Source organism: Oncorhynchus keta, chromosome 15 (genome assembly GCF_023373465.1).
Source record: "Oncorhynchus keta strain PuntledgeMale-10-30-2019 chromosome 15, Oket_V2, whole genome shotgun sequence".
NCBI lineage: Eukaryota > Metazoa > Chordata > Actinopteri > Salmoniformes > Salmonidae > Oncorhynchus > Oncorhynchus keta.
Genome location: NC_068435.1, coordinates 33,674,279 through 33,739,278, shown reverse-complemented (window position 1 = coordinate 33,739,278; position 65,000 = coordinate 33,674,279). Strand labels below are relative to the sequence as shown.

At 41.3% G+C, this 65,000-nt stretch overlaps 2 protein-coding genes across 2 annotated transcripts in view; one reads left to right on the top strand and one right to left on the bottom strand.

Annotated features, from left to right (window-relative positions):
* Positions 1-1,154, bottom strand: part of LOC118395130 (protein Wnt-9a-like) — a 31,546-nt gene extending 30,392 nt beyond the window's left edge. The window contains exon 1 of the mRNA XM_035788905.2: positions 987-1,154. Coding sequence (XP_035644798.1) covers positions 987-1,078 — 92 coding nt within the window. The 5' untranslated portion in view covers positions 1,079-1,154. The remainder of the gene's footprint in view (positions 1-986) is intronic.
* A 12,304-nt stretch (positions 1,155-13,458) lies between these two features.
* Positions 13,459-43,735, top strand: LOC118394815 (protein Wnt-3a). The gene is made up of 4 exons (XM_035788386.2): positions 13,459-13,780; positions 28,811-29,049; positions 37,588-37,853; positions 38,025-43,735. Exons 1-4 carry the CDS (start codon positions 13,686-13,688, stop codon positions 38,502-38,504), a joined length of 1,080 nt encoding a protein of 359 aa, XP_035644279.1. The 5' UTR covers positions 13,459-13,685; the 3' UTR covers positions 38,505-43,735.
* Positions 43,736-65,000: the final 21,265 nt, after the last annotated feature.

The window sequence follows — 65,000 nt, the reverse complement described above, 5'->3', positions numbered from 1 at the left end:
TCCTGTTTACTATGTTAAGTTTGTACACTTCAAATTGAAATGTTCCTTGAATATGAATGCATATGACATATTCTAATATAATATTAACAATGCTGATTACATGTAGTAATAAATCATTAACCATTCGAACTGGGAGATTTGCATAGGAACTCATACACCTCTGTAAGCATCAAGTTGAAGCTACAAAAGTGTCAGTGTTCACCATTAACATGTAATGACAATACAACAGAACAGGAATGACATTTACTCTAATGGGTGGCCAAAATACATCTATCTAAAAGCCACACCGCTACTAAGGCAAACCGCCAGTCCAGGGTTCCTCCAGGAACACCCTTCGCCACATTGAAACATTAAAGGTTCCTCCAAGAACCCCTCAACTAATGGAAGATGCAAATATGAACCACTGGCCAGTGTTCCTTACGGAACTCCAGGTGTTCCTTGAGGATCTCCGGGGTTCCTCCAGCCGCCACTAATTCTAAGTGTGTTTGAGAACCCCCAACCCCTCCCTAACCCCTTAAAAATCTGCTTCGGCATACACTTTCGGTAGCCTGAGCTATTACACTGGTCAGTCAAATCAACCATTTCAACGCGACGGAATGATCTCACGTCAACCTGCTCTCACCACCGGTTGTGACAGCCTACTGCGCTACACAGGTGCTGTTGAACTGTCAGTTAGTTCTATGCAACAACATTGCAGATACCTGAAACAAATCACAACGTAGCGACAAGGACACCAGTATCTGATTCATTTGCACCGCATTTGATTTTAGAGGAAACATCAACAGTGATGAATGTAAGTTTCATATTTTCGGACATATTTAGGACTACGCAATACCAAAGTAGACACATTTCAATGAACGGTAGGCTAATATGAGTAACGTAATTTATCCGGTCTATCAAAGTTGATCTAAGAGCGCATGACATGTCTCGTAACAAACTCAAATCAATGACAGTGTCATGAACATGTGGGTGGATCCAGTGCCTACCCGAAATACGCTGTGGTCGGTCCGGGCAAGTTGAAGAGGTACACTATAACTGTGAACGATAACCATCCCAGGAGTAGCTGTCCATCCAGCATTTTGCTGCGGCTCCAAGGCAGATCATTTCGTTTCTCCTGAGTAGCTGTGTAAAATCCCTTGTTGTACGTTCGGCACTTCTTATACAGAGAAGAATTTTGCGCTCCTCCCATTAGCAAGAGAGCAAGTCTGAGTGAGGGAGAGAGAAGGAGTGGGTAACAGAGAGATACAGAGAGAGAGAGAGAGAGAGAGAGAGAGAGAGAGAGAGAGGACTTGCTTTGTGGAGCTGATTGTTAGACATTATAATTATGCATGATGTTCAATATTCAATATTTACATTATGAAATCAATGATATTGTCAAATGTTTCCAAATGTGCGCAGGCACGAGCGTGCACACACAACCACAGCCTTACTTTACAGACTGACCATAGACCTTCTAATTGAAAAGTATTTGTTATAACCCAACATTATTATTTTTATGGAGTAATTTCCTTGCATACAGACATTAGGCCTAAGGAACTCTGTGAAACTGGGTGAACTTGTCAAGAGCATGTTTAGAACCTTTGAGGTAGAGACTAGTGAAGTCAACAACACCTGATTTTGACATTCATGAGCTGTCCCTCTGTGTTGGAAGGTGTCCAGTAGTCGTTGTGCAGCATGCTAACTGAGGTCAGCTGAGCAGAGGTGTCAGTCTGCTATATCCTTTGTTTTGTTTTTTACTGCCAATTGGTCAATGACATGTCATTTCTGGAATGGCAAGCTAGCCTTTAGGGGCTAGGGGTTGTGCAATAGTTGCATGTAGCCTAGCCTACACCACTAAATGGCTTGGCTTGGCTTGGAAAAGTTTATGCGTTACCTATTTTTCACTGAATCATCACTTCTATTGCTACAGTATTCTGTGTAGCAGTGACTACACTGAGTATACCAAACATTAGTAACACCGTACTAATATTGAGATGCCCCCCCCACCACCCCTCCAATGATTTCCACGGTTGTGTAAAGTTTGCTGGATATCCTTTGGGTGGTGGACCATTCTTGATAGACACGGGAAACTGTTGAGCGTGATAAACCCAGCAGCATTGCAGATCTTAGAACAAACCCGAAGTGCCCCGGGAACCTACTACCATGCCCCATTCAAAGGCACTTCAATATTTTGTCTTGCTCATTCACCCTCTGAATGGAACACATACACAATCCATGTCTCAATTGTCTCACGGCTTGAAAATCCTTCTTTACACCCGTCTCCTGCCCTTCATCTACACTGATTGAAGTTGATTTCACAAGTGACATCAATAAGGGAACATCGGTGATCACCTGGATTCACCTGGTCAGTCTGTCATGGAACGAGCAGGTGTTCTTAATGTTTTGTATTCTCAGTTGGCACTATATGCTCATTCAAAATGTGTTCTGGTGCTGGGTACATCTGTCAAAAAGACATTATGGACAAATATAATCCCCCATGTTGCTCTGCTCCCAAAAGTGAATGTATTGGCTACATGGAGAGAAACACTGTTTAGATCACCTGCAGACGCCTGCAGCTGGCCTGCATATGTTTAGCGAAAACATAATATATCACAGACAGTGTAACCATTACTCATTCTTTTTGGTCAAATATTCTCCACCTACATCAAAGATCAGTGAATGTGCCTATAGCATTAGTGGAATATCCTTTTCAGTGTTATTTCTCACAAGAGAAGAAAACTTAACTAAGTTTGAACTGAACTAGGTACAAACTGAACTAAGTAGGGTTCATTTGTAGTTCGCAAACTGCATGTGCAAAGCATATTTCTTTAGGCTAATATTTCGCAAGAGCAGAAGATGGAACCTTTTATTAGTAAGCACAAATTCATACTCAAAGCCATAAATCAATAGGATTTTGGCAAGCGTGCTCAGGAAAAGATTGTCTATGCTCGTTCTGGTACTTCTATTCCGATCTATAGTGTTCGGTTGCATAATAGAAACGTTCATGGTCATCATTTTACACACATAATCAATACATTGCATGATTTTCAGACACATTAAGATCGTCGTTTCGTTCTTTTAACAGGAGCCTGCTGCCTGACATATTGTGCGCGCGCACCTTAATCTATGAAGCAAGGAGTAAAAGATAGATATGGATCTGGACTTGGGAAGAATCCAGCTTTCTTCTCCTAGCCTGCACTTGGGGAAAACTCATGCCAGAACCAGGGATGAAGTCTATTCATCCCCCAGAATTAAACAACACATCCCCATTCATCACTAAGATCACAGTAACGTTCACACCTGTACCAGGAACAGCCAAGCTTCTGCCAAGTTTCTGTTTACCGATTGGCCAGTTCTGCTAGATAGACAGCATCACAAATAGGGGATACGAGTGAATGAGAAATGAGTCCAAGGAAGTGTTGTGCTTGGTATGACTACATACAGGTGTCCACTTGCATCCCACTTTTTTCAGTCAGTTCAGTTCTGAATCTGCGCCCCAGTAAGAGAGAGGTCCCTGGTCTGCTTCTTATTAGCACCTGGTTTAAAGGAGATCAGCTGGAGGATTTGTCGGTTACAGTACATGACAAGAATGAACAGTAATCCTGGCAGGCATTACCCACTGGTCCTGCATGTCTGGTGAGTGGGGTAATTGATTCCCACACCCTGCTTAAGTTAAATGCTCGCCCTTCTCATTACACCAGGCTGAGAAACCAGGAAAGCAGTCCTTTGGTGTGTGTTTGTGTGTGTCAGTACTTTTCCCTTCAACTTGTTGCAACTACTCTACCCTACTCCTCTGTTCTTCACGCCTCTTGACTTTAAACTCTCTCTCTCACACCTCTGATATGGCGGATATGATGCCTGACTGAATTTTTGCATCAATTTGTTATGCATTTTGCATTGAGGAACGTGAATAATATAAATGATTTTGTATGTCGAAATATCAAATATCACGTGAAAGGTATCCGTAACTAAATGCGGGTGTAGCTTTTGTCTTTTCTTGTGAAAAAGCCAACCTGGTCTCAACTCATAGTGTGACTACAATGCTCAGACAGGATTAGGAGTTAGCCTGCAGTGTTGCATTTCTTTGCAATTACAATGAGTTTCCTCTGGGCATTGAGGTTAGGAGCACTTCTGAGCGCAAACCATTCAAATGAGCTGGAATGTGCTGTAGGATGTTGATGAAGTTCGAGGTATTTCTTTCAGCACAGGCTAAACCTAAACCTGATGGCTGATGTTTGCATGGCCCCAGATATCTTAACACGTGTAGACTTTCTGCACCTTTTTCAGACACAATTGATGCCCACAGTAGATGCCCTCAACAGTTTGTCCTTTGTCAGTCCTGTGACTGAACCAGTGAGCTCAGGACACGCCAGAGAAGTTCTAACGTGGAGTTTCTGGTACTACTACAGTACTTCCAGTCTCTTGCGTATTAGCCTTGCTCTGACCTTGTCTTGATACCGTATCCGTCCATTCCGGCTCTGCTACCACCACCACCACCAACCTCCTCTCTTGCTCTCACCACCCCTACTCTGCCCGGCCAGCCCACAAGATCTTTTCCATGCCCCAGACATAATTTGTGGCTTGGGATGTAGGCTGACGGTGCGTCTGCGCTCACTGCTGTTTCAGGCGCCCGGTCGTTCAGGTCGCACCATGTGCACTGTGCAGTTCTCAGGACCAGCCAGCCAGTCCACTCTTCCTTCGGAACCGGATAAGTAACTGTTGTTTTTGAAATGGCAGTACATGCACTGTCAATCCCTGGATTGTTTTGATTGTGTCCCTGGGTACACTCTAAATGACATAACTCATCCACTTACCCAACACTGCGAACTGGGGAGGAGTGAGGTAAATATGTGGGGGGGAGGGGAGATACCCTCATCAACTCTGTTGGTTACACATTATTTAACCACAGACCTGCGGACGTGATTGAATATCATAACAAATAATGTAATCAATCTAGGGGGCCTGGATTTGGAGTAGTGTAACCAGGCAACAGGTATTTAGTCCTGTTGTAAATTAGTGACACCAGGATCTCCCACATGCAACTTCACCTCATCATCTGAACTCCCCAAGGATGTACTTATTCACAGTACAGGTTTCTGACATGTATGACATAATGAAATAAAGGTCAAAAGGAAAGCTTACAATGACAAATACTGGAATTAACGTCAGAGCTGTAGCTCACTACACATGTAGTATACAGATTATGCTGAGGTCTTTGTTGATATTTTTCACAATGGGACAGTACTGTATGATCTGTACACTAATTCAATTCTATCACATGTATTTTATAAAGCCCTTTTTACATCAGCAGTTGTCACAAAGTGCTTATGTACAGTACTAGGCAAATGTTTGGACACACCTACTCATTCAAGGGTTTTTCTACATTGTAGAATAATAGTGAAGACATCAAGACTATGAACTAACACATGGAATCACGTAGTAACCCCAAAAAAATCATTGTCCTGTTGAGAAACAAATGATAGTCCCACTAAGTGCAAACCAGATGGGATGGCGTATCACTGCAGAATGCTGTGGTAGCCATGCTGGTTAAGTGTACCATGAATTCTAAATAAATAACCAACAGTGTCACCAGCAAATCAGCCCCACACCATTACACCTCCTCCTCCATGCTTCACGAAAGGAACCACACATTGGAGATTATCCGTTCACCTATTCTGCTTCTCACAAAGACACGGCGGTTGGAACCAAAAATCTCCAGTTTGGACTCATCAGATCAAAGGACAGATTTCCACTGGTCTAATGTCCATTGCTTGTGTTTCTTTGCCCAAGCAAGTCTCTTCTTCTTATTGGTGTCCTTTAGTAGTGTTTTTTTTCTTGCAGCAATTTGACCATGAAGGCCTGATTCACACAGTCTCCTCTGAACAGTTGATGTTGAGGTGTGTCTGTTACTTGAACTCTGTGAAGCATTTATTTGGGCATCAATTTCTGAGGCTGGTAACTCTAATGAACTTATCCTCTGCAACAGAGGTAACTCTGGGTCTTCCTTTCCTTTGGCGGTCCTCATGAGAACCAGTTTCATCATAGTGCTTGATGGTTTTTGCGACTGCACTTGAAGAAACTTTCAAAGTTCTTGACATTTTCCAGATTGATTGGACCCACCTACAGTACTCATTCCAGGGTTTGAAAGTTTCTTCAAGTGCAGTCGCAAAAACTATCAAGCGCTATGATGAAACTGGCTCTCATAAGGACCGCCACATTAAATGAAGACCCAGAGTTACCTCTGCTGATGGTTTTTGCAACTGTACTTGAAGTAACTTTCAAAGTTCTTGAAATTTATCAGATTGACTGACCTTCATGTCTTAAAGTGATGATGGACTGTCATTTCTCTTTGCTTATTTGAGCTGTTCTTGCCATAATATGGACTTGGTATTTTACCAAATAGGGTTATCTTTTGTATACAAACACAATTGATTGGCTCAAACGCATTACGAAGGAAAGAAATTTAACACGGCACACCTGTTAATTGAAATTGCATTCCAGGTGACTACCTCATGAAGCTGGTTCAGAGAATGCCAAGAGTGTGCAAAGCTGTCATCAAGGCAAAGCGTGGCTACTTTGAAGAATCTCAAATATAAAATATATTTTGATTTGTTTAAAACTTTTTGGGTTATTACATGATTCCATGTGTTATTTCACAGTTTTGATGTCTTCATTATTATTCTACAATTTAGAACCCTTGAATGAGTAGTTGTTTCCAAACTTTTGACTGGTGCTGTGTATATATATATATATATATACGTCCACTATATATATATATAGTCAAAGTTTGGACACAACTACTCATTCAAGGGTTCTAAACTGTTGTATATATATACACTGTATATAAACTATATATATAAAAATGGTTGTATATATATATATAAACTGTTGTATATAAACTATATATATAAATATATATATATATATATATATAATATATATATATTATATATATATATATATATATAGTATATAGATTGTCTATAGCTTTTAAGATAATACAGTAGGTTATATGGCAGCATAAAGTGGGAGCTCTCCAGTCCCAATGAATACCTTAATGGAACTTAATCCCAAGACTTCATTTGTGACATGTAACTTATGGTCCCTGCACATTTTCTAGTGAAATGTTATGACATAATTGAGCCAAATTGTATGTGCATGTAGTGGCATGTCCATTCTCGAAAATCTCTGTCTAAATGACACCTTGCTATGGAGACTTTGCTAATGGAGGACTCCAATGTTTTTGAGTGAGGGTTGAGTTCAACTGAAAGTGCTAGCCTTTCTTTGCCTTGTTATTCTTCCAACGCAAAGAATAACAACATCAACATTGCGAGATTAAACATTTCTTCGTGATAGTAAAGTTTGATCTTAGTTCAACAAAGTCCAATATTGCAGCACGTTATCGTAGACAGTAGAGAATTACACTGTATCCGGGTTAGCCTAGGAAGCACAACAACAAAGTATATTTGACAAGTTGATGTCGCATTTCAAAGGTCTATTTATTAACGAAACACTATATCTTAATGTGTGGTCTGTTTAAATGGACAATTCACTCAATTGACTACATTCCGTTTCAAGCAAGTGTTATTTGTTGTTCATTATAAACCCAGAACATATAGTCTGTCATTTGCATTGACCCCCCCATCGGACATAGATATTATTCAGTTATTCACCGAAACCACAAGATATGATCAGTCCAGTGGTTGCCAAGCAAACAAGTGAACACTCAGGGTAAACCATGTATACAGAGTGACAAATCTCCAGGATCTGCTATTTGCCTTTACTCTCTTGAGCACCCAAGTACATTTTTTTAAACAGGAAAAAACATTGAACATTGCGGGATGTCATTTTATTTGATATCGTTCATGTGTATCCATTGGAATGTGTTATGGTGTTGACAAGATTCTGTTTTATTTTTCCTTTTTGAATAACTAAAGGAACACCTGTGGTCATTGGTGTCTCTTGGTCAGCAATGATGACCTGGGATGACCCGGAGATAGTGTCATTGTCTGTAGGGAGGGAGGGAGAGAGGGAAGGAAAGAGCGAGAGAGAGGTAGAATACGTGGAGGAGAGATGCCTGTGTCCCTGCTCCCTGTGTCCGTCCTGACAAGCTGCAGATGATGAAAGCCATTCTGTCCTGAGTTGACAGGGAGGGTGTTCCTGTGATGTCAAAACGTCCACTGACTGACTCTCCTGTTCAGACACTCCACTGCTTTATCTGTGTCCTCAGCTCTGACACAACTGTCCAAGTGCCTTAGAGGAAGAGCCCAGTGATCAAAGGCCAGGGCTGAGGCGACACATGCAGATAAAGGGCATAGCAATGGGTTAAGGCCAGTTGCAGATGAAGGGCACAGCAATGGGCGGAGTGAGGCTGTACAGGCTACCTACAGCTTTCCTCCCTTCCCACCCATCTGGATCATAGCTCATCCTGACACATACACAGATCCGTGCGCACACACACACGTCTGCCTGTCAATTTGTGTCCTCAGAAACTGGAAGTACAACGGCCACGACCTTGTCCATCCGTCCTGACATAGTATGATGTCATACACATCCAGTCCACAGATGTTGGTGACTCTACTGTCCTAGAGACTGCCCAGAGAGGATGTGTCCAGAGTGGAGGTCACCTTCAATGCTGTCTTATTAATATTATGTCTGACAGTCACTCAATTAGCCCTTTGAAATGAAAACGTTTCTCTCCTCCATTAAAGAGGGTAGCCACTAAAATGTTTTGCCCGCAAGGCAGAGGGGCCCCATGACCAAATCTCGCCTAGGACCCTCAAAAGGCTAGGGCCGGACCTCAGAGGGAGACATAATGGTATCAACACCAAATGGCAGCGCCTATCCTGCCAAGAATAGCAGCTTTTAGCATGTCTTTAAGTGAAGGGGAAATTGATGGGTAGTTTCCAGGTGTGAGCTGAGCTTCTCCTGGGGTGTGTCCTGACGTAGACTGACACTTATCAAGGCACAGCTAACTCCCTTCTCTCGTTTCCTTGGGAACTTTGTAATGTAAACAGAGCAGCAGCACTTGAGGAATGGCTGGCTGTATTTAATCAATAGGTTGTGTCTCCCTGGCCTGGGCCGCTGCTATGTGTTCCTGTTGACTGCATTTGAACTCACTCACAGTCAGGACATAGTGGAATTGTGTTCCAGACAAGAAACATTTGATCGTGCCGTTACAGCTCAGATGGGACACTGTACACACATCTCAATTGCCGTTGTAGTTGTCAATGTTTGTTTGAATGCTGATTTTGCACAAGTATGGTTTTGTAACTGAACCTGAAACCAATTTTTGGGAGTTGGTGATTGACATGCAGTTTGGCTAGACTTGTAGCTTGACCTTTTGTTTTGTTATCTTGTCTGTAAAAAAAAATCATACTTTAATATCTCTTTGTTAGAGAAAACATTCTATTGCAGGAAATTAGCAAATACTTAATTATCCACTATTGATAGTCAGATCTGTTTGTTTTATGTCTGATAATTGTTGCCAGTAATCTAAATATAGTCTATATGACAAGAGGAGCCAAGGAAACACAACAGAACAATACTCAATGAGAGGTGAAACTATCATTTCATTACGCAATGCTGACATCTAGTGGTTGACATACTTGCACAATTAATCTTATTCAAGTGCGCTACAAAAATACTCAGATCGCCCACCCAGCTATTGGGTTATTTTCCCTGGATAGCAAATAAAGCAGATATTCCAGTCTATGAGTCAATGTAGACTGAAACATGAACATTAATAGACCGTCAAACTGCAGAGAGAAATGAAAACCGGGAAAAGAAGGAGAAAAATGTCCTCACTGCAATAATTTTGACTCTGTACACTTTTGAGTTATAGTTCAATAACAGTGGCATGTCACTGTTCTGTAAATGCATAACGGATTGACTGTAGGCGCTCTGAATGAATGCAGAGAATCATGTTGTTAGAATAAATGAATGATGTGTATGAACATGTGTACAGTGTGTCTATGGAATTTAAATCACGCGCGTCTCAATCCCCGTGTCTGAATGACACAGTGTCATCGTTTATGTTCACGCCTCAGCTAAAGAATCACATTAGTAATGAAAATAAAAAAGTATGATTGATTCGATGTTTTCTAAAGTCATGTCATTATAGTGTGCTCTGCTGTCTTTTGTCAACGAGAGGCTGAATGAGCCATGTGCAACCGGAGACACATACAGGGCTGGCTGGCCAGGGTCACTCACTGCTATGGACATGGCTTGGCCTTGACATCATGCTGTGGATGACATCATCATGGCAGTGAGGTCACCCTGGCCACATAGAGGTGCCATAGTGGCCAACTGACACAATGTCGCTCTGTTCCCCTCTGAGGAAAAAACTGAATGGGCACTGCTGCTGCCGGAAAAATAGCAACAACGACAGATGTATAACACCCACGGGAGAGAGGACAGGGTCACACTTTCAATCAACTTGCAAGGATACTGTTTACTTATATTTGTATGTATTGGTGTGATTAAAACAGTAACTACATAGTAGCTAACTATACTAAGAGCCACTGGTAATCTGAAACATGATTTGATCTGTTATTTCAACTCAAGTAAACAGTCATCATTCTCTCGTAAACCTGAGAGGCAGCTAGGACTTGGTGGGCTCCAACACTTCAACCACGACGTCAATCTGACATTCAGCTGTGCTTGTACGCAAGCTGATTCATAAAGACTAATACTGGCAAAATCATATCACACAGACTTCATGCAGTATAAATGGTGTATTCGTCACCTCCAGGCTGGGCAGTTACACTGCACAGACATTCACATGACATGCCATGCTATTACTGTAAACTGAGAAGACATGTGTTTTCCTCACCACCCCTGACTTAGACCGCATGCCAATGCTGACAGCAGTTGGAAAAAAGGCTTCGTTCACACTTCCTCCCTGCCATTACCCCATTGACATATGGTCAGTACCCCCTTCCTTCTGCCGGCTTCCAGATTTTCCCTTCTATCCGAGGCAGGTTTGGCACCTGGTTCTCTCTGCACCTGTAGCCCTCTCTAGCTGCAGCCGCTGAACACCTTGGCTTCTAACGACGTTTCAAGAGAGACTATTTATAGATGTATTTCAAAGTATCCGAAATCGGGTGTTTAATCTAGTGTTCATGGTTAAATATGACTCACCAAGAACAAGAACGACAATTTTCAACACAACTCATTTTGTCTTGACACATAGTAGTAAAGGAAGGAATCACTTTCCTGTGGAGAAATTGAGACCTATTGTCTTGTCTATCAACAAGACCCCCTTGGCTCATCAGAAATGAACCACAAAGCATTCTATGTCAATCAAGTGGTCAACTGTAGTGTACCGGATACAGACAGTTTAGGATGCGTACAAGAGCAATCATTGAGAAGAGGGACGTTTCTGCAGCCCGTTCTAAGCAATGTATGTCTCGAGGTCCTACTACGGTGACATTATCTTCCTGATAAAAGCTGTTGATCCGTTTGGTCCCCTGGTCTTGTCTGCTGAGTGGTTGTGCCACCCCTGCTCCTTATAAAAATGCACCGAGTTCATAGCACGCTCAATGTCCACAAGATGGCGATAGAACCAAATGTTTCACGCTGAGAATGTAACGTAGCTGGGGGTAGTGCCTCTTCAGACGGCTCTCATCCTACTTCTTTCTGATGGCTCGCGGTTTGGAGGCTTTTGAAATGAGAATGAAATACATTTATGAGTGAGTGAGGGGTGGAGTTAATGAATTCGTGAATCAACTGATTGGTGAATGTGATTGTGTATCACATTATATTAACCAACATAAATGTTTTTAAGGCAACACATCCATAAAACACGTATTGATGAACAAGAATGAAGTCCGTCATTTAATTCATTAATGTTGGATTCACAAAAAAAAGTGTGTATCTTATTAGGGTTTCAAAAATGTCCGTTTGTTTATTGGGTATAGAAAATGTGTAAAACGGGATAAAACTGCTGCAGGAAATATATCATTTAAATGGGTGACTGGATTTGAGTATAATCCATTTGCTTGGCATTTTAGTAGTTGTTGCCTACTACAACTTGGTTCCCCTTTCTCGTCAATACAAAGCTTATTTCAGTGTGAGTTTACTTTAACATGACAGTCCGTGCAACTATAGGTCTATGGCAAGCTATTTATTTAAACAATCACCGCAAGAATATAGTTCGAACGAAGATATGCATCCGTGAGTGCATATCAATGGGGAATGAGGACTAGTCCACTTCCTATTAGATCACATATCAACAGCCACTTGACATTGAGAGAGAGGAAGTACAACACCAGGTCCTTCTGTGGCTCAGTTGGTAGAGCATGGCGCTTGTAACGCCAGGGTACTGGGTTCGATTCCCGGGACCACCCATACGTAGAATGTATGCACACATGACTGTAAGTCGCTTTGGATAAAAGCGTCAGCTAAATGGCATATATTATTATTTATTATTATGTCATTTAAACTCACCACAGCTAGGGACAGGCAACCATATGTACTTCATGCTGCAAAGACATGAAGTACATAGATAGCCCGACATATGTGTATGGACAATTCATTTTTTTTTTTTTAAATATATGGTTTATCTCGCCAATAGTACAAATTATATTATATTCTGTAAAGTGAACAATATTCGATTCCAGATTAGGTGGTTCCTTATTTGTAGATATTTGATGATACTATTTGTACAACCGACATGCATTTCTCTCTTGTAGGCCAAAACTTTTGTCATGATAAATGAGATAAACGGCATTAATTATGTGAAAGTGAATCGATAAGAACCAAAAGCTTTCAATTAACCCTAACATCGCAATTTCAACGGATATCACAATGTGTAAAAAGTAAGCATGTTGTCAAATGCTGCAGAAAATGACAAAATATACTCACATAAAATTGATAATTGACGGATATAATTACATGTTCCATCTTTCAAAAATAACCCAAATTCGTTACATCATTTTTTCTACAACCTAGGCTATCTGAATGGGTATAATAGTATAAGGAACATTCTAAGGATCATGCAAATATGGTTTGAGGTACTAATTTGGGAGTAATGATATAACCACATCTGCAAGTTAAAGTTCCACGTTTTTAGTACTCAGCTCATCACTTACAAAACAACTTCTCAGGTGTATGTAGATGCATCCATAATGACATACAGGGGACAAATGAAGGATTAGAAAACTGAATAGCGGGGCTCAAGCAATTCACACATATTTATTTCTGCATTTTAGCAGCTTCAAACCAGGGAGTGAAATCCGGACAGGTTGTTATAGCTACCCAATCCACGGGGGTTCCATGTCTATTTAAAAGACCTCGGACCCTCCCTCTTCTCCTTTAAACAACATTATATATCACACACAGCATGCCAATGCGACCACGTCTTAATGAGCACTAAAACATTATCTTCTTAAAATGGGCTCATTCTTGTGTTTGCGTTCAGCCTAACTGACTCAGGCAAAGAGCGCACGCAAGGGAACGAACAGCGCTCACCAGAATTTCCCCTTTGGCAGTACCTGCTGATTGGGTCCTAAAAGCAAGCTGGTTTTAACTTTTAATATTTGGCTCCTGTGTTCTGCCATGACTAGTCGCAAAATACAGTTTCTCTAACCTAGCACTAGTTTTAGGACAAGGTGAGACATTTTGGTAAGCAGCGCAGATTGTTTCGTTTTTTCTCTCATTGAAAAACGAGTGTGCGCGTATGTGCGCGCGTGTATCTGGTGAAGATGTTTAGCGAAACTTTTTTAAGGATGATATACCTTGGATGTTTCCTGTTTCTTTGTGGGCTTACGCATGCCATACCAAGTTACCCTATCTGGTGGTAAGTTTGCATTTCACTCTACTTTTAACTTCAATTCTGCAATAATATCCTATGATTGTTATGCCTACCTGTTATTTCAACAATATACAGTACTTTATGTTCATTTATTGTTGCTTTCAGTTCGTTTCTTTGAAAGGATAGGCTAATATCAGCATGTGGTTTCCAACACTGGGCACCCTGGCAATTAAGTTGTAGCCCATCATACCGGTCTAATTGACCCTGTCAATGGACAGTTGGTATCGACGTTAACAAGCTGAGACGGAATCGTGAAGATGGGTTACAAAGCTAGTCGAGTGAAATTATATGAAGAAAAAAAAATGCACTTGAGTCAATGACACTATTGATTTCAAAGTGCACACTGCGGAAACAAGGGTATAATACCGACACAGACTGGTTATGCAGTGTAAAACATTTTTTTTGTGCAAACTAGTTTCAGCATGATTTGATTAACTTAAAAAGGGGTCATGCTCCGTTCTGCTTGATTCAATATTCGATGACAGACATTGGCCTAATGGCAGGTGCAGAACACATTCGTTTATGAGAGAGGCAGTGGGAAAAGGGAAAGGTACATTTTTGGGGGGGAACCAAAATGAATGATGTTATTATTTTAATGAGACTGATATATATAAAAAAAGAAGAAGAATAATCATAATCATAATTCAACAAAATAAGTGCAGTTTACTTTCCTTCCCATTATTACTTTAATCAGAACATGTATACGCAAAATGTACATTTCCTAGTAACCTCAATGATTTTTTTCGATATCATGTAATGAATCCTTTATACACAAATTTAATAAACGGATTTCACTATTAAGAATATTGATTATTTCCCAAGTATTCAATTGAAATTGGCCTATCAGTTATGTTATCCAATGCAGTTGTGTAAACCCATGAGATAGAGGCTACACTACAATCATTTGGATATAGCCTCAGCCACTGATTCAGCCACTTTCAACGATGCTTCATTAACTACAGTTGTATTTGGTCTCCATAGCCAAATAATCAAATGACATTTATTGGTCTTCTTATGGCACTGATGTTGATCATTTCCCAAAACAGTCAAATTCCCTTTGACGTCGTATTGTGTTAAGCAGTAAGCCTTAGGAGAATGAGGGATGCCTTCAAGCCTTGAGTTGGGGGCCAGTTGAAAAATGAATGAAACCCAATTGCCCATTCCCAGATTGTGGAAATTAGGGTGGGAGATTTTCAACTGGAATTTTCTTTTGATTCTAAGTAATCCATCGTTGACCTAATGTTTTATTTGAAAGGTAAGAGCTGTCCGTTGCCATCTCTTGACAAAATATGAACTGTTTTCTGAGTTATTGACTATTGAGTAGGCCTATTGCATGTTATAATATTATCACGATTGAAGTCACATTTGGAATTGAAGTAGATTGACTGACAGGCCATTAGACGAGCTTTACATGATAAATGATTGATTTCTGTTGAGAAAAAAAAATGATGAAAGAAAAGAGTGGGATTTGAGCCAACTGGGCATTAGGTGGTCTGTTAGAGTCAGCTGATCAAACTGAGAAAGAACAAATAATGGAGAGGTGCAGTTGGAGGATAGGAAATTGGAATTCCATTCACTCATCTTGAGGATGGATTTCATAGAAAGTCTTGTGGAACCCTCTTGCTGAACAACTCATCTTCCCTTGAGAGGGCAGACATTTGTCGGATTCTGCGGCTCAGAGGCATTAGAGCCAGAGGATAGGGAATGCTACAGGAAAGACAGTCCTAGATCAGAGATCCTCAGTCCCAAGAAATTCACTACAGGTTTGCATTTCACCAATCACACACTGCATCCTTCAACAAATCAATATTTTCCTATGAAATATTAAAGATGCTGTGTCCTGCACTTATTTCAGCTAATAGGTCTCCTGGTGGTAATACTGATGAGAATCTAATTACATGCTCAGCTGGACAGAAATCCATCATAAACAGTGGTGGGCTCTCTAGTCCTAGATCAGCACTCCTACTCTTAGACCCAGGGCTGGGAAAGACTGGCCAAAATCAGGATAGGTTCATTCTGTGGGGAGAAATCTAATGGTCTACGTCTGTTTTTCGCAAACCTCTCTTTGAGTATCCCCCAGACGTTCCCCTATTTGATCTATACCAGTACCCAATTCAACTGGTGATAATCATCAAGCCATTTATCAGCCGTTTTTATCTCAATATCAAATCATTTCTGGGTAACAATTAAGTTCCGTACAGTGATTTGCTTTCGATTAAAATTGTCAAAAATAAACAAAAAATAGCTTTTTAGCAAAGGGCAGTTTCTCAAACAATAATTTTGATAGGAATGTCTCGGAGTGCTCTGAGTGGGGAGGGGAAAACTGAAAATGAACCGTTATTGGCAGAGAGGTTTGGAACTACCTTTCTTATTGATCTATTAACTCATTTTCTGCATACTTTTGGGGCGACAGGGTTAGTGCATTGGACTAATAACCGAAAGGTTGCAAGTTCAAATCTCTGAGCTGACAAGGTACACATCTGTCATTCTGCCCCTGAACAGGCAGTTAACCCACTGTTCCTAGGCTTTCATTGAAAATAAGAATGTGTTAAATACTAAAGGGAATTATTACCATTTCACAGTATTATTCCAACCTCATATTGTGGAAATATATTATAAAACACAGGAAATCAAGTTTTTGATTGCACTGGGCCTTTACTGTGCCTTCAGAAAGTAATTACACCATTTGACTTATTCCATATTTTGTTGTGTTACAGACTGAATTAAAAATGGATGAAATTGTTGTTGTTTTTCTCACCCATCTACAGACAATAATGGCATAGTGAAAACATATTTTTAGAAATGTTTGCATATTTATTGAAAATGAAATTCAGAAATATCTCATTTGCATAAGTATTCACACCCCTGAGTCAATACTTTGTAGAATCACCTTTGGCAATGATTACAGCTATACGTCTATCTCGTTAAGTCTCTAAGGGCTTTCCACACATGGATTGTGCAACATTTGCCCATTATTCTTATCAACATTTTTCAAGCTGGTTGATGATCGTTGCTAGACAACAATTTTCAGGTCTTGCCATATATTTTCAAGTATATTTCAGTTAAAACTGTAACTCAGACACTCAGGAACATTCATGGTCTTCTTGGCAAAGAACACCAGTGTAGATTTGACCTTGTGTTTTAGGTTATTGTCCTGCTGAAAGGTTAATTCATCACCCAGTGTTTGGTGGAAAGCAGACTTTCCCGATAGGATTTTGCATGTGCTTATCTCCATTCCGTTTATTTTTTATCCTCAAAAGACAATTATGCTTGAAGATATGAAGAGGGGTACTCAGTAATGTGTTGTATTGGATTTACCTCAAACCTAATACTTTGTATTCAGGACAAAAAGTTAATTGCTTTGCCAATTTTTTGCAGTATCACTTTAATGCCTTGTTGCAAAAAGTATGCATGTTTTGGAATATTTGTATTCTGTACAGGCTTCCTTCTTTTCACTGTGAATGGGCTTAGTATTGTGGAGTAACTACAATGTTGTTGATCCATCCTCAGATTTCTCTTATCACAGCCATTAAACTCTGTAACTGTTTTAAAGTCCCATTGGGCTCATGGTGAAATCCCTGAGTGGTTTCCTTCCAGCAACTGCTAGGAAGGACACCTGTATCTTTGTAGTGACTGGGTGTACTGCTACATCATCCAAAGTGTAATTAATAACTTCACCAGGCTCAAAGGTATATTCGATGTCTCCTTGTTTCTATAGGCGCCCTTCTTTGCGAGGTATTGGAAAATCACCCTGGTCTTTGTGGTCGGATCTGTGTTTGAAATTCACTGTTCGACTGAGGGACCTTACAGATCATTAATTGTATGTGTGGGGTACACAGATGAGGTAGCCATTTAAAAATCATATTAAACGATATTATGAGTATTATTTGACATTATGGGGTATTGTGTGTTGGCCAGTGACACAAAATCTCAATGTAATCCATTGTGCATTGAGGCTGTAACACAACAAAGTGTGGAAAATGTCCAAGGGTGTGAATCTTTTCTGAAGGCGCTGTAAGTAGAACTTGCTGTGGATACTCAAGGAGAGGTCTGGGAAACACTGGTCTAATACAATGCTGACAGGGAGGGTTGTTCCCTGAGTTCCACCAGAATCAAAGTGACAGAGTTATGTACAAGCCACAGTACAAAGTCATTCACCCTCTCTTTTTCGATCATAAAAGAGCTGTCTTGTGAATTTCTTTTTTTGTGGGGCCAAGATTGTATCAAAACACCAGAAGCAGTCATGATGACTGACAGAAGATGGCAGGCTTCCATTTGGTCACAGCAAACAGCCTCTGGCACCAAAATAAAGTCATCAACTTGTGTGTCTATGATTTGCTATTGGTGGGTGGGTCAGAGCACTGATTCAATCTGGGCAAGAGTGCGACGACGAAAGCAAAACAGAGGCGAGCGTATCCAAAGATGCCGCTGAGCGTTCTCTGGGCTTATTGTGTCACCCCTACCAATACAAACAACGCTCGGCTGAATCTGCAGCACCAGGCTATAAGGAGCTGAAGTGAAGTCACCATTGAACTCTGCATAGTTTATGTTATATTGAGTTTTGATTCATTCTGGCTTAATGGAAACTAGATACCTCACTAAAGAGTGAGATAAGAAGCTAAAATATAGGCTTGTGTTTCATGGTACTGTAACCTAACCCTCCTGCTGTGTTCCGGTCGAATTGGACCAATTTACAAGTTCTCTCTCTGAAAAATGTAGTTAAATTAATCTGCTTGTCATAAGGTTCTATGAGGTTCCATGACAAAATTGACCAGTCATTAGAAATGAATGGGTGAGACTACAATTAGTGTATAAAATTGAGTTCAGGCACATGCCCATTCATCAGATGGACACACTTCGTCTCCCAGACCCCCACATCCATGTGTGTTTGAGCACACACACACACACACACACACACACACACACACACACACACACACACACACACACACACACACACACACACACACACACACACACACACATACACACACACACGCACGCACGCACGCACACACACACGCACGCACGCACGCACACACACACACCTCACTCCCCTTCTTGGCTTCCATGGCAACCCCCATTGGAACCTTTCCCCAATAGAATCTTTCCCCCACGGGAACCACACCTGTTGGCATTCTCACAATAAATCGCAGCATTGTTTCAATAATATATTGAACTTTTCTCGCAGCTCTGGTATATAAAGCTTTTTGAGGCCTTGCTCACAATTCATTCTGTGGCACAATGACCAAATTCTATACTGTATGTGAAGCTCTTGATCATATCTTTGATCATGACACTGGTGAGGAGGAGAGAGTCCTTGTTAAACTTTGACACAAAGTAGTCTGTGAGAAATAGCACAATATGTTTCATCTGAGTATTTGTGATAGTCAAAATAATCCATACGTTATGCTTTTTTTTACTCAAAATTTAGTTGTATGAGCTCAGGTCAATGAGGCCTACAGGCCATAAATAGCAAATAGAAGTTCACAAAAACTTAAGTTGATAAAAAGATCTAACACAACATTGATAATATATGTATTAATATGGATTTATAATCAGCTGTAATGGGGCGGTTATTTTAGACCAGGAACACAAAATTAATTAACATGAAACGAACACAACAGAAGGGTTAAACCCAATTTTTTACATAACACCTTGCTATTAAACAATACGTGTCTTTTAACTCCTCTCACTAAACGTGTCTTTACTTTTGCAAATAACTGTCAATCATCCAAGAACTGACAGATATTATTATAATGAAAAGTCGCTTTGTGCAGGTTTGTTGGCAGAAGCTGGTGCCTGAACGCTGCTTGGAGTTAGAATGGTTAGAATGTACAATGGTGGAGGATTGGTTGAGGATTGGTTGAGGATTGGTGGAGGATTGGCTGAGGATTGGTGGAGGATTGGCTGAGGATGTGGGTCTCGACCAACACAGGTTCATGTCTCTCCAACTCCTCGACCTGTCATGGCTCAGCCTGCCTGCACCCCCACACACACACACACACACACACACACACACACACACACGCCACACACACCACACCACCCCACCTTAAAAGATAAATACCTGGAGGTGAAAGCTTGCCGCACATTCCTTTTCCCAAACGTGCTCTCTTGATGTCAAAGTCGGCTCCAAAGCCCCAGGGCCTGCAAGAGTAAAGTGGTAATTCTACGGTACCCTGCTTGGGCTTGCTGAAATATGCATTAAACCTAGTCTGGATACACTTAAATGAGAGGTGAAAAGATCTATACTGACTGAGACTAGAATCAAACATGATATCTATTATTTTCTCTTGTGTGTGTATTTCTGGTGATAACACGCAGCTACTGTTTATGGAGATGACACAGGCAAGGTTTCTAATGAATCCTCAATCTTGGTTTTGTTTGAGTTTGTGTATCACCTAGAGGAAATGGTTTTATCTTCTCAGTGGCAAGTGGTAAGGAACAGTAAAGAAATCTGGAATAAGACACATGATTAATTCTTTACCTTTGAGAAAATAGAAATAACCTTTATAATCAGAATCCCTTTTATTCGCTAAGCTCATTCACACATACCCAGAATTGTACTTGGTGACATGGTGCTGCTGGCAGTATACATACCCTGGTCTCAGAGCAAAACGAATTATATTTGACAAAAATCTGTGCCCCTCCATTTAGTATGATCTGTTACTTTACGTTATGTTACATTACATTAGCCAAAATGTTAATGTTGTCTGTGATGAGGTTCGAACGCGCAACCTTTGGGTTGCTAGAAGTTTGCGTTGTCTGTGATGAGGTTTGAACACCCTAGACAACATATTATATTATAGAGACACGAACAGAGAGAGGAATATAGTTCACATTAGAAGTTAGATCTATGAATTACAAGGAGGAACAATTTACTAATAAATGAAAACATTTTGCATTCAACTTAAGACCACAAACTCCATATATCTTAAATGAAGTTGTACAGCATGTAAAATATGTATTTGTTAGTACTCAATAACACCATGTACTCCATAGTCTACCTCTGTAATAAATCCATAAATCCTATGGTTGAAGCTTTCCCCACTTCCTCTCCTCCTACTTCCTAACAGTAATAGAGGTGACCTGAATCACTCAGCCTGTATCGCACGTCCTCAGAAGCAGAGCCAGCGTGAGGGCCATGGGTCTGACCGCCCTAGGGCCCACACACCTATAGGGGCCCTGTAAAGGGCCCCCTGTTCTTGCAGATACAAAAAATAAAGAATAAACATGATTTAACACTATGAATCATGGCAAAATGGATAAATATTATATCATATATAATATAATTTAATCAAATCCTGGAATTTGTCTGAGCTGGTGTTGGTTATTTTATAAAGCAATGTGCAGCTGTGTCTGTCGCTATACCCCCTTAAGGGCCCCCTGCATGGCCTTGGACCAAAACGCAATTATCAGAAATACACCATTCTAAAGCTCAACTGATACGAGTGGTTTCATGTGACAGAGGTGAAAATCTCCATTAGAAACATTGAAAGAGGTGAAGTCTAAAGATGCAACTCGGACGTGTTGCTAATATGACTAAGATTTTGACTTTGGCTTCTGGGCAAAGAAAAAACGTTGGTATGAAAACCAATAGAACACGAGAGAAAAGTTGCCTTCAATGGCATGTCAGGAAGTCTTTATAAAATACAGAGTGGGGTTCCAGATTTTCGGGAACCCGATTTGCCATAGCTAAAGTTACTGAGATTTCTGCGCATGTGCGTGATTTTTGTTACATAGCTGCTGCCCACTCCATACCGTCTCTCTCTCCCTCCTTCCAGATTGTTTTATGTAGCTGAGCTCACAATGCTGACTACGTAGCTGCTGCTTCCCCCTCCTTGATCGGCCAGGTACGCCGTTGTCTGGTGTAGCCGACAAACTCCACGTTGTACACAAAAGACATGGTCAACATGTTCAAACTATCGTAGAATAGTGGGCTATTAAGCATAAGCACGATTTCATGTTATTTTTCAGGAGGGGAGTTAGGCTAAATGCAAAACAAACTTGCCCACTGTCAGACTCTGGTTACCAGTCCGGATACATGCTTGGCTGCCTAGAACCTTCGCTGCCCAGAGGTGGAACAGCTACCGTAGGTAGCCTACTCGTGCTGTACTTCCATGATCATTGAGAAGCTAAATAGCAGTTTAGAGCCTGTGTGTCTAAGACACAAATCGTTTTTACCCCAATGCAAAACTCAAGTGGGGAGTGACACCTAATTAGTGTTGTAATGTTATTTTTTCATCATCATTGCAAACATTCGCTCAGCAGGAGGTAGACAGGCAGTCAAAGTAATAGTGTTCTTTTTTCAGTAACTGTGGCTAGTGGCTACAATATGGCAGCAACTATAGCCTACGTCATCACACAAAACAATTACTGTTTTTGCAATGTGTAGGGACTGCTTCCTGCTTGTGCAACTGCAATATTCATTGCAACAGACAGAGAAGGTTGTAGCCTTCATAATGGGCTATATATTTTTGGGAATGTTGTTTCAAATTGCCGCAGGTTTTTTTCCCCCAGCTGTTTAGAAAGATAAGGCAGACATAGGCTACATCATCATGGTTAAGAAGAGGGCGAGTAAAGACAGAAACGTCGAAGGATTGGGGGAGTGTCAGCAGCTACATATTAAAAAAACATGATCCGGATCCTTAAATTTGAGAAAGAGGTTTCCGGAGTGGCCACGGCCTACACAATAATCCCCCAAATGTTTCTACGGTTGGATTTTGGCTAGGTCACTTTGAAGCAAGGTAAGACATCCCTTGTAAATAGGCTAGGAAGTTAAACTTCCAGGGTTCAAACAGTTAATTATATCTTCTCAACATGCAGACTGCCTACAACCAAAGCCAACCCTAGCCGTTAGGGGGCCCTCAGTGAAATCTTGTTTGGGGGACCCCCTACCTGGTGGGGAAAATATTTTAGTGGCCCCCCCTCGATGGCGGAGAGGAAAGCAATTACGTTTTTGAGTTAATTTCCTACAATGCTACACATTTTGCCATGGGGTGTAGACAGGGCTCTAAAGTGCGACCAATTTCATTGCATATACAATGAAATATTTTGCTGTGCGACCTGAAGTTTTCATTTGGGAGCAACAGTTTCTAAAACGAAAATCAAATAAATTCAATGAGTAACAATATTTAGCCTCAACAATGTTTTCTACTCTGCTCAAACAAGCTGTCACATCATGCTGTCAATTCATTCACTCAACATATTCTTCCAAAACAAGAACAATGCTGCTTTCCACATTGTTTCTGAAGATGAATCCATATGTTCTCTATTATACTATTAGTTTGTGTATCTTACTCTCTGCAAAATGGGAGTTAGTTAGCTAGTCTAAGGAAGCTGGCATGTGCTTAAAATAATGCTAATTGCTAACTAGCTAGCATTTAGCTAAATGCACTAGCTAGGGCAAAGCAAATGTTAGCTCTAATAGAAGTTGCTACCAGTGGAGGTGTACATCAGTATGTTGTAATCGTTGTCTAAATGTAACATCAATTCAAATTTGACTAGAGTCCTCTGGGAAATACTGAACAACACTTTGGTTCCTACCCTTTCATAACTCCTACCTGGCTTTTTGATATGTTGTCATGCTAAACACCAACCATAGAATTAGAATAATCATTCTATTTCTATGATTCCAACAGTTCCAACAGTGGCCAATTTGACAGAGCTTGAAGAGTTTTATTTTTTTTGTTGCACAATCCAGGTGTGGATAGCTCATAGTGACTTACGCAGAAAGACTCACGGCTGTTATTGCAGCTAAAGGTGCCTCTACAAAATAGTGACTGAGGGGTGTGAATACTTATGGAAATTAGACATTTCTGTATTTCATTTTCAATACACGTTCTAAAATGTCTTAAACATGTTTTCACTATATCATTATGGGGTATTGCGTGTAGATAAGTGAGAAAATAAACAAATGTAATACATTTTGAATTCAGGCAACAAAATGTGGAATAAATCAAAGGGTATTGCTTCGTTGAGGTCAAAATAGCTCTTACAATATTTCAGTGGTATAAATACTTGGTAGAACTGTAATGCAACTACCCTCTGAAAAAAATGTTATTCTATGGAAAATGTTATATAAATACCAGAATTCCTAACCTCCAATATTCTATATGTGCAACGTGTTATGGTATTTAAGTTGTTTAACATTTGGTTTAAAGTGACTGAGGATTTGGGCATCCTGCCATAGGCCCTACCACTCCCATTGTTTCACTAGCAGCGATGCTAATGCTGGCTGTGGGGTAAGTAAATAAAGAAAAACTAAGCCATATTTTTGGTCATTATCTCTCAGGATCAATGGTTGAATAATTTTGTCAATAAAATTAAGTATATTTCAAATGTTGGTGTACCGCGCCGTTTTTAACACATAAATAAGACACAATTCATATTTATTTCAAAATTCTAAAAATGAATTGATACTACTATCAAATTATGGTAAATCAGCTTTTTAGTACTAGTGTGGATTGCACTTTGGAAAAGAGATGCTCATTATTTATTAAGCGAAATATATATATTTTTTTGATTTCCAGAATATGGAAATGAAATGTTTTGGTTATATTTTATTTCAGGTAACATTATTTACATGTCTAATGATGTAATTTTGATAAAAAAATTAAGTTTGATATTTTGCTATGATTGTTGCTTTTTCCAATAGTTTATTTTTGGGGTCAAAATTATCCCAGTTATCTATGTATGTAAAATAGGCCCAGTAGTAGAAAGGTCGGTTCCCCCTATTTTTAGAAATCAAAACCCAGTTTTCTCGCACAATTGCGTGTAGAAAGGTTTTGCAAAGACTGGGTTCATAAGAACAGATGTTTGCGGAGCTGGGCAGTGTGAGTGTTCACTACGAGACAGGGTTTTTCCAATAGGCTCTGTATGCGATGCGCATGTGATAAATAAGAAACATGACGAACTAACAAAAATACAGACATTTAATTCCACAAAATTATGCAAATTAACCTGTAGACCGATAAGCTTGACCAGTCAAATTTATTTTCAGCAGTTAACCAACTAACGGTTAACTGTTGACATCCAAAGTGATGATGCCTAATTTGCGTTTTATGATCGGCCATATCAGCTATTCATTTTTTTTTAAATGATTTGGTCAGAATGGCGCCTCGAGAGCACCCCACTCCCTCTGTGCTGAGACTAGCGCCGCTCCTGTACGTCCCGAGACTTATGACTGTGTCTATTGTCCAGGCAGGTTCTGTTTGTCTGTCTGGCCTGTTCTGATCTGATCATCTACAGTATACACTCACACAGTAGTCATACAATACTAGCTTTAACCAGCTCATACATGGTCAAACAGGAATCAACAGGTAGCACCTAAAATAGTACAACCATATTACCAGGCATGGGGAACAGCATAATGCAATACAAAAAGATGCTCAACACAATGGTGAGATAAAAACATATACAGCAGTACAGTATCTATGTAGCTAGCTGGATAGGTTGAAACCAGGGCGCTGTTTGTTTTCTTACACCTGCTGACCTCACTCAACACCCACAGAGACATTCACAGGTTCTTCCTGGCAGAACAGAACGTCTACAGGTCAAATGAAAAGCTGTGCCACTTGTTTTCCCTTCTTCCTCCCTCAGTCTTTCCCAGACAAGATCTTATCTGCTCACACTTGCGGAGGGGGGCTGTACTTGTGTGGCTGGTTTCACTTGGCATGGTTCAGAAGTCATCACATTCCTGCTCTACATGTTATGGCTATTAGGAGCAAGTGTCTGCGGTGGGTTGTGATGTGGACTCAGGTTTCTGTTGTGCGAGGTCCGCCGTGCTCAGCTTTAGCGCCTGAGGGTGTGGATTGACAAGCGCCAAAGAGAGGTCCATTCGGAATAGGAGTTTCCTTGTTTACTGGCGTGCTTGCTTTCGCTCATATGTATGGTAGACAACATGCAGGCCGTGAGGACTTGATATCCTCTCAGACACTTCTAGAGCCTGTTTCCCCCCGTCTTTCTTTTTTGTATTTCTCATATATGATTAACCAGAGGTCTAGTCATGTCTCTGAGCCAAGGAAAATAATATGGGAAAGCCTTTAAAGTGAGCATGACACGTTGCTCCGCCATTTGCTCGGGGATATACTTTGGAAAGTACTAAATGGCTACACTTTACTCGGTAACCCATTGACGTACGTAGGCTACAGACAAGAGGTTGAAGGCAGACGCATGAGACTGGGTGTATTCAGTTCAGCTTCATTTGTTAGCGCAAACAATATATCTGCTACGTTGACTTGATTTGCGACGCAAACGTCTGGTACACAAGGTCAGCCTGTCTCTCAGGAACGACCTGGGCCTCGGGTTCTCCAGTTGCAATGTAACTTAATTAAGCGTTGTGATGATCGTACCAGTCGCATCGTTATTTCCAAGGCAGCGTTTTTAAGTGTTTCCCGGGAACAAGCCCGCAGAGAGAACGATCGCTAAGTGCGTCTTTAGCCATTTGTCCACACTGGTAGAATCGACAGAAAAGCAACACTGCTCTCAGATCAGCATTCTCCACTCAAATCTTACCTTAATATTAGAATTATTCCACAGTGCTGACGACGGATCAGCTCTTAGAGACGTATTATAATCTGTGGATACAAATATTGAGGCGGCTTAACATGCTTACCCAATAATAATGACCTAATTGCACATGTCTTGTCACACATCATGAAGCATATTGAGGCAAAAATGACAGGCAGTAGCCTAGTGGCAAAAATAAAACTCAATATGATTTTAATATGATTGAAATATACTGTATAGGCCCATGTAGACTATTTATCTTTTAATGTAGTTTTCTCCGTTTTCATTTGAAGCATTATTTTATCTGTCACTTGTTTGTAGTAATTGCAAATACTTTGGCACTCTGTATTTGTAGTCAACTTCGTTCTGAAGTTATTGGAGCTTACAGTCAGACAGATGCCTAGCCTAAACATCTTGATTATATGTTTAACGGAGATCTTCTGTGAGTAAAGTCATGTGGAAGGGCAAAAAGCATCTAACGATGCACTTTAGCTGCTCGACAAGTGTCTGGATCACTCGTAGATGTGCAAACGTCTTTAAGGGCAAACGTTACTAACAAAGCCTCGGAAACAGTTTGGCTACTAAAGATACATCGTAAGATGGTTCTAATGATCATCTCAACGCTACGAAGTCTCTGGTAAACCTCTCAGTGTAGAGTGATACGGTTAAATCATCACTTTTTTAGAGTGGAATTTAGAAATGCCTGGGGTGAGACTCTGGCTCTGTATGTTAATCTCGTTGTTGTGATCACAGAGTGATTACTTCTTTTACATCGTTGCCCAGGTCAACAGATAGTGAGATAATTGAGCTGCACAAGTCCTGCCTGCTCCCACCTGCTCTGGCTTGAGGCCTACTGTCGGAGCCACGTTTGGGAGTGTCAAAAACAGTGAGCGGATATCCCTTCTTTCTATGTACTTCATCTTCTTTTTGTCCAGCTCCTGTTATTTTGGATGAGTGTAAAATTCCCTTGTTCTACTGTTGGAGGTTGGAGCAGATCACTGTGCAAACAAACACTGCACTCTCTGTCTCTGTCATAATGGCCAAATCACTCAGACGTGGATCGCCAGATTACTGTCATCAATAGCAGCTTCAGTGAGGACTGAGTTTACTGCAGAAGGAGCTGTTGACTGGAGTGCCAACGAGGAACTTGTTGCTACTATGCAGTAGTTGCCTTGCCAATGACAATAGGAAGTCAGTTATTAGATCAAAGGTTATGTTGCGGTTGTAATATAATACGTTTTTATTCATGGTGAACGGATTAGTATAACAATCCCATTCATATAATGAGGTTTATCCAATCCTATTGTCTCGATGAGTTGTAATTTACCTGAGCTGACAATGATGGATAGTAATTGGAATGGAATTAACCCTAACTGTATGTGGTACTCTGGGAGAGGGTGAATGGAAATTAATGCATGGTGGCTAGATGAAAACAATTTGAGGGATTATGAGGAGCAGAGCAGAGGAGCAGTGAGTGGGGAGTGAAGGAAAAATACTCTATGTTAAAAGCTTGATGTGGAAGTGCATGAGTGTGGTCTGAGTGTATCTTATTAATAGATTGTAATACATGGGTGAAATACAGTTGGATCTCAACCAAGCACCTATATTGGGGAATGGATAATCGAAGTGAAATATATTTGCTGTCATGTACATGCTTCCCTTCATCCTCATTGGATGGTTGTCATCCTCCCACTCTCGACCCTCCCACTGACGGTAGTAGGCCACTGCAGTGGAAATACAAATTGACTGGAGCCAGATTGACTGGTGCGTTCTGTAGATCAAACAATTACAATTACAGCATGCTGCCTCAAAAGACTTCTTCAAAAGTACCACAATGACATAACATGGGATGACACAGCACCGAGAGAGTTGTCACGTTTCCATGGTTACGAGCGATGTTTTAACACCTTAATTGAGAGACACACACACACACACACACACAGACAGAAATATATTATCAGAGAACAATCAAGTTTGCACTTGTTGCATCCCAGAATATCCATCCTCAAAGAGAAATGGGGATGGATGGATGGATATGTAATTAATACATCCGTCTGAAGTCTCGATGTACAGTTGTACTCTCATTATCCTAAGTCAAGGGCCTGTTTAGCATGTGGACACTTAAAAAAAAGGTGTGGTTTTCTGTAATAACAAGGTGGAGTTTCCAAGTTGTCAACCTAGAGGTCTATGAACCACTTTGGGTTCACGGGGGGACTTTCATCTTTCCTCGTGGCGCGGTTACCTTTGTGGAGTATAGCACTGGGTCTGCGGTTTCAACCCACACAAACGCCAGGTGGCTACAGAGGGGATAGATAGAGGGATAAGGCATTGATGCTTAATGGTAACACCTGATACACACACACACACACACACACACACACGCGCGCGCGCACACGCACACACACTGCACGTACACACATAAGCACAACATACACACAAAGAAAGATAGACACACACAAGTAGTCAGTATATCATGTCACTGCCTCCTCTCTCCCCATGCAGGTCCCTAGCGGTGGGCCACCAGTACTCGTCCCTGGGCTCCCAGCCCATCCTGTGCGGCTCCATTCCTGGCCTGGTGCCCAAGCAGCTGCGATTCTGCCGGAACTATGTGGAGATCATGCCCAGTGTGGCAGAAGGGGTGAAGATCGGCATCCAGGAGTGCCAGCATCAATTCAGGGGCCGTCGTTGGAACTGTACCACCATCAACGACAAGGCCATCTTCGGACCAGTGCTGGACAAAGGTAATGTATGATAATATAATTAATTATAAGAGAATACAGGATACACTCATAAACAGTGGTGTAAAGTACTTAAGTAAAAAATACTTAAAAGTACTACTAAAGTAGTTTTTGGGGGTATCTGTACTTTACTATTTATAATTTTGACGACTTTTACTTTTACTTCACTACATTCCTTAAGAAAATATTGTACTTTTTACATTTTCCTAAACACCCAAAAGCACTTGTTACATTTTGAATGCTTGCGAGGACAGGAAAAGAGTGAAATTCACACACTTATCAAGAGAACAACCCTGGTCATCCCTGCTGCCTCTGATCTGGCGGACTCACTAAACACACATGCTTCGTTGTAAACGATGTCTGAATTTGGAGTGTGCCCGTGGCTTTCTGTGCAAACAAGAAAATGGTGCCATCTGGTTTGCTTAATATAAGGCATTTGAAATAATTTATACATTTACTTTTGATACTTAAGTGTCTTTTAAACCAAATACTTTTAGACAAGTAGAATTTCACTGGGTGACTGTTACTTTTACTTGCGTCATTTTCTAATTGAAGTATCTTTACTTTTACTCAAGTATGACAGTTGGGTACTTTTTCCACCACTGCTCATAAAACACTGCAAGCTAGCCATTTTTTGGACCAGTGCTTGACAAGGTAACAACATATCTTGAGAGAAAAAGACACTATAATAAAACAGTGCAGCCTTGGCATTTCTCCTGCTGGGCTACTCATCCACAGAACAGGACGGCTATGGGTGACAGCCTACAATATACATTTAATAACACTTGAGAGCCAAGTCTTAACTGTGAGAACTAAGTCTTAACTGTGAGAACCAAGTCTTAACTGTGAGAGCCAAGTCTTAACTGTGAGAACCAAGTCTTAACTGTGAGAGCCAAGTCTTAACTGTGAGAGTCTTAACTGTGAGAGCCAAGTCTTAACTGTGAGAACCAAGTCTTAACTGTGAGAACCAAGTCTTAACTGTGAGAGCCAAGTCTTAACTGTGAGAGCCAAGTCTTAACTGTGAGAGCCAGGTCTTAACTGTGAGAGCCAAGTCTTAACTGTGAGAGCCAAGTCTTAAAACTGTTTGCTACATTAGAAAAAAACATTACTGTGCTGTATAATACAAGTGACAAACACATTATTTTCCTGCATGACTTGAATACATGCAGTGAGTGTTTTCCCCATTCCTGTTCCCAAGTTCTTGAAAGAATACTAGTGTACGGTAATCATTTCCTTGCCTGTCAATGATGGTAATGCGTGGCATTTCAAATGAGAAACGGTACCTAACCCTGTCTCGACTAAAACTCTACCACTCACTTTAATCAGGGCTGCAACTGGTGTTGATATTGAGAGGATAGAATAATAAGACCATTGTGCTGTAAGTTGTTGTTATATTATGTTGGTAGTTGAAAGATCAAACAAACAACTATTTTAACTCCATCCTGCCTCCGTCAGTGTGTGTGTGTGTGTGTGTGTGTGTGTGTGTGTGTGTGTGTGTGTGTGTGTGTGTGTGTGTGTGTGTGTGTGTGTGTGTGTGTGTGTGTGTGTGTGTGTGTGTGTGTGTGTGTGTGTGTGTGTGTGTGTGTGTGTGTGTGTGTGTGTGAGAGAGAGAGAGAATCATATGCAATTAAAATCCTTGTTCAAATAGACTTGTGAGAGTCACTCAGCTATGAGCTGTTTGAACAGATGAAATGATATGTATACACACTTTGGGTGGAGAATGTTGTCTTTTGTTGGAATTTTCTCTGGAAGGGAATCCCCTTCAAGGCTCCCCCTCTCCCTCCCCTCAGCTTCTATGTGAGGTGTGTAAAATAGGGATGAAAACAGACCTTATCAATTAAATTCTAGCAGGAAATGACGTTTTCTAATTTCTGTTCTATCATCTCTATTTGAGATTAAGTTAACCGAAGAAGAAGCACCCATATTTTACTCTAAAAATGTTCATTCTTGTATTATTCAGCTGTGATATCATGAAGCTAGTGGATTCTCTGTCACCACACTATTGCACTGTGACCCTGGGATTAGTTGCCTGTAGTCAAGGGTAGAGGGATGAGCAGAGAGGAGCATGGAGGAGTAATGGAGAGGAGAGGGGGAAGAGGAAAAATAGAGGGGGGGGGTCTAAACCTGTCAACTGGGTTTGGAAAAGACTGATGTTTACTAGAGTGGGATGTGGGGTTAGTTGGGGCAATTGCTTTTAATAAACTCTTGAGCCAGTTGTTACATTGATGGAGAAGGCTTGAGCTCAAGTAGGTGGGTAATGATAGGGGTTCACAGTCCCTGGCCTCATTGTGGTGTAAATACCTCCACATCACCCCCATGGCTTCTCTCCCTCCTTGTCTAAATTGCAGGGGCACTGGGTGGAAAGGGGAGGTGGGGAGGGAGGCAGCCAGGCCAGGCTACTCTTTGGGTCTGGGGGGGGGGGCTTTAGTAAATCATTTTGATTGGATTAAGGTCAGTGAAGCCCTTAAAAACGTGAGAGGTCAAAGTGGTTGGATTAAGTGTCTTTGTCAGGGTCCCGGGGAGAGTGACTGGCGGGGCTCAGGGTCTTTTGATAGGGCTTAGTAAGGGAGAAGTTTCTCATTTCATTTGCTTTGATTGATGCTTGTATTTGTCTGTGCATCGGGTCCATTGTCCCCCGGCAAGGCTAGAGTGTCTGTTCTGTTTGTCTGCCGAGCAGACGGATGTGTGTTTGTTTCCTCCTTAGGCTTTTTTTTATTGGGAGAAAGGCTGAAAGGAACCATAGGCCTCAAAAGCTTTGCACCTATCTGTCAGTTAGCCTATTAACACCAATCCCTTGTCTTAACCAGTTTATTGGCAGGCATCCCCCTGTGAACAGCTTCCAGGCAAAGCTGAGGAAAGAGCGGGACTCAGGTGTTCTCCTTCAGATACATAACCAACTGTATATGGCATCACTTAGTTAGGGAAAGGATGACTGAAGGCAAATATGTGTGATTTAGAATGGATTTATACACTGAGGTTACAAAACATTGGGAACTTCTTACCTAATATTGAGTTGTACCCCCTTCTACCCGCGGAAGAGCCTCCATTTATCGGGGCATCGACTCTACAAGGTGTCGAAAGCGTTCCACAGGGATGCTGGCCCATGTTGATTCCAATGCTTCACATTGACTGGATGTGCTTTGGGTGGTGGACCATTCTTGATATACACATGGAACTGTTGAGCCTTAAAAACTGTTGAGCGTTAAAAACTGCAGCGTTGCAGTTCTTGGCACACTCAACCCGGTGCGCCTGGCACCTACTATCATACCCCCTTCAAAGGCACTTAAATCTTTGGTCTCGCCCATCCATCCTCAATCCTTGCCCAATCACCCCCAAGAAAGACAATCCATGTCTTCATTGTCTCAAGGCTTGAAAATCCTTCTTTAACCTGTCTCCTCCCCTTCATCTACACTGATTGAAGTGGATTTAAGGTGACATCAACAAGGGATCATAGGTTTCACCTGGATTCACCTGGTCAGTCTATGTCATGGAAATGCTTTGCACACTCAGTGTATGACAGAGAATACACTTATTTGAATAGACACACAGGTTATAGAATGCCCTGAAACACTGAGTGAGTTATTGCTGGTTCTGGCAACAACCCGTTGTACCGATCACATCTTCTCACTCACGCTATCTCTCCTTTTGTTCAGTACACATCAAACAAACAGTATCATGCAGATGTGCTGTTATGCAAACGTTCTACATAGTATTCGGGTCTATTCGGGTTTTGGGACAGTTTTCCTTGGTGTTTTCCATCATTTGTTTACATGAATGCATGTGGAACCATCCCTAACCGATAAGCATGACGGAGATTATGGGCAGCCAGTTATCTTTCTCCCTCACGTTAAACGGGGGCTCTTCCTGAGGTCTCTTCGTCTCTCTCACTCTGTCGCTCTCTCTCTCTGTCTCTCCCTCTCTCTCTCTCTCCCGTGCTCTCTCGCTCTCTCACACTCTCTCACTCTCCTATCTCTCTTTCTCTCCCTCATCTTTCACTCTCTCTCACTCTCCTATCTCTCTTTCTCTCCCTCCTCTTTCACTCTCTCATCTCTCTTTCTCTCCCTCCGCTCTCTCTCTCTCCACTCTCCTATCTCTCTTTCTCTCCCTCCTCTTTCACTCTCTCTCACTCTCCTATCTCTCTTTCTCTCCCTCCTCTCTCTCTCTCTCTCTCCACTCTCCACCCGCCCTGCCCTTGTCACAGGGCCTAACATACCTCCAGGCTATGTCTGCGTCAGCACTCATTAATTTACATTAACCAAAGTGTCAAAACATGTGCCGCTGGAATCTGTCTGTGATGAAAGGGGAGGCAAACTGTGCAGGTGTTCTCAGTTTGTGTGTGCGCTTGTGCGTGCGCGTGTGTGTGTGCGTGTGCGTGCATGCGTGCGTCGGACAGGACAGGACAGGGACATTCGTTGGAGAGCTTGTTTGGCGCACTTGGAGTAGGAGAAGTAGCCAAACCCTAGCCTAGTGTGACTGATAGAGTTGCTTAGAACGGGGAAGGCCAACAAGAGAGGACAGACAGTCACACGAACACAGACACAAAAGCTGAGTCTCACAGGTATAAACATGCACTGTTAGTCACACCAGTGGATTAAATGGATAACGAAAGATATTGAGTGTCTTTCTGATAGGCTAGGTCTCCATTATGTAATACCTGTAAGTGATGATATGGACTCACAATTAGCAATAATATGTGGTATTGTCCCGATTGTGAATTATAGTTCAGGTAGTCATTTCACAGTTGGACTTTATAGTACTGCAGTACTCTCGAGAGTAATGTGCCACCGACAACCATAGTCACAAAGGTTGGAGAATCAAGGTATTTTTACTTGATTGATGGACTGATATACAAAAAAACTGTCTTAGATGGAAAATAAAGGCAGTGCATCTGCTTCTGTATTCTAGGTGTTCAAATGTCAATGAGTTCAAGTGATGCACTTTATATGCTTCTCCTAGGTGCTTAATGCCTCAACTAAACCAAGCAGTGAAAAGGTCAGTCAGGGAATTCAGGTTATGACCCCTGACCTCCGGATGAGAAAGTGTTACAGTTTAGGATGTGCTAAGAGGGCCCTGCTTTTCATAAAGTGCATGTTTCTCCATGCTGGGGGAGGTGAGGTTAGCGCACCATAATATCATTAACTCTGGCTAAGAAAGAAAGAATGGGTGTGGTAAATGGAGTTGATGGAGGGACCTTAGCCCCGCACCCCACTGGGCGCTGCTCGAAGCACAATATCTCCGCAACCATGAGATTAAGCCGGGAGAGAAAGCGCTTTTCCCCATTCACACGCCCTTTAGATTGTTTTATTAAACCATTTGAATAGGGATTTCCCAGTCTGCCGACATGCGGGGTCTGGCCAACGCATAGTTCTCTGTTGCTATGACTTAACTTGGTCCCCACTAATCACTGGCGAGGGCAGAATTCATATAAAATATCTGGGGCCATTGTGGGGCTAACGCGGCGTGACAGTGGCAGCACAATAGGGGATTCAGCCCCCCAGCAGGTCGTTGGGACCACTTGCCATGCCAGGGTCCGGCAAACTATGATAGGGGGGGTCACAAGTAATCAGTCCACTTAGGCTGGGCACCCCCCGGCACATTCTGTTCCAGGTAAGCCCTGGTCTGTCCCACCCACCACCCACCCCTAGATGTCAGGACCTAGTTCTTTTTTTCTCAGTCTCTCCTTCTTTCTCTCATCTTGTCCCCAGAGGTCTTAGTTTGCTTTCTTTTGGTCTCATCCCTCCATTTCTCCCTCCTCTCTCCCCCTTTCTTTGCTCCGCGGCATCAGTGTCAGTAAGCCGTAAGGGTTTGACCCGTGGTTTATTGGCTTCCTGATAATCAAATAGAAAAGACAACCTCCCAAGCTTTAGACCATTCATACCTCCAACTACCAGCCACCACCTAGTGACTGCTTCAGGGTAACGGAACAAGAAGATGGTCAACATCAACTGCGCTGCCATTTGTAAAGTTCTATCTGTACGTTTCAACGGAAGACATTTTCTGATGAGGTCCAAGCAAATAGATTAGCCCTTTATTTTGTTTTTATTCTGTTTTCCCCATCCGCGGCATATATATATCACACAATTTCAAAACATTATGAGCAAGGAGCAGCGAAGGATATTGGAGATACTGGGGATAAGGTTGGGTAACACTTCTTTGGATAGTCCATCTATAGATACTCAATAAACTCTCAGTAACATGTCAACTGGACTATAGACGTTCAACTAATCTATACTAGACTGTTAAGTCGTCCGCATCCTTCATCCTTCCCATCCGAAACGGTTTGTGCATATATTATGACGACACTTTGGCCGTTTTTTCAATGATGTTCGTGCACACCCCAAATTCTTTTGGAGTACTTTCGGTAGCCGAAGCCTACGCCCCTTCATCGGTCATTGGTCAACAGTAGGGATTCTTCAATGAAGTGATTGTTGTCGTTCAATGATAGACGACTCGTTTTTTCACTTAAAATACAGCACCAAACATCTTAGTTAAATTCAAAATTGCACGAATAACATCTACTGGGCAAAAATATCAAAATGAATGACCGATTTCTTGACTTATTTACGATTAATTCTGACAATGTTGATGAAGTGTATACTGGCTACAGCGTCTCAAGATAGACAAAGTACCATTGGCACCTTTTTCAATTGAAATAAAATGAATCTTGTTTTTCAAGCGAAGGTCTTTTAAGGGAGTGTGTGTGCACGCTCATTCGGTTCGCCTAGCTGAGTTCGTCTAGGCACCAGCCGAACCGAAGCATGCGCAAGCCTTTCGTTTCAATGCTGAGATGCGACATCCCAGAGTAAACTATAATAGTGCTTGGTACAGTCCTGCTAAGGGAGGGTGTGATGGAGAATGGTGCCAGTAAACCTCTGTTGCATCATTGTTCTTAATGCCCCTTATTCCTCAAACTGGTTCAAACCTGCAGCCTGGGAGGAGCTCACACAGTACCTACTCCCCATAGTCATTTACTTATCTCACTCTCACCCCCCAACTAGTTCACTCTTTCTGTCCCCCCCCAACTCTCTCCCTTTTTCTCTCTCTTTTTTCCTCTTCTTGTCCAACTCTCTCCCTCTTTCTCTCTCTTTTTTCCTCTTCTTGTCCAACTCTTTCTCTCTCTTTTTCCCTCTTCTTGTCCAACTCTCTCCCTCTTTCTCTCTTTTTCCCTCCCGTCATCCTTTTGCTCTCCTTTTCCCTGTTCCTCTCGCTCTCTTCCCCTTCGACTACCCTCTCTCCCTGGCTGTCTTTCTGTTCTTGTCATTGTGCAAGACCATACAAGACCTAAGCACATATATCCAGGGAATCCTTCCTGTCATAAGGGATCCTTTAAAAATCAGGGACAGTGGAACGTCAACGAGACCTCAGTGAAACATTGCACCTCATATTAAATGGTTATAGTTTGACATGTACGACACATCACCTGAACCCCCCTCTCTCTCTCTCGCTCTCGGCTTAGTCTTATAGTGTGAGGCCATTTTCCTAACCTTTCAAAAGCTTAATTGAGTCTGTTAATTATAGTCCTGTCAGGCCTGTCTCTTCCTCTCATCTCTCTGGAAGTTTCTGATGATGAGTCATCAGTAAACTATGTCAGACAGACAGAGACCTCCCTCCCTCTATCGCTTGCTCTTTCCCTCCCTCTCCCACCACACGCACACAAACCCAAGACAGATGACTGTCCTCGATTGCTCAAGCAGATCAGATTGGATTGAATCGAACTGTATTGGCATGCCAATCAACATAGTCATACATTGCAGATGTCTATGACACTGTCGATGGAATGTGTATGGATCGTAGCTTGATGGAGCATTGTTTCACGAACAAGCGTGGTCTAATGATTACGTAAATTGAATCTTTGCCTTGGTAGGGTTGATGTGTGACATTTACAGTATTATATAGCATTATACAGGACAGCACAGAAAAGTAGCAGGTGCCAGCATCATCGTTCGGTAGACACTGATCTGAATTCCTACGTGGTTTTTGAGATACATTAATGGGTACATTCCAGCAAAGTTATTGGTAACAATTTATCATTCTCCGCACTGCCATGGTTTCAGACGTATGGCCCTGTATGTAAACCATATACTGTAGATGTAGGATCTTAATTTGAGCTGGTTTGCTACAGCAGGAAAATCATCCTTCAGCAACAGGAAATGTGGATTATTATGATGGACATTGATGGACATTTATGATGGACATTTAATGGACATGTTTGTAGGGGTTGATACATTTCTCGCCAGGGCAAATCAAGACTGAAATTTCAAAGTGGAAATTGCAAACTTTAGAATACTTTTTAAAACTGAAATACACTAGAATTGTGCATTTCCTGCTTTGTGGGAAAATTTGCAGCCACAAAAGAGTGATCAAATTTAGATCCTACATCTGTATGAACTATACTCATTGACAATCAGAGATCCTTCACACAAGAACTGAGCTGCCTACAAGCAGCGTTGCGTAAAGACCTATGTGGTTGTTCACGTCTGTAAGAATGTACCCATACGATAGATATATAAACCTGACATCTACTTCTCCCTCTCTTTACAGCCACGCGTGAGTCAGCATTCGTTCATGCCATCGCATCAGCCGGTGTGGCGTTCGCGGTGACACGGTCCTGTGCGGAGGGTTCGGCCACCATCTGTGGTTGCGACACTCGCCACAAGGGTCCGCCCGGCGAGGGCTGGAAGTGGGGCGGCTGCAGCGAGGACGTGGAGTTCGGCAGTATGGTGTCCCGGGAGTTTGCAGACGCTCGTGAGAACCGGCCCGATGCGCGCTCCGCCATGAACCGCCACAACAACGAGGCGGGTCGAACAGTGAGACATTTTTTTTTTCTCTCTCTCTCTCTCTCTCTCTCTCTCTCTCTCTCTCTCTCTCTCTCTCACTGATAATATCCGCCTTATGGATTAAACATTCATAAAGATCCCCAAGTGTTAGACTTAACATTCATTAAATTAATTGCATCCCTGCATCTATCTCTCCCTCAGTCTCTGAATGACAACATGTTTCTGAAGTGTAAGTGCCACGGCCTGTCCGGCAGCTGTGAGGTGAAGACATGCTGGTGGTCCCAGCCTGACTTCAGAGTGATTGGAGACTACATGAAGGACAAGTATGACAGTGCTTCAGAGATGGTGGTGGAGAAGCACAAGGAGTCCCGTGGCTGGGTGGAGACGTTGAGAAGCAAGTACAACTTCTTCAAACCACCCACGGAGCGAGACCTGGTCTACTACGAGAGCTCGCCCAACTTCTGCGAACCCAACCCAGAAACAGGCTCGTTCGGGACACGCGATCGCACCTGTAACTTGACGTCGCACGGCATCGATGGCTGCGACCTGCTGTGTTGCGGCCGGGGACACAACACCCAGGCGGAGAAACGGAAGGAGAAGTGCCACTGTATCTTCCACTGGTGCTGCTACGTCAGCTGCCAAGAGTGTGTTCGAGTCTACGATGTCCACACCTGCAAATAGATAGGGCCTCTGGCACCACTCTTTCTGCACCTCACCCCAATTTTTTTTTTAAGACTTCAACATATAAAACAAGAAGCTACTGTACGAGTCGGGCTCAGAGAACTTGAGAGGCTTTGATTTGACTTTGATCAAGCGTTAACCGACTCAGCTATAGTACAGTCAGCTAATAGGCAAAAAAATATATAGCCGCCTGTCATGCGTGGTGGATTCAGCCCCTGTCTTAGAATGCTGAGGTAGTTCTAGAACACAGAGGTGCGCCCTTGGAGGCTCCATTCAGACAAACAACATGATGATGCTGATGAACACCATGTCATCGATAGAGGCGAAAGAGGAGACCATTACAGACTGGTCTGATTGTAAGCCAAGGAGGGACTTCAAGTGATTTCCAGAAAGGTGTTTCAAGGTATTGGTTTCCTGACACAAGAAAAGAGAACTAGGTTTTATACGGGCTATATAAACTGTGCTATATAAACTGTGCTGTTAACAAGCACCATATTGGTGAATTATCTGTGTACTCTGTGTTGTCACCTTCAAGTAGAGCAGAACAGCACTACTGTCTAAACTTTTGGGACACCATACAATCTATGATGAACATGTCATATTTTTCTATTCCCACCTGATAGGCCAGCAGCAAAGTAAAAAATTGGCTATATTGTAAAAATGTATGAAAACAAAATGTATATTTTTGATCTTAATTCAAGGTTACGGTTAGGCATAAGGTTAGCAGCATGGTTCAAGTTAGGGTTAGGTTTAAAATCAGATTTGAGGAAGATAAATTGGAGGGGTTTACGACTTTGCCGCTTGCCCAGATAGTGACAACAATTTTGTTGTGGTACTCTCTGCTCTCCACCCTCATGGTGTTATTTTTTACATAAAATGCGGATGAGTTTATATATCTACAAAAAACAGCATTTCTGAGCTATGTTCTCAACTTTGTGTTACCATAACCAGGTTTCCATCCAACATTTTTACTTGCTTATAAAGTTCATGTCGGACATAAAAATGCAGTGAAAGTCCTGATGGAAACAGCAAATTTGCCGGTAAACTTTCCAAATGTCGACAAAACAAAATACTTTAGACAATGTGCAAAATTTTTGCGTTGGTAAAATGAATCATGCAAAAAAATGGCGGGGGAAATGCTTTTATCTTGGAGTCAAGGGATGATTTGTTGTTTGGTCTTCCCAATACGACTTGGAAAAGATGCCATTTATTAGGCTACAGATTAAATCAATTATGATGAACTTTCCAGGGGGGTGAAATTGCACTGTATTGAGCTTGATGGACCTTTCCAATAAATATCCAGATACTTATTCTGGTGACATGATGATCGATGCTTGGCTACAGTTTGACAAATAAAAATAATCTCGCTATTTTGTCCATGATAATCTCATCATGTAGGCTATACCCACATTGTATCTCTAGCTGTTGGCTAGAGCACACGTCCCAATACCAGAGTGGGCACATTCGCTATATAATGCAACATTTTGGGAATGTGATGGAAACCCATTTAACTTGTGTGGGAATTCAACCGCGAAAGTATGCTTTATGTGCACTACGTCATCACGTACAGACTTTTATCTGCAACAAGTCAATTAGATGGAAACGCATATCTAGTGGGAAAATGTGCATATTTCATTTATGCAGATTTTAGAATATTCGCATGAAAATCTGTAGTCAATTGGATGGAAACCTAGCTATTGATACACTCAAAAGCACATGTTCTACTCAACATTTGTGGTATTTAAGTGGTAACTAACTTTTCGACTGAGTGAATGGGATTTTTTCATGTTAAATATAGATCTAGTGTTAACCTGTTACTAATGTTGGGGTTAGAATGCAATTGTACCTAAGTGAATGTTGTTTTTACATTTCATGTATTCTCAAATCCTCTGGCTTTTTTTTATCTGTGGTATTAATTGGGATTATTCTGATCTCAAAAAGCACATGAGCACAAGTCAACCAAACAACAGGTTTGAAATTAAGAATATTAAGAAAGCAATCGACGTTTATCCCTATACAATGTACTCTAAATGTCTCATCGGAACTTTGCCGCAGGAGGTTTGGCCACAGTACGGTCGATGATAAACACAAACGTTTAGCCCAAAGACAAATTACTTTCAGCTGGAGGAGCAGTTCGGTCTAAAGTGAGTTTGAAAGTTCAGCACTTGTGTCTAGTTGAAGAGTATGAAGCTTATTCTCCTCGTTTTTATCAGTGTTAGTAACGTTAACCGAAACACGGTGTGTATATCACCACGTGGCCCGGTGCAGACAAACCCATGCTATTTAGTGTTTGAGAATGAACGTTTGTGAAAGGGAATTGCCCACTAGAATAATGATTTCTTTTTTTTGTTATGCCCAATGAATGCACATATGCTATGTTATCTGTAAGCTATTACTTATTGTAATCTGAAATGCTCCTCAGTGTATCATTTGTATGTCATGAACAGCAATCTGATGGCAAGTGGCAACCCAGCTGCAGTTGCTGTAAAACATTGACCAAAAACTGTGTATCTGATTCAGATTCTGATTCCGGGCTTATTCTTTCTCCTCCAACCTTAGAAATAGCAGCATCACTGAAACTATCAAGACTTTTCCCTTTGTATGCTGCTAATTATTAACATGTATGTAGGTGCAGTGCCTTCAGAAAGTATTCATACCTCTTGACTTATTCCACATTTTGTTGTGTTACAGCTTGAATTATGAATATATATTTTTTTCTCACCCATCTACACACAATACCCAATAATCACAAAGTGAAGATATACTGTTTTAAATGTAGCGAATTTATTGAAAATGAAATACAGAAATTTCTAATTTCCATAAGTATTCACACCCCTGAGTCAATACATCACCTTTGGCAGCGATTACAGCTGTGAGTCTTTCTGGGTAAGTGTCTAAGAGCTTTGCATGCCTGGATTGTACAATATTTGCCCATTATTTTTTTCAACAATCTTCAAGCTCTGTCAAATTGAATGTTGATCATTACGAGAAACAAATATTTTCGTAAATCGGCCACTGAGGAACATTCACTGTCCTCTTGGTAAGCATCTCCAATGTAGATTTGGCCTTGTGCTTTAGGTTATTGTCCTACTGAAAGGTGAATTCATCTCCCAGTGTCTGTTGGAAAGCAGACTGAATCAAAGGCGAGTTCAACATGGCTTCCGTTTGCAGGGAACATGTTGCCAGAGTAACAATTTCAGTTGAACGATTTTAATGAACATTCAAAAATGTTATGGTGAAATATAAAAAAATATAAGGATTACTTTGTAAGGATTACTGTGGCTTTTTAGCGACAATATTCAACCTGAAAACGACTTAGCTATTCCTACTAAATATATTAGAAAGTATACATGCCGGTATTTTAGCGGTATTTTAGACCTGAAACAGACACTTATGTTCGCCACACACTATCTTCTCAGGCTGTTAGCTAACGTTAACAAACGGAATATGTTAGCTGACATTAGCCAACATTTGCAAACTATTTCCCTTGTTGAATACACCACAGCTTTTCCTCTAGGAAAACCACTATGCTTGAAAATATGCAGAGTGGTACTCAGTAATGTGTTGTGTTGGATTTGCCCCAAACATAACACTTTGTATTCAGTACAAAAAGTTAACTGCTTTGCCCCATTTCTTGCAGTATTAATTTAGTGCCTTGTTGCAAACAGGATGCATGTTTCGGAATATTTTTATTCTGTACAGGCTTCCTTCTTTTCACTCTGTCAATTAGGTAAGCATTGTGGAGTAACTACAATGTTGTTGATCAATGCTCAGTTTTCCACTATCACAGCCATTAAACTCAGTCACTGTTTTAAAGTCACCATTGGCCTCATGGTGAAATCCCAGAGTGGTTTCTTTCCTCTCCAGCAACTGAGTTAGGAATGACGCCTGTATCTTTGTAGTGACTGGAGGTATTGATACACCATCCAAAGTGTACTTCACCAAGGGGTTGGATACTCATTGGCTCTAGACATTTCAGCTCTTCATTTTTTATGAATTGGTCCAAAAAAAAAATAATACTTTATTCCACATTGACTTTATGTGGTATTGTGTGTGACAAATAAAATCTCAATTTAAAAGCATTTTAAATTCAGTCTGTAACACAACAAAATGTGGAAAAAGTCAAGCGGTGAGAATACTTTCATAAGGAACTGTATGTTTATGTATGTTATTATTCTTTCTGTGAAAGAAAGTGTTTAGACTTAGTTCGAACAACAATGTGAAGTTTTCTACTAATTCATTTTGCAAATAGACAGCATAGACATGTATGTACATTAACCAAATAGACATATTTTGATAAGTATTGTTTGCTATTCTTTGTTTTGTTTGGGGAATCATGCATTTACTGGTCCAACTGTGGATTCACAATTATGTAGAGCATTTTGCTTAGATGAACTACTCATTGCTTGGACAAATCTGACACCTGTTTCACAGGTCTACTGTACATCAGTACACCTATATTATGTGAGATCAAATGCAAAACAATATTCATATCTTTTGCAGAACAAAAATTACACTACTGAACATTGAATCAAGAGTTATGAAGACCATAAGGAGCAAAGAACTTCAGCGATAGTGTTGCTGGTTCCAGATGCTCCTGAGAAATAGTAAAGGTTGATGTTTAATGAAATAGTCAACTATATATTTTCTGTCTCAGGCATGTGTAGCTCTCACCATGTCCATCTTCCATAGACTTAGACATTCCTCATACATTGACTGCTGTAATCCTGTTGAAATGAAAGGCCAGCCCCAGTCATTACATGACTTTTTGACTATGATAAACTACTGAGCATCCATTGTTGATACCAGGTGTGCTTTTCTGCATTTATATTTCATTTAATGTTTTGTCTCTGTCTGTCTGTCTGTCTGTCTGTCTGCTGTCCGTCCGCCCGTCCGTCCGTCCGTCTGTTTGTCTAAACAATTAGCTTATAAACGTTTTCTTATGGTCTTTAAATCCAAAGTTTTGTACAAATTAGTTTTTGTGTTTTTATGGATTTCTAAAGTCTGATGTTTTTATGATTATTTATTTTACCGTAAATGTATATATTAGTAAGTAAGAGTATATATTTGCAGATAAAATCATTTTTCGAGACAGTGTCGTTACTTGTAGCACTGTAGCAGTTTTACCTCAATGTCTGTTTTAAAACTGATTGTACACAGGATACTGTTTGTCCTATTGTCTGTACTAGATTGATAGATGTTAACTTTATAATAACATAATAAAACAACATAAAAACTACAAACATGGAGTCCCTTTAAATTCATTTTTTTCTATATAGGCCTAGTGTCATAGGATACACATTTCCATGCAGAATGATTGGTAACAGTGTGGGTGGGGTACTTCCCTGTCACCATCCTCTTTCCATCAAACACAAACATGTTTACAGTGAACAAAACAATATATATGTAACGTGTTGGTCTCATGTTTTATGAGCTGAAATAAAAGATCCCAGAAATGTTCCATATGCACAACTTCTCTCAAATGTTGTGTACAAATTTGTTTACATCCCTGTTAATGAGCATTTCTTCCTTGCCAAGATAATCCATCCACCTAACAGCTGTGGCATATCAAGAAGCTGAATAAACAGCATGATCATTACACAGGTGCACCTTGTGCTGGGGACAATAAAAGATGTGTAGTTTTGTAAACACAAGACATTGCCACAGATGTCTTAAGTTGAGGGAGCGTGCAATTGGCAAACTGACTGCAAGAATGTCCACCAGAGCTGTTGCCAAATAATTTAATGTTAATTTCTCTACCATAAGCCTCCTCCAACATGGTTTTAGAGAAATTGGCAGTATGTCCAACCGACTTCTCAACCACTGACCACGTGTAACCATCCACATCCGGCTTCTTCACTTGCGGGATTCTCTGAGACCAGCCACCCAGACAGCTGTTGAAACTGTGGGTTTGCACAACCAAAGATTGTCTGCACAACCAAATATTGTCTTGCACAAACTGTCAGAAACCGTCTCAGGGAAACTCATCTGCATGCTCGTCATCCTCACTAGATCTTGACCTGACCGTAGTTCGGCATCGTAACCGACTTCAGTGGGCAAATGCTCACATTCGATGGCCAGTGGCATGCGGTAGAAGTGTGCTCTACATGGATGAATCCCGGTTTCATCTGTACAGGGCAGATAGCAGACAGCACGACACATCCTCTTTTCATAGAGTTGATCAGGCTGTTTGTTGATTGTGGCCTGTAGAATATTGTCCCACTCCTCTTCCATGGCGTCATGTGAGCAACGATTTACTGACGTTGTGAACCGAGTTCCCCATGGTGGGGTTGGGGTTATGGTATAGGTAGACATAAGCCATGAACAATGAACACAATTGCATTTTACCGATGGCAATTTGAATATACAGAGATACTGTGACGAGATCCTGAGGCCCATTGTCGTGCCATTGTTCTGCCGCCATCACTTCATGTTTCAGCATGATAATGCATGGCTCCATGTCATAAGGATCTGTACACAATTCCTGGAAGCTAAAAATATACCAGTTCTTCCATGACCTGCATAGTCACCAGACATGTCACCTAGTGACCATGTCTGGGATGCTCTGGATAGCTGTGTACGACAACGTGTTCCAATTCCCGTCAATATCCAGCAACTTCGCACAGCCATTGAAGAAGAGCGGGACAACGTTCCACAGGCCACAATCAACAAACAGCCTGATCAACTCTATACAAAGAAGATGTGTTGTGCTGCATGATGCAAATGGTGCTTTCTGATCAGGTTTTCTGATCCACGCCCCTACCTTTTTTTAAAAGGTATCTGTGACCAACAGATGCATATTTACATTTACATTACATTTAAGTCATTTAGCAGACGCTCTTATCCAGAGCGACTTACAAATTGGTGCATTCACCTTATGACATCCAGTGGAACAGCCACTTTACAATAGTGCATCTAAATCTTTTAAGGGGGGGGGATTACTTTATCCTATCCTAGGTATTCCTTAAAGAGGTGGGGTTTCAGGTGTCTCCGGAAGGTGGTGATTGACTCCGCTGTCCTGGCGTCGTGAGGGAGTGTGTTCCACCATTGGGGAGCCAGAGCAGCGAACAGTTTTGACTGGGCTGAGCGGGAACTGTACTTCCTCAGTGGTAGGGAGGCGAGCAGGCCAGAGGTGGATGAACGCAGTGCCCTTGTTTGGGTGTAGGGACTGATCAGAGCCTGGAGGTACTGAGGTGCCGTTCCCCTCACAGCTCCGTAGGCAAGCACCATGGTCTTGTAGCGGATGCGAGCTTCAACTGGAAGCCAGTGGAGAGAGCGGAGGAGCGGGGTGAGAACTTGGGAAGGTTGAACACCAGACGGGCTGCGGCGTTCTGGATGAGTTGTAGGGGTTTAATGGCACAGGCAGGGAGCCCAGCCAACAGCGAGTTGCAGTAATCCAGACGGGAGATGACAAGTGCCTGGATTAGGACCTGCGCCGCTTCCTGTGTGAGGCAGGGTCGTACTCTGCGGATGTTGTAGAGCATGAACCTACAGGAACGGGCTACCGCCTTGATGTTAGTTGAGAACGACAGAGTGTTGTCCAGGATCACGCCAAGGTTCTTAGCGCTCTGGGAGGAGGACACAATGGAGTTGTCAACCGTGATGGCGAGATCATGGAACGGGCAGTCCTTCCCCGGGAGGAAGAGCAGCTCCGTCTTGTCGAGGTTCAGCTTGAGGTGGTGATCCGTCATCCACACTGATATGTCTGCCAGACATGCAGAGATGCGATTCACCACCTGGTCATCAGAAGGAGGAAAGGAGAAGATTAATTGTGTGTCGTCTGCATAGCAATGATAGGAGAGACCATGTGAGGTTATGACAGAGCCAAGTGACTTGGTGTATAGCGAGAATAGGAGAGGGCCTAGAACAGAGCCCTGGGGGACACCAGTGGTGAGAGCGCGTGGTGAGGAGACAGATTCTCGCCACGCCACCTGGTAGGAGCGACCTGTCAGGTAGGACGCAATCCAAGCGTGGGCCGCACCGGAGATGCCCAACTCGGAGAGGGTGGAGAGGAGGATCTGATGGTTCACAGTATCGAAGGCAGCCGATAGGTCTAGAAGGATGAGAGCAGAGGAGAGAGAGTTAGCTTTAGCGGTGCGGAGCGCCTCCGTGATACAGAGAAGACAGCATATCTGTATTCCCAGTCGTGAAATCCATAGATTAGGGCCTACTGAATTTATTTCAATTGCCTGATTTTCTTACATGAACTGTAACTCCGTAAAATCTTTAAAATTGTTGCATGTTGCGTTTATATTTTGGTTCCGTGTAGTTCTAGAGACTATATATAGTCCTCACTGTAGATATAGGTAAGAACAGTGAAGGCAGGTAAGAACAGTGAAGGCAGGTAAGAACAATGAAGGCAGTCCTGTCACCACCCCATTCCTAAAAATGACGTTGACTCATGTAGAGGTGAAATCATGCTTGACTGATGACACCTATAAAGACAGAGAAAATATGTCACGCGGGACTAGGTGGGTGAGGGAGGAGTCAGGAGCAGAGAGCAGAGAGTTCCACAGGGAAAAGGATGCACTTTAATGTGCCACAAAACAACAAGCACACGACACAGGGCGCGGACAATAATATGGACCACCCAAAACACAGGGTGCTCAGGTCCAGAATACGAACACCTCTACCTAACACACACACGTAACACAAATTCAATCCTGCACAAAACAAGGGCGGTTACATGTACTTTAAATAAGGAGGCCCATCAAGCACATACAACAGGACAAAGGTGAAACTAATAAGACAAAACAAACAGACAACGAAAAAGGGATTGGTGGCGGCTAGTAGGCCGGTGACGACGACCGCCGACTTCGGGCGGAAGTTGTGACAAAATAAACAAACAAAAAGACATCTGGCTGTTAAAAACAGATCACACTGTTTTCTTTCTCACCTAAAATCTTACCATGTGGAGGATGGATGCATCTGGCATTACAAAAACAACCAGACAGGTCTCCAGAATACTGTTTTTTTCATTCACTATATTGCAGCATTGAGCATAGAGATACAGAAAAAATTCCAAACTTTGGAGAGAGGAGAAGATTGATCAATTTGGATTTTTTTTTTTTAAATGGACAGAGCTGAAGGCATCTATATCAGTTCTCTAATACTGGACTACTAAAGGCCCAGTGCACTACTTTGTGAAAAAATGTTAACCAAATGTATTTGAGTGTTTACCAGCATATGTAACTTGAGTCTGATAATTATCAGACTCAACAAAAAAAGTGAATCTAATAATACTTGTGGAATATAAAAATAGTTGCTTGATATATGTTTTCCAGTTTCTTTAAATACTTTGCAAATGCAACTTATTTCTATGTGAAAACTGAAATGGTCTATTTACTTATTTTCCATAGATGCTCTTATCCAGAGTAATTTACAGTGAGTGCACACATTTCCTTACTGGTTCCTTCTGGGATTTGAACCCACAACCTAGCATTGCAAAGGCCATGCTCTATAAACTTATCCACATTATCACAAACCACTTGGTGTCTCAAAGTACTCAATTACTTTATTGGTCATTGTTTTTCTTCATGGTGATGCAAAGTCTACAGGTACAAACCTAGATGACCAAACTATGAAAAAATAATGTACATTGTGGTTTGTAAGGATGGTCAATTAATTCTGCACAAAAACTGGTTGTTGACCATGTTATTTGATCGAGACGTTGATGTGGATGTTTTGTGTCTTTGCCCATAACTTTGCACCTTTTGACTCCAAATCTTTGGTCGCGTTGACAACCAAGCACAATTCAATATCACGTTTGAAATGCAGCAAATAGCCTGTTAACTAGACAACAAGTTAACAAATGATATGTTGGATTCACATCTCCAACTCAACTAAACATTTAAGTTAAAGAGTGGGATTAAGCCGGTGGCACAGATGGAGCTATCCAAGCCCTGTGTATATACACATCTCCTTGAACTACTGCAGTGGGCTAAATGAGAGTCACACAGAGGGTTTCTTGGTAGTCTTTACTTTGAAACACGAGTATACAACCCACGCACATGGTTATGGGCTCAAAAAAAAGCAGACACCTGTACCGTGTCAGATAAAGAGTTGAAATGAATTCAATCTGGACTTTGCATCCCAAAATTACACTTCATATACATCACAGAATACTAAAATATAACAAAACTGTTTGACATAGAAACACCGGATTTTCAGCGTATTATTTTTTTGGCGGGGGTTAATTATGAAATTATGAAAAATATTAATAACATTCCAACCATGAGGCCACTAGAGGGCGATTTGGTCATTTGACTGCATGGAATGGCCACATGTTGATATTTGGTTGCGTTGTCAACCAAACACAGTTTGGTTAAGGTTACAAACTGAAGTAAAATGAGCAACATATCCATGGCGACATTTGGGGGCTACTGTAACTATAATGTCATCTTATGTAATCATTGAAAGTATGCATGTTCAACATCGCAGGTCTGTGTGGTTCTTCACCATTGCTTTAATAATCTGCCCAGAATCTTGAACAGCATTGATCACGTGCACCATGTACTCAACTGCAATTCAGGTAATTTGGTTGTTATTAGATGTGTACATTCAGTTGTTGTATACATTAACAAAATATATGTCATTGTATTCCCATTTGAACTGTGTTGTGCTTTTAAGTATTTAAAGTGCAGTGATACACAATTAGGTGACAACTAAACCTAAATAAGCCGTTGTTGGTAATCAGGCCTACCACTGTCGTGTCGTCAGCATGATTGAGTTGGAGTCGTGCGTGGCCACGCAGTCATGGGTGACCAGGGAGTACAAAAGGGGGCCAAGAACACACCCCTGGGGGGCCCCCATGTTGAGGATCAGCGTGGAGGAGGTGTTGTTGCCTACGGTCACCACCTGGGGTCGGCCCGTCAGGATATCTAGGACCCAGTTGCTAACCCAGTTTTTTTGCATGGGCTTAATCCACTGCATCCGCCGATGTCGGCGACAGCGGTGTTTGTCAGACCGGGAGACACCCCGAAAATCTGCCTTCTCACGAAAACGTCTGTAGTGACCGAACGGTTTGGACCAGAAACTATTCTCTAAAGCTAAGACTCTCACAAAAGTGTTATCTATTTTGCTCTAAGACACCCACAAGCTTCACAGGACTCACCTCAAGGTAACCCGGCAATAGCCGGTAAAAAATGTATGAAAATTAATAGGATTTTTTGGGACAAAGGTTACGCATGAAAAAAACCCATCCTGATGCTTTCCAATATCTGTCAGATACATTTCAGACACCTGAAACCATACTTCCTTTTGATAAATATTTTGACTATCTGTTTTAGCTTGTATGAATGTGTTATTCAATGTGTTTCTATGGGCTAAGAGCAGTAAGGCCAAATTCAATGTTTCATCAAATCATTTTAAAAAACATTTTTTTTACCTACAGGGGTCATAAAATTCAATATCAAATATCGAAAGGATCTTTGGTATGACCATCTTTAAAAAAATGTATATGGTAGCTTAGTAGACCCCTACACGTCATTTCATAAATATAATTCAATGTGATGCCATTAAATCAATGTGGAAAACAGATTGTACAGTACACCACTGGGGCCATGCTTCCTGCCATCTAGAACCTCTATGCCAGGAAGGTGAGGAGGAGAGGACGAGGAAGGCCCTAAAAATTGCCAAAGACTCCAGCTACCCTAGTTATAGACTGTTCTCTCTGGTATCGCACGGCAAGCGGTACACCCTCACCCCCATTTTTACCCTGCTGCTACTCTCTGTTTATTATCTATGCATAGTCACTTTACCTACATGTTCATATTACCTTAATTACCTCGACTAACCTGTGCCCCCTCTCATTCACCTCTCACCTGTACCGGTTCCCGCCTTGTTACTGTTATTTTATTGTTGCTCTTTAATAATTTGTTGTTTTTCTATTTTATATATATATATAGTATTTACTAAAATAAACTGAAGTTTTAAAAAATACACACATATGTATATATATATATATATATATATATATATATATATATAGTATATATATATATACATATGTGTGTATTTTTTAAAACTTCAGTTTATTTTAGTAAATACTTTCCTAGCACTTATTTTTCGTAAAACTGCATTGTAGTTAAGGGCTCTTAAGTAATCATTTGTATTCGGCGCATGTTGTATTCGGCGCATGTGACAAATAACATTTGATTTTAATGTCCAAAAAGTAATCAATGTAAGGGAATTTCATATTTTTACACATACCTTTTAACCTAAAATCCAATAATATGCTGGTATGTTGTGTTGATTTCACATTTATTTCACATCAGCTGACAACTCAACCAAATGTAAATCAAAAATAGACGGTGAGCTGATGTCTGCGCTTAGATTCATCATGACATCTCTGATTTAATGATTTGCAAATAGCGACAGTTTTGTTGCAAACAAGACATGCTGATTTACAGTGCCTCCAGAAAGTATTCATTCCTCTTGGCTTCTTGCACATTTATTGAAGATGAAATGCAGCAATATCTAATTTACATAAATATTCACACCCCTGAGTCAATACATGTTAGAATCACATTTGGCAGTATATTACAGCTGTGAGTCTTTCTGGGTAAGTCTATAAGAGCTTTGCACACCTGGATTGTACAATATTTGGCCATCATTTTTTTCAGAATTGTTCAAACTCTGTCAAATTGATTGTTGGTCATGGCTAGAAACCATTTTTACTGTCTTCTTTGTAAGCAACTCCAGTTAAGATTTGGCCTTGTGTTTTAGGTTATTGTCCTGCTGAAAGGTGATTTAATCTCCCAGTGTCTGGTGGAAAGCAGACTGAAGAAGGTTTTCCTCTAGGATTTTGCTTACGCTTATTTTTTATCCTGATGTCATAACTTCTGCCGAAGTCGAAGCCTCTTCTTGTTCGGGCGGTGTTTAGCGGTCGACGTCACCGGTCTTCTAGCCATCATTGATCCATTTTTCATTTTCCATTGGTTTTGTCTTGTCTTCCTACACACCTGGCTTCAATCCCATTCATTACCTGTTGTGTATTTAACCCTCTGTTTCCTCTCATGTCTTTGTCAGAGATTGTTTGTTATTTCAGTGTTGTGTTGTATTTGGTGCGCGATCGGGTCCTCGTACCCACTTTGGTTCATTTGTTACATTTAGTATTGGAGTTATGTTTTAGTCTGTTATTAAATAACTCCATTACACTCAGTTTGATTCTCCTGCACCTGACTTCCCTGACACCTATACACACGACTCTGACACCTGAAACTCCCCAGTCCTTAATGATTACAAGCATACCCATAACACAATGCAGCCACCACTATGCTTCAAAATATGGAGAGTGGTTCTCAGTAATGTTTGGTGAAAATCCAATACAACACATAACGCTTTATATTCAGGCCAAAACGTTTATTGCATTGCCTATTTTTTGTAGTATTACGTTAGTGCCTTGTTGCAAACAGGATGCATGTTTTGGAATATGTTTTATTCTGCACACCATCCTTCTTTTCACTCTGTCAATTAGCTCAATTTTGTGGAGTAACTACAATGTTGATTCATCCTCAGTTTTCTCCTATCACAACCATTAAACTCTGTAACTGTCATCATTGGCTTCATGGTGAAATCCCTGAGAGGTTTCCTTCTTCTGCGGCACCTAAGTTCGGCAGGACGCCTGTATCTTTGTAGTGGCTGGATGTATTTATACACCATCCAAAGTGTAATGAATAATTTCACCATGTTGAACGGGATATTCAATGTCAGTTTTGTTTTTTACCCATCTACCAATACGTGCCCTCCTTTGCATGACACTGGAAAACCTCCGTCTTTGTGGTTGAATCTGTGTTTGAATTCACTGCTTGACTGAGGGACCTTACAGATAATTGTAGGTGTGGGGTCCGGAGATGAGGTAGTCATTCAAAAATCATGTTAAACACTATTATTGCACACAGTGTTTCCATGCAACTTATTATGCAACTTGTTAAACACATTTTTACTCTTGAACATATTTAGGCTTGCCATAACAAAGGGGTTGAAAACGAATTACCTCAAGACATTTCAGCTTTTTATTTTGAGTTCATCTGTAAAACAAATATGAAAAACACCTTGACATTATGGAGTATTTTGTGTAGGCCAGTGACAGAAAATCTCAATTTAAACCATTTTAAATTCAGGCTGTAACACAACGAAATGTGGAAAAAGTCAAGGGGTGTGAATACTTTCTGAAGACACTATAGATTTGGAAAAATGTGATAAGATGAATGTATAGGCCTATCTGCCCATTCTAAGACGGTCATTTTGGTAATTTGTGTGTTATTAAAAAAAGATTCTGCTAAGGTCTCCAGACATGTAGAATTGCATTTTTCTCCGACCCGCAAATACGATAATAGATTCATCCAATGCAAAGGAGATCTTTTCGCCCCTGCTCTTGTCTGTGGTGGTCTATGAACCCACAACCTTCTGGCAAGCAGCCCTGCACACTATCAAAATGGCTAATTTGCCCTTAAATGCCTACAGGAAGAATAACATCGCTAAGGCTCTGGTCCAGGGCTCCCCAACCCTGTTCCTGGAGAGCTACCCTTTATTAGTTGGGGTACAGGAGAGGGTCACTTGTTATTTTTTAAAGCATTCAGGGAGGGTTTAGTGAAAGGGCGATCATGGTAAACCTTAATTTCTAATTTCTAACAATGGTAGAAGATTCTCTCTTCCTCCTCAGCTGTGTCTTACCTGGTCAAAGTGAGAACCCCCCCCCCCCCAGGCTTTGCACAACACTGCCTTTTGGCATGCCAACTGCCAAACTACCTGTTGACTTGTAAATGGGATAAGATGGATAAGATGCCTCACTGCATCGATGCACTGACTGGTTGGACAGACAAATGCAGCCAGCCTCAGTGGGTCCTTCACAATAACTATCTCAACAGGCAGACAAAAGTACATTGAGACTGAATGGACCTAATCCCCTGAGATGCCCTTTCATATGCCTGAAGGTCATTGTATCATCCATGGTCATCTCCTGCTGATGGGGGAGACTATAGACAACACAAAACAAATTAATAAAGCTGAATGCTTCAAATGCCAGAGATTAAAATCCGGATGAGTTGGTACAATTAGAATCTGGGAAAAGTCCACAAGCGGAGGGACAATGCTGTCGTTATCCTTGGCTTTTCACAGGAGAGAGAGAAAAAGAGAGCGGCAGAGAGAGGGAGAGAGGCAGAGAGAGAGAGAGAGAGCGCTTTGGGAGGAGAGAGCACTGATCTGATCTGGGGGTAGATAGATTAGAGAGGGTGATCTGATGAATAGAGCCCACCAGTGCTCCAGCTCAGCCCCGAAGCCCCGACCGGACCCCTGATACTCTTTCATACCCACAACAATGTCACCACCAGAGGCCAGGGCTCAGTGCTATCTAACCCCATTATAAAATAATAAGATTGATACACAACCCCCCTCTGAGAGGAATGGCTACAATATAGCCAGGCAACTATGATACCTATTCCTTTCTGTTCTTATTCATGTGGATTCATTTGTCTCCTAACTCAAACTGTATAGCTGGCTGTCATTCATAAGTTCTTCATGGGCCTGGGGGTCCAGCAATACATTAATGAAGGACTGATGGCAGTTCATGAAGATTCAAGAAAGCACCGTTGTTTGTCTCGTACCATTCACTTGTGTGTACCCCCTCAAGACGATAGCAGTTTTGCAGCTAGTGACGGAGTAGATTTACTTACAGTCCAGACCAGTATAGCTCAATCATTCCACACACTTTGATCCTTCCACTTTTCACATTGACTGAAAAGGACCCGAAAACCTAATACAAAACATGAAACAACCAAACAACATAGAGATCAGAGGATGGACAGAAACTCCCCTTCAGCAACACCGAGGGGGGAAATGGGCCCTTCCCTCCCTTCTCTTCCACCAGAGTCACCTAACTGCATTGTCACCCACGTGAGACGTACCTTGTTAGCAGATAGTTGCCAGAGGAGGATACAGCGGCTCCAGCTATGAGAGCTGGCATCCTGACTGTGAGAACTTTGACACGGCTAGACCCTCAAGTGGCAAATCCCAATAACCATATAAATGGGAGACAATGGTCCTAATTGCAATCAGTGCCCTCCACCTGATTTGATTTCCTGTTTTTGCTGTTGTCGGATACAGAGAGAGAGAGAGCGAGAAAAGCCAGGGATTCACAATAGAGGGAGTCCCGTCCCCATCCCATGCATTTCAATAAAGCTGTGGTATTCTGGAGGGGTAGGTAGACTTGGGCATGATATATAGTGGTTGGGGTGCTGTGGTCGTCTGACACAAAGCCTGTCCTCTACAAGTAGCATGATGCGAAACACTCCCACTGTCTAAAGTCACACTTTACTTTCAACAGTCCCAGGCCTTGTCTCACTTTTCTTAAAACCTTTTGATGTCCAAACAATGTAGCATGGATTCCTTAATGTCATATTTGCATACAGATCACATTGAAATGTTGTTATTGTTGTTGTGGTTGGCCTGGGGAGGGTGGTCGATGGCTATGGCTTTTGACAATTTTGTATTTATTGTTTTGTTAACACTGTACATCAGTGGAGGCTGGTGACTTGAAAAATTGAGGAGGATGGGAGACCCAAAGTATTGGCGCGGGAACGCACGGAGAAGAAAAAGTGTTTAAAGAATCGTCAAAGACGAATTATTTTAACCTAAAGCATTTAATAAAGACATTTATAGTACAATATTATGGGGAGTGGGAATGAGAGGGCTACTTACACAGTGTTGGAAAGGGATCACAGCAGAGATTGAATGAGGGTATGAGGCGTGAGTTGAGGTATTCAGGGGCTTGACTTCAGTCCAGGACAGGTGGTTGAGGTGGTCATAGGATTCAGTGCAGGACAGGCTCATCATAAATGATACCAGAACAGGATTTGACTGGGAAGACAAAAATTCAATACCACGAGACACTACACAGTTAGACAAAAGATCTAAGAAGGAATTAGTCCAAGCAAGGAGTAAAATCATTGGTGTGTAATAACGTGATTGTGTATGTGATTGACTCTACATACAGGAATGAGAGAAAACTGATACGGATGCTCACAGTGCGTGGAGGGGAAACCTTCAATGTGCCAGTGAATGAGTGGACACATGAGACGTGGCTTCAGTTCATGTCAGGAGAGATTTGACACTGGTAGTGGAGTGGAGTGGTCATTACCTCTTAATCAGGGAACAGGAGGGGACTTAGCTGTAAATACAAATAGCAGATACATTCCATTACAGCAGCACCATCGTAAGTTTCTCCATGAAGTTCAACTCAGACATCTCAAAATTCACAAAGTCAAACACAGAAAGCTCATCTCATCTTTGTATTGAAGTCAATATACCCAGAGGAGGACAGAAGCTAGCTGTCCTCTGGCTACACCATGGTGCTACCCCAGAGAGTGCTGTTGAAGTTACTATAGACCTTCATTGCAAAACAGTGTGTTTTAATCAATTATTTGGTGACATGTGAGTATATTTAGTATAGTTTTATCTAAAAAGGATAAAAGTGTTTCACAATTTAGTGTTTCACAATTTATTTTAAATGAAATTTCACTGAGGAGGATGATCCTCCTCTGAGGAGCCTCCACGGCTACATACTGTATGTAATAGCTAGTATCCTAGTGTCACGGCTTTCGTCGGAAGAAGAAGAGGAGTCATTGGACCAAAATGCAGCGAGGTACGTGTTCATCTTCATTAGCTTAACTGACTGAACACTGAATACAAAATAACAAAATAATAGCCGAAACAGTTCTGCAAGGTGCAACCAACACTAAACAGAAAATAACCACCCACAATTAACAGTGGGAAAACAGGCTACCTAAGTATGGTTCTCAATCAGAGACAACGAAAGACAGCTGTCCCTGATTGAGAACCATAACCGGCCAAAACATAGAAATACAAAACCTAGACATACAAACATAGAATGCCCACCCACATCACACCCTGACCAAACAAAAAATAGAAACATACAAAGCAATCTACGGTCAGGGCGTGACACCTAGTGCACTTATAATTCATAAGAGTGTCAAAGAAATGTTGATTTGATCATCTAAGAGCCTCTTCACACTTATTATACTTTTTGTAAAAATACCGTCTGCAACACATATAACTCAAATGTAAACTTGCATACTTGCTATGGCGGAAGCGCATGCCACTAGCTAACAATTGCCCCCCTTGAAGTGACATAGTGTAAACAGTATTGTCTGGTTGAGCCAACACTCCTACCGTATAAATGGTAATAGCAGAGCAAAGTTTTTTGAAACAGCTGAAATGTATTGACATTTTCCCAATACTTGAGACTTATTTTAATGAGTTTTTACCTGAAATTGCAGTAACAGGCTGTTGCAATCTGAAATTGTCGCAGTAGCTACCAGCTGCAATAATCCACGTAAAACCATGGAAGCTCAGCCCCACCACCAAAAAACATGTCAGATGTAGATCATACAAACAGGATATGTTTTTTCATTTGTAACAATGTGTGGTGATTTCAGAGGTGGCGCCACAGGTCCTGGGGTGGTGGGGGGAATTGTTTTCCTGGGGCCCAGAATTTTTCCTGCCTCCGGACCTTAGTTGTAGCATATGACATAGTATTAAATCAGCTGTAAAATATATATATATATATATATAAATAAAATGTATATGGGCTATGATCAGGTCATATGTTGTTAGTTTGTTTTACTCCTGAACAAATTTACACAGACAAAGAGACAACAACTGGGTTTTGACAAAAACAAACAGCGCTTGCTGTTTGCAGGGTCACATCATGTAGGCCTTTGCATCAGCAGTTAAAATGGTACTCATACTGTATGTCATCACTATTGTGTTGTTATTGTAGAGGGAATGTACACCAAATTTGGTCAAATGTACATTTTCTCAGATCACAAATAAATGGGCCTATTCTAGGCTATAAATGCATAGCTTAGGTTATAAAAACATGATGGTATGTTTCCCCTGGCCAGGCCCAGATGGAATTAGAGTAGGCTACCTGCAGCTGTGGTTGTTATCAGTAGGCTACAGTTGATCAGACTGAAATACAGACTGGTAGTTGACAAATCATGAGGTATTTTATGTTATTGTATTATTTTGGTGGGGAGAATGAGCTTCCACATAAAACAGCTCCTTGGGGTGATTTCACTTAAACCCATGTTTTCAGCTGCAATTTGCTTTTACCACATGTAATGATTTGCATGATATTGATACAAATGAAGCCTGGTTTGTTGTAATGTTGACAGGTACTTTTAGAGGGTTAATCGTTCGTGTTTGATAGGTTAATATTACTAGATGAAGACTTGCTGTTATAGTAACTCTGCTTTTGTCTTGATGTAATGAGTGTGGCCTTCAGACAGGAAAAGAAACCCTTTAATTGTCTGCACGTACTGTACCTGCTTGTGAGTTGTTGCATTATTCAATAGTGTGATATAGTTTGGTTGTTTCATTCAAAAGTGTAATTTGTTTTCCAGAAAACCTTCTGTCATTAGCTAAGTTTCCATCCAATTGGCGACAGATTTTCATGCGAATATTGTAAAATATATATTGTAAAAATATTGTAAAAACAATACGCGCATTTTCCCACTTGAGATGTGTTTCCATCAAAATGACTTGTTGCAGATTTAAGTCTTTGCGTGGTGACGTACTGCACATAGAAATACATTTTACGGTTATATTCCCACGGACAGAATAAAGAATAGAAGTTAAATGGGTTAAAAACACATTTTCAACTGATGGTTTTCCCACAATTTTGGGGGGACTTATATAGGGTGTGTGCGATAGCACTCTTTGCTAGAGCTTATTTATAGCCCACATTACGAAATTATTATTGAAAAAAAGAGCGAGATTATTGTTATTTGTCAAATATCGGCCAAGCATCGTTTGATCCTGACACCAGAATATTTATTGGAAGTAGCATCAAGCTCATCACCTTGCACTTTCACCACTCTGTGAAGTTCATCATCATTTATTCCATCTGTAGCCTAATAAACTAACTGCATGTGTTTTCTGACGACTCATAGTGGGAGGACCACACAACATGTCATCCATCGCATGATTATATCAACATTTGCTCATAAAAGCTTTTCCACCAACATTTCCTGCATAATTAATTTCATGACACAAAACCATCCCACCTTGTCTAGCATATCTTGGTTTCTCATCATTTTGAAAGCTAACAGAAAAATGTTTCTATCAGGCCTGTCATTACATTTTTTTTTTACCCACATATACTTTACTTTCACAAAAGGTTAAGATGAAAACCTGGTTATTGTGGAACAGTTTGTCCTTACTGGCTCGTGGCTATTTCAGCTGTGGACCAAAAATGTCACTGTCGCCAGCCACAATGAAAGGTAAGACAAGGATGTCGTGTGAATTGAAAAGTCACTTTCCGCCACCCTGCTCCTCAGAGTCACCTTTATATATCCTGTTTTATATATATATTATTTAACTGTGATACAGCCTGAGATCAAACCAGGGTCTGTAGTGACACTTCTAGCACTAGCGACGCAGTGCCTTTAGACCGCTGTGCCACTCTGGATCCCCTAGTGGGAATGGGGCCTCAGATAGAATCACATCAACACTTCTACCTAACGAGATTAGATTTGAACCCTTGCTGATGGCATTACATAGAAACGGGACCAATTCCTGACATTGATCAGCATGTCGGGAAAGAATGTGGCAGTCAAAGTACTATTGGTATATCATACCTCCCAAACATCTGCCACAATGATAGATGTACAGAGCAAGCTACTTGAATGTGTGGACACTTTGTTGTGGTTAGGGCTGTGAAGTATATCTTTTGATGTGCCTGTGTGTTTCAGATCCAGTGCAATATTGCTCCACATTCACTGAACTTCCACACACCAGCTTGGAGCAAAGCAATGAGTGACACGACGGCATGATTATAGACTAACTCATTATTCTACACTTGTTAGGTAAACTATGTTGATTATGCTAGATTGAGGTGTGAGTATTATTGAGGCCTACAGTAAATGTCTTTAGAATACAGAAGTGCAAAAGATTATCACTTGCAAGCAATATATATATATATATATATATATATATATATATATATATATATATATATATCCAGTTGCACCAAGTCAAAGATGTGATTTCAAACACTTCCCTTAGGTTAAACGTAGACATGTGTTGCTTCTCACACAAACCTGATTACTGAGAGTTAACAGTACTTTACGATAAACAATCAACACAATCACATTCCACCATTAAATCTAGACTGTGCCCAGGGTCGAAATATTATAGAAGTATCTTCATATATTTAGGTTTATATGGTAACTTTTTACTGGATGGGGACTCAGTTGCTGATACAAATGCCTCTGTTCTGTTGCTGTGAAATATCTTATAGCTTTAGTTGTGGCAATCACGGCCCGAGCCAATTTAGTATTTTACAGCCATGAAGGGGAAACATGAGAAGTGTGTCACCTGCCCTGAATGAGCTGGTTGGGGCTATCCCCTGGCTTTCTCCAGATGAGAGCAACAATCAGGAGAACTGTGGCACCTGTAGACCATTCTTCTTTCTTTTGAAGTGCTTGTTGTGAACAAAGGAATTTTGCCACCTTTGTACTTTACAAATGTGGAGGATAATAGCAGGGGGGATGCTAATGATGTGAGATGTGTGTGCGTTTATGGGTGTGTGTGTGTGCTACTGTAAAGGCAGTCTGGAGGCTGGTGTATGTGTGTGTATATGTATGTGTGTGGGGGGGGTTGACAAAAGGTCAGCTAGGACCAACGTAGGATGCAGGGCAGGGATGTGGGAGCAGACATGATCAGTTACCTTTTCACCCCCTAACCTGAAGCATTTCAACAGGTATGACTTGCATGGACAGGGTTGGGGATCAACTGATTACATGTAATCTGATTACATTTTTTTTTTACTGCAGTCAGTTACAGCATGTCACCAGCAAAAATATTGTAATCAGATTACAGATACTTTTGAAAAATGAGATCATTACTTAATTTAGAAAGGATGTTTGCAAAAAAAAAACACCATTCTGTTTTCTCAATGACATTGAATTCAGCATTGAAAAAAAGGTGCAAGTTTAAGTTTGTCTGACCACAAGTCAGAGACCAATATGATGAAACACCAAATGCGTTGGATGGATCCTTTTCGTCTTCTTCTAATGCCTTTTAAGGGGAAACTAATCAGATTACAGTACTGAGTTTGGATAATCCAGAAGTTACGTTACTGATTACAATTTTGGAAAGGCAACTAGTAACTATAATGTATTACATGTATAAAGTAACCTACCCAACCCTGTGCATGGATTTCCTCTCAGTTGATCTTATCAATGTGGGACAACATGGGTTCATTCATGTTTTCAGTCATTCATTGAACAAGGACCCTGTACTGCAGCTCATGGCAGAGACGTTTCCTATTAAGATCACTTGCATCTGTAATAACTGGACAGGTTCAGATGTAGGATCTCTTTTGTTGATGATCATTTTCAGGCAAAGCAGGAAATGCAAAGTTTTAGTGTATTCAAGTTTTTAATAGTCATGTAAAGTTTGTAATTTCCAATTTGAAAATTCCGACTTGAATTGCCCTAACAGAAAATGTATAAACATGTACAAAAATGTCTATTAATTATTATCCACATAATCATTCACACGTTCTGTTGCTGCAGGATTATTTTCCTGCTCTACCGAACAGGCTCAAATTAAGATCCCACATCTGTAAACCAATCAGTTACAAAAAATACACTGCGTAAAACACAACTAAATATAGACATTGTCTGTGCTCTAAATCACCATACGAGACTACTTACAATACTACAGCAGGATTTATGTCAATTAATGTTTTAAAATGTCGTCAACACTGATTGTGTGTGGGAGCGTGCATGTGAGCGTGCACGACTGTCCTTACGACTGTGCATAAAATGTGTGTGCATGTGTCTATGCGTGTGTGTCCCCGATAGGGTGTATCAATGACAAGGTGACTAGCATGGGGAGTCCCCCAGTAGAGGGGTTATCATTAGCAGGGACTGGCGCTGGCCTCTGCTAGTTCCAGTAATTACCTCACAAAGGGCGCTGCCTGCCTTCCCACTGCTTTTCCCACACAGGCTCAGAATTCCAAGCTGCCCCAGACCTGCAATCTCCTTGGTTTTAGCCAGCAAATTACTGACAAGTCCCATTCTTCACAGCGCTGTAATTGCATTTTAGTGCTGTTTTTATTGGGGTGCTCCTCCACTCCCACCCCCCACCCCCCTCACCCCTCCCGTGCCCATCGGGGTGGCCCCCCTCCGCAGTCCCCATTGAGGAGGGGGGGAGGGGTTAACATAGATTGCATTATTTCTCATATTGGAAAATCTAAGAATGGAGGGAGGTACATAACCAAAAAGAGTCTTCCTTTTCTATTTCTCTCATCTCTTCTCAATGTCCCATTATCACTGATTGTCTTTCCACCATTGCCGGTTCTGACATCATGACATCACTGCTAAGTTAACTATTCGTCAGTTGCATATTTTCTGTTTAGAAAGTAATTGAAATGGTCATCATTTTTATATATATTTTTTTTTTCAAATAAACTTTTTGCCCTATTTAAAATTGGAATTTAAATGTTTATGTCCTGGAAGTGTATGGGTCAGTCTGCTATTGACTGACTTCTTGTCTCATATCAAGCAATATAGTAGTAGCTGAGCATCTTGGCTTGTCTACAAGTGTAATCATTGTGTGTTGTCCTTCCCAACCCTCCACATTATTCCCTCGGTGTTTTAATGTGTGGAAATCATTAGTCTCCATGTCAATACAAGCTCCGAGCAGAGAAAACACCTCATTATCACACTTAAACAGATCCAGTTGCATTCTTAGCTCTGCCGAGCTGTTCCTCTCCTTTCCCTTTTTTTTCTCTTCAATATAGTTACTTTTCTTTTCATGGAAGAGGGGACAAATTCTCAACGTTCCAGTGCCGGACAACCAAACAGTGGCTCGTTTTGAAATGAGAAAGGAGAAAGGGACGGAAAATGGCTAGAGGATTAGAGGATCTAGACAGGATAAAAGAATAAGAGATTCTCGGTGTGATCCAGTTTAGTTTGAAAGATGGAGGGTCTTAACAAGGATTTGAGACTTTAGACTCTGCTTTGTGCCATTATTTCCATCCGATTCAGTTTCATCTAAATTGTCTGCAGTTTGGTGGTCCGGACCGTGCAGCACACACACGGCCTCTTGTCATACCTGAAATCATATGCTAATTAGTTGCTCATTTTCACTCTTAAATAGATTGAAAAAAACACACACACACACAATTGCAAATATGTTTGCATTCCTTTTTAATTTGCTGTCCTTCTTTTGAGACGCAATTATAAAGGATAACAAACAAAAAAAACAGGAATGTAAGGCCACGTTACACTGCCCTGTCTAACGTTTTGTAACACTGTAAGTATTGTATGACCTTGTTTTCCATTTTTCCGTGCCAAAATAGTGGAATAAAATGTGATACAAAGTATGTCCAGCTCTCCCGATTGTGTGCCGAGGTGCCCCAGGGTAGGAGCTGGTCGTTGACTTAGGGAGCAGACCAATTCGTCTCTGTCATAATCTGTCCATCCCTCCCTCCAGCCACCCTCTGTCTATCAGTCAGAGCAGGTTGACACCTCTGACCCTGCTAAGTGTCTAATGGGTTGTCAGAGGGCTTCAATAAAGCAAAATGACAAGCCCTCTAATGCATTACTACTCGCGGAGCCGCAGTTCCAGCCAGCAATGAGAGGCTGCTCACCGTGGCCTATTTAGCCTTGAGGTAGACAGGTGTGCTCCGCTCTGGAACAACACACACACATACAAAGTGGGAAAAATGCATCAAGCAACAGAACTCATGGGGATTGGGAGAATACAGGTGAGAGAGAGAAGCCCTCTCTTGATAACAAAGAGTTATGGTGCTGTTGATTCCACAAAGTACACTGGCTGGATGACATGTTGGGAAGAAATCCCTGATTCAACTTCTGTCAGATGATTGGAGGTGTATTTTCTGCACTTCCGCAACTATTTGGATTGTTTTAGAAACCACACTAATTCCATCAAAGTGCACTGTACAATTACCAAGATGACATACCAGATGTACTAAGGCTACACAATTGGCCCAGCGCCGTCCGGGTTTGTCCGGTGTAGGCCATCATTGTAAATAAGAATTTGTTCTCAACTGAAATATATAAAAATATGAAATATATATATATATATATATATATATATATACACAAACAATAATCACAATCCAAAAAGAATTTGGAATAATCTATAGCTTCTGGCTTTATTATATCACTGATAGACATACATACACACCAAGGAAACACAACACCTCCAGGAAAGTTGTCAGTAGCAACACAGACCCATACCCCAGTCAGCCCATCCCCAGACCACCTTAGTGATATGTTGTGAGCGTGTTGGCTCTGTCAGCATCTCTCTCTCTCTCTCTGTGTGTGTGTGTGTGTGTGTGTGTGTGTGTGTGTGTGTGTGTGTGTGTGTGTGTGTGTGTGTGTGTGTGTGTGTGTGTGTGTGTGTGTGTGTGTGTGTGTGTGTGTGTGTGTGTGTGTGTGTGTGTGTCCAGACACACTCACATTCACCCTGTCAGTCGGACGGAGGCTTGAATGAGGGTTGGTTACAAATCATTTGGCATCAATGTTGTTGAAGGCAGTAGGTACCTTTGATGCCACAGGCTTTCAATTGGCACGGGGTCTCTCTGCCCTCCTCAGTCTGTGCACCGACATGCTATTACATTCCAACAAATGATCTAGCCCAAGGTGGAACAGGTTAACATCTTACCTTTGATGCCTCCTCTACAGAGTCTTTGATTGAATCATGGCAAACTGAAGGTACAGGGTGGGGCATGCTTTGTTCTTTCTCTAGTCCTCATTCAGGTACTGTTCATGGCAGACGAACAGGGACAAACTTCAAACGGAGACCACTGAGAAGAAAAAAACAAATTCTCCCTCCCTCTTTGATTAACCTCAACTATTGTTGATAGTTGTGTCAGGTTTATGAATATTGGCCACGCGATGATCTGAGTGCATGTTCTCAACTCAGAAAAACAGTCCATTTCTGCACACTGCAACGGAGGTCAAACGGAGTCTGAAAAACGACTCCAAGAAATCTGACCCCTTTGGCCAAGAAATCTGACCTCTTTGGCAATGACACAGAGTGCCATGTGAACTCTCACACATTGCTCGCCAACACACACATCTTACATCATGGCCCACAATGCCCATGGTATGGTTGATAATACATGGCCCCGCTTCTCCCCGAGGAAGTGTATCATTGAAGCGCTTGTCTCAATCATCCGTCACACATGTCCCTAGTAGATATCCCCCATGGCTCCAATGGCCCACACAATCACTCCTCATTTCCCCCATTCAGAACCAATGTGGAATTAATGTGGACCAAATTAGCGCCAACAAGAAAATGTTACTGATTAGTAGATACGTTCGACATGATATTATTTTTTGCATCTGCTATATGGAATCGCTTCATCATATATTCACAGAAGTTAGGGTGGAGAATGGACTGCTTGCTGTCTTCAGTCCCCAAACATGTTCT

Bases quoted from the DNA above. Each gene is read 5' to 3' on its own strand.
- LOC118394815 (XM_035788386.2), top strand. From the start codon at position 13,686: ATGTTTAGCGAAACTTTTTTAAGGATGATATACCTTGGATGTTTCCTG. The intron at 29,050-37,587 runs GTAATGTATGAT...CTCTCTTTACAG, and splicing joins CGGACCAGTGCTGGACAAAG to CCACGCGTGAGTCAGCATTC. The intron at 37,854-38,024 runs GTGAGACATTTT...TCTCTCCCTCAG, and splicing joins ACAACGAGGCGGGTCGAACA to TCTCTGAATGACAACATGTT.